The 72,089-nt window shown below is 40.9% G+C and overlaps 1 protein-coding gene across 1 annotated transcript; it reads right to left on the minus strand.

Moving 5' to 3' along the window:
* Positions 1–35,671: 35,671 nt before the first annotated feature.
* On the minus strand, positions 35,672–59,988 carry TADA2A (transcriptional adaptor 2A). The gene is made up of 15 exons (XM_063444395.1): positions 59,903–59,988; positions 57,799–57,905; positions 56,542–56,601; positions 56,121–56,212; positions 53,792–53,949; positions 53,260–53,348; positions 51,883–51,955; positions 49,363–49,426; positions 48,530–48,573; positions 48,265–48,375; positions 46,997–47,068; positions 46,234–46,366; positions 44,342–44,385; positions 42,964–43,037; positions 35,672–36,637 (listed from the first exon to the last, which is right to left on the minus strand). The coding sequence occupies exons 1-15, from the start codon at positions 59,925–59,927 to the stop codon at positions 36,446–36,448; spliced, it is 1,338 nt and encodes a 445-aa protein (XP_063300465.1). The 5' UTR covers positions 59,928–59,988; the 3' UTR covers positions 35,672–36,445.
* Positions 59,989–72,089: the final 12,101 nt, after the last annotated feature.

The following is a 72,089-nucleotide window of genomic DNA, read 5'->3' on the forward strand; positions in this document are numbered from 1 at the left end:
CCCTGAATGCCGCTTTGTTCGGAAGATTTTACACGAAAGTGACAGATGGTGGAAGTCCCAGCGGTGTTCACGCCATCGAGTGTCCAATATTAGTTCCACACACTCGACGACCAAATACCACTGTCTCGTGTTCCATACGAACGGCGACCATGCAGCTGACCGCTTGGAATGTTCATGTAATTGCGGTTTGTGGAGGTGTGAATGGTGTTAATGAGCTGCACACTCTACATCTGGGTTGCCGTTGCACGAGTGCCACTCCCTCATTGTGGGAGAACGCGTTCTCTCTCACCACTTGAGGGAGACTTACCCCTCTGAGAGACACTCCTTCCCTGACCCTACTTCTCCTTACACCACACTTACACACACTCACAACATCTTGTACTAACTGGACAACCTGACCTGACACTACAGGCACTGATGGCTACAAACTTTACGCTTCACATAGGACTACACACTCGGCCCCCAGACTCGGACTCACGAACATACAATGGGAGGGAAGATACACCCACATGCAGCCGACATCGCTTTGGGGACCCCTGGGACCAATTGCTCTGCTTGACCTAGCCTCCCAGCCCCTCCGTGATCCCACACCCACAGATTTATCGGGACTTGTGTAGCTCGAATCACTGGGGGGGGGAGGGGGTGGGTAAGAGCAGGAGGGACTCCCGAAATCTGAACATGAAATACTCCGCCTGGCTGGTTCCAACCACTGGGGGGGCTATGGCTTACCGGCATTCCCCTCTGTCTGTCCTGACCATCAACCGTAGAGGACTAAATGTACCCGAACGCCGAACACACCTCTTACAAGAACTAAGAAACAGATAGCGATAGCAATGCTACAGGAGACGCATTTCCTGGAGGGCTCAGCACCAAGACTCCGGAACCGACATTACCCGGTCAATTACTTGAATAATCACCACACTGCACGGAGAGTGGGAGTGGCGATTATCATCGCCGCCGAATTGGAATTCCAAGAACTCGACAGAATGATGGACACACAGGGACGATTTCTCTTCCTAAAAGGTATCATCGCTGACAGGATTTACACACTGGCATCCATCTACGTTCCCAACACGAAACAAGCGCAATACCTCTGTGGGACCTTGAGTAAACTACAGGGCTTCTCAGAAGGAACGTTACTGGTCGGTGGCGATTTCAATGCGCCTCTGGACCACCTGATGGACTCGTCTACGGGTCATAGCTGCCTCTCACAACTTCACATCTGATCCATCCGCAAGTCACTACAGGGGCTAGGCCTAGTTGACTGCTAGTTAGCACTTCACCCAAACACAAAGGATTATACACATTACTCCGCATTACATGACCGCTACGCCCGGATAGACTATGTCCTGCTACAACAAGAAGGCCTTTCCCATTTGAGATCGTCAGCGATTGACCCAGCCACTTGGTCGGACCATTGACTTGTTCGCATCGAGTTGGAATCCCCACTGTTCCGACCGGCTATGTGGACCTGGCGTCTGAATGAATCCCTTCTCCAGGATCCAGCCATTAAGGAAGAGATCTCCCGGGAATTACACAACTATTTCCAGGACAACGGGTTGGACGATACCAAACTGATTACGATATTGGAGGCCCACAAGAGCGTCATACGGGGCACGCTCATCAACATCGCTGCACGCAAAAAGAAAGCAGCAATGGCGGACATAACACTCACGCAAATAAAGGAGGTACATTTCTTGCCCATCTCCTGAAGGGTAATACTCCACGCACACAGGTGAGAAATGCACGTCGAAAGGGACCTGAACGGCATTCCCAGAGGAAATCGCAACCGAATTTCGCAAATATTACCACACCCTGTATAACCTTCCCCCGCCGAGAGGACCTCCCCCCGGGGTGGACATCCCCACGCAAACCTATTTATACACCAACATATGAAAGTGTATGAATCCCGATACCGCAGCCTCGATGGAGGAACCACTTAGCATCGAGGAGCTGGCTGGGGCCCTGAAAAACACCAAAACTGGTAGAGCGCCGGACCCAATGGGTTTTCCACGGGGTACTACAAACACTTTGCAGAGATCCTTCTGCCATGGCTAACGAAAGCTTATTAACACCGTAGCGGACGGAGAACGCTTCGGAGCGGAATCATTGACAGCCACCATCACGGTCCTACTCAAACCTGGAAAAGACCCAGTGCAATGCAGCAATTACCGCCCAATCTCCCTGCTTAACGTGGATAATAAACTCTTCATGAAAGTGCTAGCATCTAGACTACAACGAGTACTGCTGAGCCTGATCTACACTGACCAACCTGGCATTATTCCTGGCCGGGAGGCACGAGATAGTACATTACGCCTCTTCGCGATCCAACACCATGCCCGAAAAACACCGGAAGCCCGTAATGCTATTATCCACAGACGCCGAAAAGGCATTTGATTGTGTCAACTGGGCATACATGCTGCAAACACTGAGGGGAATGGGAGAAAGGGCCCTAACCTGTATTTCAGCACTATACGACTCGCCACGGGCAGCAGTAAGGGTGAACGGGGCGCTGACTATCAGCTTTGGGATCAATGAAACCAGACAGGGCCAATGAAAGCAGACAGGGTTGCCCCTTGTCGCCACTTCTGTTTGCCATGACTCTGGAACCGCTACTCCAATCGATCTGGCAGAACCCTGACATCTCGGGCTACTCTTGGGGAGGAACGGAACACAAAGTGGCGGCATATGCAGATGACCTCCTGTTCTTCATATCAAACCCTACGATAACAATGCCCAGCTTACTATCGGAATTTGAACGCTTCGGTAGGATCTCGGGATTTAAACTCAATTTACCGAAATGTGAGGCACTGAACATATCAATCACGATGGAGGAGTACACCAACCTCGGTACGCTGTTCCCATTCCACTGGTGCTCGGACAAGATGAGATATCTGGGCATCTGGGTAACTGCGGACCCACGGGAGATATATCGACACAATTTCACAACCTTACTGACACAGATCGTGACAGATTTGGAGTCATGGGCATATCCACATGTTACATGGCACGGCCAGATAGCAGTACTTAAAATGAATGTGCTCCCACGGATACTGTACTTATTCCAGATGATACCGACGGCCTTCTTTACCACATTGAAAACGGCGATCATCCGATACGTGTGGAGGGGATAAAGGTCCCGACTACGTCATGAAATACTATGTATGTCCCGGCATAGAGGTGGACTGGCCTTGCCGGATTTTAAACAATACCATCAAGCTGCTATCTTGCAGCGAATCTTGTAATGGCACACATCCAGAGAGCCGAAACCATGGGTGTCCCTGAACAGGAGGGAGATGGGGCGACCCTGAAATTGAGGGTATGGCGGGGAAAAACGGATCGCAGCAGCTGGTCTGACGGAGATCCAGTACAGCAGACGTTGAGAACATGGGCATCGATTAGAGGGGCACCACACGTTTCTCCAACACCCTGCCCCTTACTCTCGATCACACATAACCCCGATATAGGAGGATTATTGGCAATGAAACATATTTACCAATACGCAGAGTTCTACGAGACCGGTCTCTAGTTAGTCTTGAAACGATTCTGGGAGACAACCCAGGGACGTCCATGATATCCTTTTGGGGAGAATGGATCCACTCCACATGCTCTGACTCATACGGGAAGGCCCACAAACATCATGACACAAGAAATATCCCCAAGAAGAACGTTAGGAGCGAATCACCTACATTGACAGTGACCAAACAGAGGACACTATAGCTATTGACGGACAGGAATGATCACACACCACAACTAGTGACCTGTAACAGAAGTCTTACTGTAACGAGGATCGCCCTCATCGCCCATCCTACTACACACCACACTCTTCTCACACACACGTACACACCCCTTTTTCCTTTTTAAGAGGTGCAAACCTCAATTGTACACTCATCAAAACACAAGGCGAGGGAAACCTAACCCACAATGTCATTTAAGAAGCAACTCATAAGCTTGGAACTTGTAACGTATTCACAAGTTGCGCATGATTCAGACCCTTTAACCTACTCATTACTGTTGTTGTGCACAGCCGAAACAAAGTTTGTTACACGTTTTCTATTCTATAGAGACTAATGATAATGGTTTAAGCTGACCACCAAAAACGGGAGAAAAAAAAAGAGAGAAGAATAAATGTACTCCTCACCATGTTGTTTATAAATGGCGGTCTGCGTGCCACGACAAATGATGTACACTTTCTCAATAAAAACAGATTTAAAAAAAAAATTATAAAGAATATTGTTTAAAAAAATAGTACATTCACATCAATTAGTAGACAGTTTGCGCATGGTCAATCAATTTGAAAGGGATTATTAATTTTATTATTCCCATACTGCCAATAGTTACTCAAGACTGGATATGTTTATGATTTTGAATAGACACCTTCATTTTATACAGATCATGCCCCAGTTTTCCTAAATCTTAAACTACCTGGGCTAAATAGCCCAAAATCCTTTTGGCGATTGAATGAATCATTATTGAATGATCCAAGGGTAGAGGAGGAAGTAAAGAAAACTCTGGATGCATATTCTAAAGATAATATACAATTGGATACCTCCATCTGTGGTGTATTACCAAACTCTATAAATTATTACGTACGCATACGTATTTAAACTCTGGTCCGTCTACTTTAACAAATATTTATTCAGAGACAAAACAACAACAACATACAAATAATGACACACAATCTAACTAACTATACCAACAACAACAACAGCAACAACAACCTAACAATAAAAACTATATCTTGTAAAATCACCAGATCCCACTCACAGTTCACTATGATAAAAATTAGCCCATGTCTGCTTGAGGGTCTGCTCAGTAGTACAGCCAAGAAGGAACAGGAAGGAATGGGGATAGGGGGAAGTGGTTATCTCTTTCCTGACCTGTAAAGGTATTGAATTACCCAATTACCATATCAAAGGTAAAGCTTATCTCACTGTGAGAAAGGCATACATGAGCTTGGTCACATGACCCCTGGTCACCATATTAGTTTGATGACAGAATGTCACCACACCATCCCATGGATTTGCATTATTAGAGGAGTATTGATTAAATGGGGGTCACAGATTAAAAAAGAGCTAAAGTTTACAGTGGCCTCCATTTCCCAACAAATAAATGTAGCAGAACTGGCTGAACCCTGTCAATGAGACTTACAAGCACTTAGTTGCTCTCCGTATGGAGTGGAAAAGCATACTTAACAATTGACGCAGGGCACATTTTATTTTTATGGCAATAATTGTGGAAAAACACTGGTGAGGGCTTTAAAAAAATAGATATCAAAATTCATATATAGAAAAAAATCATAGCTGATACAGGGAAGCAACATATAACAACAGATGCAACAGCAGAGTCTCTTCTTTTATAGTATCAAAAAATATACAATCTTCATAGTCCACCAAGTTGTAAGGACTCCATGTATGAATATATAAATTCCAATTTGTCTCAGAAAATATCAATCGATCAGACTAATTGTTTAGAGACTCCCTTAACAACAGAGGCATTTGAAAGGGTAGTTAAAACCATGCTACAAGTGAAAAGTCCAGGTCCTGATGGTCTAACAGTATATAACTGTTTAGTATAACTGTACAAAACAGTTATATATGAGAATATATCTATGTGAACTCCAGAATAAAAACTTACAACAGAGGACGGCTACCACCTGATAAACCAACAAGAAACTGATCAGGTAAACATCTAAATAAAGACAAAAAGAAAAACTGCATATGGTGTTATAACGTTGAGGCAAAATGGAGGTGGAAAAGGGAGGGGGGCGGAGTGAGAGCACTCACAAGACGTCGGAATAAACAGGCTTGTAGACCATGTAGATGGATCCTCTGTATAATGAGCAGTTCACTGTTGTTACAGTCAAGGTCCACAGTCTTTCAGGAACTGATGGTGGAGAGAACAGAACCGCCAAAGGAGTTGATAAAACTAAAAATATTTATTGGACAAAAAGTTAAAACATCAAATAGAGTAAAAGGGTCCCAACACGCAAATGATTTAGGTAAACTAGAAAAATGGTCAGAGCTGTGGCAACTAACATTTAATGTGGATAAATGTAAGATAATGCATCTTGGACGTGAAAACTCAAGGGCAGAGTATAGAATATTTGATAGAGTCCTAACCTCAACATCTAAATAAAGGGATTTAGGGGTAATAATTTCAGATGACTTAAAGGTAGGCAGACAATGTAATAGAGCAGCAGGAAATGCTAACAGAATGCTTGGTTGTATAGGTAGTAGAAAGAGGGAAGTGCTTATGCCATTGTACAGAACACTGGAGACACCTCATATGAAGTATTGTACGCAGTACTGAAGACCGTATCTTCAGAAGGATATTGATACTTTGGAGAAAGTTCAGAGAAGGGCTACTAAACTGGTTCATGGATTACAGGATAAAACTTACAAGGAAAGGTTAAAGGACCACTATAGTGCCAGGAAAACATACTCATTCAGCCGGTCTCACAGGAAAGCATTTACAATGCTTTCCTATGGACGCTGGCGTCTTCTCACTGTGATTTTCACAGTGAGAAGCACGCAAGCGCCTCTAGCGGCTGTCAATGAGACAGCCACTAGAGGCTCTGGAGGCTGGATTAACCCTCAGTATAAACATAGCAGTTTCTCTGAAACTGCTATGTTTATAAAAAAAAAGGGTTAACCCTAGCTGGGCCAGGCACCAAGACCACTTCATTAAGCTGAAGTGGTCTGGGTGCCTATAGTGGTCCTTTAACCCCTTAAGGACCAAACTTCTGGAATAAAAGGGAATCATGACATGTCACACATGTCATGTGTCCTTAAGGGGTTAAAGCATCTTAACATGTATAGTTTTGAGGAAAGACGAGACAGGTGTGATATGATAGAAACATTTAAATGCATAAAGGCAATCAACACAATAAAGGAGGAGACTATATTTAAAAGAAAATAAACTACCACAACAAGAGGACATAGTCTTAAATTAGAGGGGCAAAGGTTTAAAAATAATATCAGGAAGTATTACTTTACTAAGAAGGTAGTGGATGAATGGAATAGCCTTCCAGCTAAGGTGGTAGAGGTTAACACAGTGAGGGAGTTTAAGCATGCGTGGTATAGGCATAAGGCTATCCTAGACACAGATAAGGCCAGGGACTAATGAAAGTATTTAGAAAATTGGGTGGACTAGATGGACTTACCTGCCGTCACATTCTATGTTTCTGTGTAACAGTGTAAATCCAATGCGTTTCGTCCTATACCGGACTTCTTCAGGTATCTGGGACAGCATGTTATTCCGATGTTTCGATTAGCATATAATATCCATAGGCGTGCACAGCCTATTGCATAAGGGTGTGCACCCTAATGCACAAACACAGACACAGGTATATATATATATATATATATATATATATATATATATATATACATATTTACAATTTGTTGGTGTTTTGCACCCCTACTTTCCTCTTGGTTAAATGCCCGGTACTCAGCTGCACAAAAATACAATCTGCCAAATGAAGCCAGCACTCAAGGACTTGTAAAAAACGAAAAGGGTTTTAATCCATAACTTGTCAACGTTTCAGTTTAGATCAGCAAACTGGGGGGACCTATTGTCCTCCCTCCCAGGCCCCTAGACCATGAGTGGCGGGTGGGGGCCCTAAATTACAATAAGGACCTATTGTCCTTCCCCGGCCCCCACCCATGAGCGATGGACAGGGGCACTAAATGAAAATGGGGGGGATCTATTGTCCTCCTCCCCCCCCCCGGCTCCACCCATGAGCGGTGTTTGGGGGCCCTAAATGAAAATAGGTGGGGACCTATTGTCCTCCCCCCCGGCTCCACCCATGAGCGGCGTTTGGGGGCCCTAAATGAAAATGGGGGGAACCTATTGTCCTCCCTCCCAGGCCCCCCAGACCATGAGTGGTGGGTGGGGGCCCTAAATTACAATAAGAGGGGAGACCTCTTGTCCTTCCCCGGACACCACGATCTGGATTCCCCGGTCCAGGGAAGAAAATGGGGGGGACCTAAAGTCCTGCCTCCCATCCCCCACTCATGAGCGGCGGGTGGGGTCCCTAAATTACAATAGGGGGGGAACCTATTTTCCTCCCCCCTGGCTCCACCCATGCGGGTGGGGTCCCTAAATTACAATAAGGGGGGGAACCTATTGTTCTCCCCCCGGCTCCACCAATGAGCTACAGGTGGGGGCCCTAAATGAAAATGGGGAGGAGACCTATTGTCCTCCCCCCTGGCCCCAACCCGTGAGCGGCGGGTGGGGCCCCTTAATGAAAATGGGGGGAGAACCTATTGTGTCTCCTCTCCCTGCCCCCACCCATGGGTGACGGGTGGGGGCTAAGTGTAAAAATATAAAAAATACCCCCCAGGTGACAAGGGGTCCCCAAGAGCCTAGTCACCCCCCCTCTGAAATAAATTAAATAAAGCCCTACCAACCCACCTCACCCTAAAACAGTGAGGGGGGAGACAATAAAACTAAATACCTTAAATAAAAAAATACTTACCATTTGATTTCGCCAAATAAAAAACATAATACCCGTTGAACTTATAAAAAAAACCCTGCTGAAAAAAAATAAACCAAGACGCTAAAAAAAAGATTTATTTCTTTTTTACAACAGTTAACAGCCACAGGCTGCTCACTGTTTACTAGACAGCAAGTTTTACTTAGTATTAGTAAAGTTGGTTGAAAGACCAATCTTGGCCTTTCTGCCTTTTGGTAGATAGCTCCCTAATACCGTGGGAATTAGGGAACTATCCACTAAGTGGCTGCAAGATGCAGCCGCAGCACAGATCTGATCGGAATTTCATTAAATCAAATTAAATTTTGAACCGACCTAAAAGTACAGATTGAGGTCCTAACATGAATGAACAAACTGTTCTCATTCTGTTAGGACGAAATTCGTTAGTTTCACCTGCGTCCTGTCTAAAGGACAGGACGTTCGGGAATACTGACAGGAAGCATCACGAGATCACAGAGGAAAGTTTAGAATTGTGGGGAATTGCTATGACCACAGGAAATAGAGAACACTTTGCTCCTCCGCTGGTCATAGCTGGTTAGGCGTAGGACAAATACATAAGACAAAATAGTCCCTACTTTGTCTTATGTTTTAAAGAAAACTAGAGCAGACAGGAAGAAATGAAGAACAGATCCTGAGAGAGGAAGCGATTAGGGAAAGGTAATTTCGGCATGACAGTGCCGCTTTAAGGCATTTTCAGAAAAGAATTGGGCTGCAGCCCTCCATATACAAATCACAAAAAGAAAAAGAAGAACCACCTCAAGCTCTTGGATGAGAGCCCCAAAGACATGAGCTATAAGTCATGTGGAATACAATTTACAATTTACAGGCTACTAGCAACTATAACTTTTGCTGGGCGTAAGACCAGGTCTTTAAAAGTGATAATGGGACATTAAGGCTAGTATAGTAGGCTAAAGGCAGAACAGGCTTATATGAGAGTATTTTTTATATTTAATTATGAGTTTGAATATGACTGCAGATAAGTTGTATAGTTCTATAAATGAAATATAGAAAAAGTATAGGTAGTATAGGAAGTGAACTAATACAAAGGAATTGCAATACACATATTAAGATTAGTCTTTCTAGACTGTTTTAACAATCCTTATATATTAAAATTATCTTTTTTGGGCTGAAATACGGTAACTATTTACCCTTGAACAAGCTATAGCATAAGATTTATCAACCTTTTTTATCAACCTTTCTTTCACCCTATCTCTACCTTTCTCTGTTTAATCAGATCAAAATAAATGTCAGTTACATTTAAACCCGCTCAAGCTGGTGTTACCATAGTAACGGTAGTAAAACCAGAAAGTGATACATTGTGCCGATTAAAATGATAAGTAGTAATTTAATTAAAATAGCTTCCGAGTTTAATCAAATATTGTTATTTAGATACATAGTGAATAGATAGATTTTGTAACACACACTGTTGATCACTAATTTGCCACGGTCAAAAGAAAGCCGGCAGACACTATATAAACGAGCACCAAGAGACATCCATTGATAAAGCCACCGAAGCGGAGAAACGCGTCTGGAGGGGTCTGACTCCCATCACCATCAGCCATCATCTTCACGTCAGAGAAGACTATTGTTTGATATTTTTCAGCACTACCATTTTGCTGACTTGGGACGCCGAGCATTTCAAATAAGGACTTTTCATGGCTTGATTTGTGATTCCTAATAGACAAATTATTTGTGATATATGGAAAGTTTATTTTTATATTTTTATATAGATAATAACATTGATTTTTAATACTAATCTTCAGTGTGTTAATAAGGTTTATTATCTATTAGAAGAGAAGGGTTTATTAATTAGTTAGTTCTATAAATGATTTGGTTTATCTGACTATAGTTAAGTTGCATAACTTTAAAAGAGGCCTGATTCCTTAAGATGACGATTCTCTAACTTACTGTTAATTGTGTATGGTTAATTTAGGGGATTAAATAAGGTCCATAAGGTTTAAAAAAATAAATAAATAAATAAAGCCCATTTGGGATGGTAGAGATCGGTGAGCTCCCGAACTCTCAACTCTCATCTCCTTGCCCACCTCCTCCCACCCCGTGCAGATTGTAGCCTTCAGTGGTATGCCCTCATATCAGCTGGGGCGACCTATGTACGACCAATCCAGCTCTATAAAGCTGGAAAACTTATTGTGATGTATTGTAAATATTTAGTTTTATTTACTTGGTTTAGTTTTTTTTTTTCTTTTGACTTTTGATTTTTTTTTTTTTGCTATTTAGTAATTATCATTATTGGTCAGGGAAACAGTGGATCTTATTTTCCAACTAAAAAGGGAACGAGATGTGCAGTGTAGATATGGTAAAGCAGTATCCCTACTCTGACTAGATGGCTCTTTCAAATAATCTTATTGTATTCTTCCTGAATGCTAATGGTTTAAACATTCCGCAGAAATGCAGATGTTCCAGCAATTGAACCTTACCAAGGCATCAATTGCCTTCTTTCAGGAAACCCATTTCTCAAGTATCAACCCATCAAAATTGTATTCTACTAAATATCCATTGTCGTTTTATGCATACACATCCAACGAGACTAAGGGAGTCAGCATTTTGTCCCACTCAGATTGGGTGTTTCAAATTAAAAAAAAATATATAAGGATATAGAAGGAAGATATTAGTTTTGGTTGGAAGATTTAATAATGTAGAATTTACAGTAGCCAATATCTATGCTCCTAATTCAAACCAATGGATTTTCTGCAAAAGGTTTTAAGGAAGATAATTAAAACTGAAACAGGGCAAATTGCTCATTTGTGGGGATTTTAATTGAATTTTGAAACCAGATTTAGATAGATCTGGGAATGTTATAGCCTCATTACGTAGCGCGACCTTGGGCAGAAAGATAATTGATCTTTTACAGAACTTTGAATTGCATGACACTTGGTGCTCAATCTACCCTGCCACTAGGAATTACACTTATTATTCGAAATTCCACGACCTATATACGCAAATTGATATGTGTCTTATAGATATCAACTCCTTAGATACCTGGTCTGACCACTCTCCAATTATAATTACATTTTTTTACAATTCACTGGACAAGAGGCAGAGGCTTCTGGCGTTTAAATGAGTCATTATTGGCTAGTGATCAGCATATATTAGCAATCAGAACAGCTATAGCAAACTTTTTTGAGGATTATCCTTATCAGTTTCCGAATGTTTTTTTTTTTTTTTTTTATTCTTTATTTTTGTTGTGCAAGTTTTAACAATAAGCTTACTCAGCCACGACAGCAGTCGTAAGCAATAACAGGCATAACAGTCAAAACGTGGCATATGAATAGACAGCACAATTTTTGATTATGTTGAAAGAAGGTATAGACGTAACATATAAAAGAAAATTTTAGCTTTCTTGTCTGTGGTGAACATGTTAGGTGTTGGTCTTTATCTCTCGCTTTAGTGTGTGTGTGTGACAGGTTATCTCTCGCTTTAGTGTGTGTGTGACAGGTTATCTCTCGCTTTAGTGTGTGTGTGACAGGTTATCTCTCGCTTTAGTGTGTGTGTGACAGGTTATCTCTCGCTTTAGTGTGTGTGTGACAGGTTATCTCTCGCTTTAGTGTGTGTGTGACAGGTTATCTCTCGCTTTAGTGTGTGTGTGACAGGTTGTCTCTCGCTTTAGTGTGTGTGTGACAGGTTGTCTCTCGCTTTAGTGTGTGTGTGACAGGTTGTCTCTCGCTTTAGTGTGTGTGTGACAGGTTGTCTCTCGCTTTAGTGTGTGTGTGACAGGTTGTCTCTCGCTTTAGAGTGTGTGTGACACATATTTTAGTTTTAAATCAAGCTTAAACATTTGGCTTTAAACACAGATTGGAATTATAAGTACGTTAAAACGGTGCTATAATCACGCTGTAAACAATTCAAGTAACGTAAATGCATATCATTTAGCTATATCTGCATAGGTGCAGAGTGGCAGTGCGTGGAGTCGTTTAGCTAGTGATAATTTTTATACCAGCTATCCTAGCTGTCCTTATCATGAGTGACTAAACATAAAACATAATGCATGAAACTTTGCTTTGCCATTAATCAACTAGGTGAGATAGCAATTATAAACAGGCTGAAATAGAATATCTGACTATACTGCGACTGTGTCTCTGAGTCTCAATAGCAGCTAATATGTCCACATGAGGGGCGCTGAGATAGGCCCTTTAGCCGATGCCCAGTGCCTGGACATGTTTCTTGCCGTCGGTGCTTGGCTCTCGGTGATGCTTGGTGACGTTTCTGCCCCAGATTTTCAGGGGGCCTGAGCCCGATGTGGTCACAGTCTCTGTGCCCCTGCTGAGCTGGTCCAGCTTTTCTAAGTAAAGAGTGGAGTCCTTGCTTGGTTTGTAGGGGAGGCTTGTGGGGTGCCACCCAGGTCCCTTCAGCGGTGCGGGTTTACGTTGCTGGGCTAAGTGTGGGGTCCGGGGGGTTCCCTGTGCTTGTCGGGATTGTGAGCTGTAGTGTTCGGGATGGCTACCACGGCGGCGCCCTGCCTGTAACTGTGGTGTTATCACCCTCCATGTAGGTCTTTGCTTACTGTGTCGCCTATGGGCTGCTTTGGGGGTGCGAGGGAGGGTCCGGCCTATTTGGCGCCGGGTTGCCGGGCGGATCAATGCCTCCACTACCTTGATCGCCACCTTGAAGGCCTGTCTTCGGGCATAAAGTCGTGACCACAGTTTGGTATACAGCGTATTGTAGAGCTCCTCCGTGTTCTCGGGCGGTAGGTGTAGTGTGCGGTGCCTTGCAGGCCGCATCTCTCCCTCCTGTCTAAGTTGCAGAGCCAAGGTGTGCTTGTCCGCCATTTTGGAGGCCCCCGCTCCCGTGCTGCTGACATGGGCTGCAGGCTTGTTCGGAGAGTGCCGGGTGCTAGGTACTCCGTCTGACGGGGATCGGGATATCCCCCGCCGATCCATAGGGGGGGGGGAAGGTTTCGTTCCCAGCTTACTTGTGTCTGGGTGCGTCTGGCGGGAAAGCGACCGCCTTTCTCCGCCTCCTCCTCCGGTAGGCCTCAGTCCGCAAATGCGGTGCCTGGGGGACCCCAGCGCCGTGTTCAGCATTTCCGGGTTCAGGTCGACTGCCCCGGTCCAATGAGCCCACTGACAGGAGGGTGAGCGCACTTTATTTCGGTTTAGTTGTGATTTTCGTGCTGGTTTGTCAGGAGCTGTTGCAGAGCACGTCTGCCCTGCTCTCTGGTCAGACTCCCACGAATGTTTTTACTACGTGGCTTGTCCATAAGGCAGTAATACGGGACAATTAATAAAACAAGGCTCTTACTTAAAGAGTAAAATTACATAAATTACAACCAAATACTACAAACAGGAACGGTACCTACTACAGAAGCTTAGATTAGAACTCCAACAAGTGGAAAGGGCGTTAAGGAAACTAAAATGTGATTATTATAGGCAGGGGAATAGAGCAGGTAGACTCCTGGCCTCACAATTAAAACACAAGGCCTCCCAGACCAAAATAAACTATATAATTACAGAAGTTAAGGTTAACCCCTTAAGGACTGAGCCAAATGTACAAGTTGTGAACAAAACAAAACGTAAACAAAACCTGGCATTTGCGCTATATGTCTGTCCAACCGTAATTCACCTCTTTCATATTAAATGCACTCCCCCTTATTATATATCATTTTATTCAAGGGAAACAGGGCTTTCATTTAATATCAAATATTTAGCTATGAAACCTAATTTAATATGAAAAAATGGGAGAAAATAAGACATTTTGTTATTTTTTTAGTTCTACATGACATTTTAACTGTCAATGTCATAATACTGTTTGCTTTTACTGCAATAAAATACACACATTTGTATTCAGCAAAGTCTCATGTGTAAAACAGTACCCCCTATGTACAGGTTTTATGGTGTTTTGGGAAGTTACAGGGTCAAATATAGCATGTTACATTTGAAATTGAAATTCGCCAGATTGGTTACGTTGCCTTTGAGACTGTATAGTAGCCCAGGAATTAAATTTACACCCATAATGGCATATCATTTGCAATAGTAGACAACCCAAGGTATTGCAAATGGGGTATGTCCAGTCTTTTTTAGTAGCCACTTGGTCACAAACACTGGCCAAAGTTAGCGTTAGTATTTGTTTGTGTGTGCAAAAAATGCAAAAAACGCCAATTTTGGTCAGTGTTTGTGACTGCTAAAGTGGCTACTAAAAAAGACTGGACATACCCCATTTGCAATACCTTGGGTTGTCGACTATTGCAAATGGTATGCCATCATAGGGGTAATTTTCATTCCTGGGCTACCATAGGGTCACAAAGGCAACGGAAGCAATCTGGCGAATTTTAATGTGAAAAAAATGACACACAAGCCTTATATTTGACGCTGTAACTTTTGAAAACACCATAAAACCTGTACATGAGTGGTACTGTTGTACTCGGGAGACTTCGCTGAACACAAATATTTGTGTTTCAAAACAGTAAAAAGTATTGCAGCAATAATATCGTCCGGGTAAGTGGATTGTGCATGAAAAATGAAAAAAAACCGTCACTTTTACTGGCGATATCATCGTTGTAATACATTTTACTACATTTTACTATACACAATATTTGTGTTCAGCAAAGTCTCCCGAGTAAAACAGTACCCCCAATGTACAGGTTTTATAGTGTCTTGGAAAGTTATAGGGTTAAATATAGTGCTAACGAATTAAATTCCCTATACTTTCGGCATGGGTTGTCAGGCAGGTCCCGCTAATTGTAATTAATTAGGATACCTAATTATGTAAAAATATTACATAAATATATGTGTAGAATTAATATATGTATATATATACATAATTTTTTCTTAATATTTTTATTTATATATAGGTATATATAGTGATATATACGTATATATTTATGTATATAGATATATATATATATTATTTAGTTCTACGTGTATTTTGATATAAATATATATATATTAATATCACAATACAGTTAGAAGGAAATAACACACATCAATATATTTTTTAATTATTTATTTTTAATTATTTTTTTAATTTAATTTTTTTCCGTATTTACATATTTTTTTATATATTATATATAAATATAACAATAATTATATATAGAAGGCGTATGCCTGAAGTTGTGGGAGGGATTTAAGGCCTATATATACCCAGCAAACCCCTGCTTACCTGTCTTCGTCGATTCCGGAAGTTCCAGCCTTCGTTTCCGCTTCGCAGACCTCTGCCGTCAATCGCCCGCGACGCTCGTACACAGCCGCCAGTTTCGTGAGTATTCCACGCGAACGCAAGCCATTCGACAGTTCATCCACAACCGTAAGTCCACTGCGTATAATTTTCATTATACTTACGTTCGTACGCGTATATCATTCGTCGACATCTTATAATTAGTATATAGCCAATTCTCTGTTCGGCAATCTTGTTTCACTTACGCTTAAAACGCTGTTCGGCTAAATTCGCTTAATAAAACTGCATGACAGTATTCAGTAATCATTCATGTAAAAAATGAATTCGTTAAGCGTATGCCTATTCAGTTCGCATGTTTCATAGTCACATACTTTGTTCGGGTTAACCTACAGGTTAATCTAGTCAAAAGTAAAATTACAATTGCAAACTTAATTTTGTTTTGATAATTAGATGTTAAGTTCATGGGTCTCCTCTGTATTTACTTTTTTTTCAATTCCAGGGGTATTCTTCCAGGATATATTGCTTCAATTAAAGCTGAATTACAAATTACGGTTCGGTTAGTAATATTTCCTTCCTACACTATGTTATTCCTATCTGCCTCACTCATTACTAGTAGGAATCGGTAAACTCATTCTTCCTACCATGAGCACAGTATAGTCAATAATATTATAATTTAAATAGTTAAAAAAAAAAGGGGGGGGTTATAAACTAAAATATGCTTGTTTCTATATCTATTTCTATCTAACTCCTCCTGTGTCCATTCTCTGCAAATCGGGGCATCAGCAGTACAAAGCCGACAGAGTAAATAACTCCTTAGGTCATCTTAAAATACTCTTCACTAATTCACGTTCAGGTAAGGATAACAATATTACAATACAAATACGTTCAGTCTCGCATTTATTCCCCCATCCAGTTTAGTCGTGGCTGGTTGTCAGGGTCTTAGGAGCCCAATAGCGGTAGTCTTCTCCCGGCTTCTTCGCCTTAAATTAGTGGTACCGCGAGGCCAACACCCATCCTCAATTCGGAGGTACTACGCCCCTCGGTAAAAACAAATAGAAATAAGAGCTGCGCCTGATGAAAATAATAAAATAATAAAAAAATAAAAAGTCCAAGTAATAAAATAGAAAGTCTTATCTAGATGTATCTGGTGCAGTCGTCTAATACGGCAATACTCGGTCTGGAACACTTTTCCTTGTTTAGTTCTTCCTTATGAATCCACTCATATGTAAGAGACAAAAGGAAACAAGATAGTGCAGTAGGTTTTTAAAATAGGAGGAAGTAAAAAATATATAAAACTCTTGAATGCAAACTCACATTTGATAGAGCAAGAACTTGCTCTGGTGTGGAGGGCGTGCAGCGGTTTGATCCCCGCTTATGGGATATACAGTGGATGTCCTTCGTCTTTGGTGTGTTTCCTCCGTCCTTTATACGACAAAGGTAGAGAGAGACAACCAATAGTGTACACTGGGTATAAAACTTTAGAATAAAATAAAGAAATAAAATGGATACTGACAAGAGGGGAGCAGATCAACTGCTCCCTTAAAGTAGCACTGGTGGTATTGTCCCCACCTAGGATTGCTTGGAGTCCGGAGTAATGATAAAATGCCAGGTAAAAAGTGGGTAAATGTGTATAAAAAGATACAATATTAAAAAGTAGCAAAATATACTTTAATAATAAAAATACACAATATTATAACCATAAACGCGTTTCGCCAACACGGCGTTATCAATATGGGGAAAGGACCTGATACCTGGCAAAGGAAACTTTAAATAACAAGCACAATACTTTAAAATTGGCGCCAAAAAATTGGCTACCAATCACAGCAAAGGATAAAATTAATATAATAGAACCATGTAAAAAACAATATAAATACAGTATGACAGGATGAAAGACCGTAATAGCAGCATAAATATATAATTACATATGGAAAACGAGCTGAAAGTACAGAAAAACTATAAAATATATAACTCGGTCACGTGACCGGCATGAATGACCAGGGGGATACTGGGAACTGTAGTAGGACGCCGGCGGGCACTGCGCAGCCGCCGGCGTCTCAATAAGGATGCGGCTGGGGAGGGCGTGTGCTGAATCACGTCAGCACGCATCAAACATGCGGCTGACGTGGGGGGGAAGAGCGACGGCTCGTACAGAGCTGCGGCCGTCGGTATGGGAGGGGCATGGAGAGTATGACGCGGCGGGCGTCATGACAACACAAATAACAAAGCCAGTCGGCTCGCTCAGAGCTGCAGCCGGCTAGGGAAAATATGAAAATAAGAAAATAAGAAGCAAAAATATGAATACATAACCGAAATAAAAGCATAGCATAAAAATAAAATACACATCATGTCTGAGCTTACATAAAACCAAAATTGGTTAAAAAAAAAAAAAAAAAAAAAAAAAAAAGGGTAAAAGAACATCTAAAAGCAAAATCAGCCCAAGTTAAATAAAACTATTAATTACACAGAGGCAATTCCATATAAAAAGAATAAATACAGAAGTCTGTGAAAAATTATAGAAAGTTGAACAAGTCAAAATCAGCATTAAGACCATGTGGAGCAAGAGTTTGGAGTTTATAACCCACTCCATTTCTTTTTTACCTAAAATATTTTTAATATTTCCGCCCCTCCATGGAACAGCACATTTTTTTATCCCAATACATTTCAGCATTTTTGGGTCTTTATTATGTATAATGAAATGTTTGGATACTGAATGATTCTGGTATCCATTTTTAATGTTTCTGCAGTGCTCGCTCAGACGAGTCTTTAAGCACCTTGTGGTCATTCCAACATACTGGAGGCCACAGGGGCATTCAAGCAGATATATAACATTTTTTGTAGAGCAATTAATAAAGTCATTTTATAAACCTTGTTTGTCCTTTTTGATATGAATTGAGTAACTTTTTGAGGGACATCAGGGTTGGTGGTTCTGCATACTATGCACATTTTGCACTTACAAAAACCTTTGATTTGTGGAAAGAAAGATACGGAGGGGGTCCTTTTAGCTTCTCTAGTAAAATTCTTGGTTAGAATAGACTTAAAATTTTGTGCTCCCCTAAATATAATGTTTGGACGCTCGGGTATAATTTTATTTAGTGTTTCATCTTGTTTTAAAAGATGCCAATGCTTTCTTATGATCTTTTTTACATTGTTACTTTTATTATTAAAATTAAAAATAATTGGTAAAGGCATTGCTGTATCTGTGGTTTAAGGTTTGTATTTTAAAAGTTCAGTTCTATCTTTTTTTTTGAATATCCCTGATAGTGTTTTCAAGTTGTATTTTAGAGTAGTTTTTTTCAACAAATTTTTCTTTTAGGAGGTCTGCTTGTACATTAAAATCTGTTATTTCTGAACAATTCCTTCTGAATCTGAGAATTTGACTTTTTGGAGCGCTGTCTAACCAGGGTTGGTAATGGCAACTACTTTTATCTATAGCAGTGTTTGCACAGACCTTTTTAAAAAAAGTCTTTGTCTGTAGCTTATCATTTGTTATAAAGATATTAAGGTCTAAGAAATTAATTTGTGTTCTACTGTATTCATAGGTCAGAATTATACCTCTATTATTTATATTCAGATTAGTAATAAAAGAGTTAAGATCGTCTTCAGTCAAATCATAGTTAGCCGCCTCGCATTTGGTATAGAGAGGGCCTCACCTGTCACCCCCAGTCTATCTTATGATTACAAGTCACCGAGAGGCCAACACCCCGCCACAACGCTCAGTGGCCACAAAATCCCCTCGCGCCAACTCATAGATAGAGACTCTCAAGCCACTTGGCACTTAACAGGGCCTCACCAGTCACCAACCTAGTATAATTGCTTCGCCACGGTGGCACTAGCTAGTCAGCCAGCACACATAAAAAAAAAAAATTATGCCCGTAGCATGTCAAACGCTTCAGTACCAGACGATGAACTGTCAGTTGGAAGCACTCCGTCCAGATCTAGCATCCAGCCAAGACAGCCTAGTACCTCATCCAGCTACAGATCCTGGACTGTTCCAAAGATCACAGCCGAGCTGAATAGAAGGAATATTCCCTTCCCGGCTACAGCCAGGAAAGCAGAACTCTTCCGTTTACTTAACACCCAAAATGCAGAGGATTTACCAGGCCCTAGTTCTGATGGTATAATACAGAATAGTTTGGCAGAACTACGGAGTATGATGACCTCTTTGGTGGCTTCAGTAGCTACCATAAATAACAGGTTAGATAACCTGGAAGCCACTGGTCAGTCCAGCATTTCAGAAGTTCAAGTTCCACTGGAACAACCAGAGACCGGCTCAGGAGGTAACTCCACTCCTATTCCTGCCCAAAAATCTAATATTATTAATCCAGTTCATTTAATCCCACAAAATCTAAAACGGGACATACTAGAAGGGAAAGATGTTAATTTAGCTTCCCTCCTCATCGCCTCACAGGATATTATCGAGAACAGATCTTACACTTTCGAAGATATATCCGTAGTAATGAAAGCCAGAGACCCTAGACTTAATAAAAATGTAATATTCCTGAATTTGTCTTAGCTTTTGGGTTATATAGGGACGTAATTTGCTCTTCTTTCCCACACCGTAGGGAAGAGCTGGATTTATACTTGCACAAACTGGTGGAACTAGCCTACAAGTATGGTGGTTATGCGTTCTATGACTATCATAAATCTTTTTCAGCCAGATCAGCCGCATCACTGGCACAGTTCAACACTCCCACTGATTGGAGTCAGTTGGACACAGAATTTTTCTGTAGGCATTTCGCCGGGCTAAAAACACCAGCATGTGCAATATGCTCTTCAGCTTCTCATACATCGAACTTTTGTCCTAGTACCGCAGTAGGTCCGTCTACTAGTAACGCTAACCCAGACTATTTTTCTAATCAAAGGGAGATGAAAGACAAATTAGGGAGACCTATAGTGTTTCTCGGGAAAGCGCAAGTGTGTAATAACTTTAATGAGGGGGGGTGTAGTTATAGCGCCTGTAGATTGCTCCACGTTTGTTCAATCTGTTTCAGGGCTCACGCAAAAACAATGTGCCCTAACAAACTGTTTCCAAAAAAGGCAATGACACCAATAAACGTACCTAATTTACAACGTTACCTGACTGCACATCCTTCTTCACAGTTGGCGGACTTTCTCATCTCTGGTTTCACTAAAGGCTTTCACACAGGTTTAGTAGCACTCCCTTCAGGCATACTAGAATGCCCCAACCTGCTATCAGCAATATCCGACCCAGCGAGTCTTAAAGATCTCCTCGACAAAGAAGTGGAAAACGGTTTTATGATAGGACCCTTCACCACACCACCTTTCACGTCCTGGAGAACAAGCCCACTAGGTATAGCCACGGGTAAATTTAACGACAAAAAGAGGTTAATAATTGACTTCTCAGCACCGCACTCTTCCACCTCCCCAAGTTTAAATTCCCTTATACCATCAGAAGACTTCTCACTACAATACGCAAAAATAGACGATGCCATTCAAGCCATTGTCAACTTCGGTAAGGCGGCCTGGTTAAGCAAAACAGACATCTCAAATGCTTTCAAACTGCTACCTATTAAGCAATCGCTCTGGCACCTACATGGAGTTAAGTGGGAAGGGGAATACTATTTTGCAACTAGGCTGACCTTTGGCTCAAAAAGTAGCCCAAAAATTTTAGACATATTCGCAGAAACCCTGAATTGGCTACTACTTAACAAGTCCAGGTGCCCAGTAGTAATTCACTACCTCGATGATTTTCTGTATGTCGAACCTCACTACTACATACCACACAGTCTAAAAAGGGCACTCTCCTTATTTGAGGAACTAGGGGTTCCGATAGCCTCAAATAAGACAGAAGGTCCCAGTACAGAAATCACCTTTTTAGGTATCACAATCAATTCTGTAACCATGGAAGCTAGCCTCCCTCAAGTCAAAGTAGACAGGATTCTAGATCACATTCACACCTGCACCAACCTCGGGTCATGCACTAGGAAGGAGTTACCGTCTCTCTTGGGTTCTCTTAACTTTGCCATGAGAATTATCCCTCAAGGCAGGTCTTTCATCTCCACGTTACTCTCTCTACTACACGGCCTCTCTGACGACGACACTAAGATCAATTTAGACAATTCGGCAAGGGCTGACCTAGAAATGTGGAATCGTGGAATGGTAGGTCATTATTCATTCCTCCCATCTCCGACGATTCCCCAGTTATCTGGACAGACGCTGCAGCTTCAGTCGGGTACGCAGCAATATTTGGGGACGAATGGGTATATGACAGCTGGCCACCTGAAACTGATACACTAGATAACTTCGACAAAACCTCAGCGTTATTCAAAATCTTTCCCATAGTGGCAGCAGCACACATTTGGGGAGAGAATTGGAGGGGTAAAGCAGTTAGGTGTTATTCTGATAACATAGCAGCCTGTAGTATAATTAACAAAGGCCGCTCTCAGTCCCTGTCTATTATGAATCTAGTGAGAAAGCTCACATGGTTGGCAGCAAAATTACAGTTTTACATTTGTTGTATGCATGTTCCAGGAATATTCAATAACGCAGCTGATGCTTTGTCACGTTTTAATTTGCAGGAATTTATCAGACTGCACCCTACAGTGAACAAGCAACCCAAAACTCCCCCGCAGTTCAGAGATCGAATCATGCTTTAGACCAAATATTGGCCCACAGTAGAATTCTAGCTCAGGAAGGGTTATCAGTGAACAAAAAAAAAGCATATAGTAGAGCATTTGGAATGTTTGCAAAATTTGTACGCGACTTTAACATAATAAATTGTTTTTCTGTAGAAACCATGGTTGCATTTTCAACTTTTTGCCACATCTCATTAAAACTTGCATACAATACCATCAAACTATACTTAACAGGTATACAACACTTCATGCTTACTCTCTACCCGAATAAGACCCCTTTCTTATCCACATACCCAATAAAAAACATTCTAAAAGGTATCCAGAGACTAAATGACCATAAATCCCTTAAGAGACTCCCAATAGATAGTAACATCTTTAAAGAAATCTCCAAGCTATTAGATAAAAATCCTTTTGAATATTCTACTAACCTGGTAATTAAATCCGCAGCTTATTTGGCCTTTTTCGGTTCCTACGTCCCAAAGAGTTTTCAGTAGAAAAGATAACTGACACAGACACTTGCCTTAAACATAGAAACTTGACTAAAATAAATGATCATTATGTATTAGCAATCCCCCGTACAAAAACTAATCAAGCAGGCCCCCCCAGTGGAGGTTAAGTATTTCCCTACTGGTTCTAAATGGTACCCAGTTCAAGTCTTGGGTAATTTGTTAAGTCAGCAGATTAGGAATCCAGAACTGCCGCTTTTGTCCCTACAAGGAAAACCACTCACTACAAAACACTTCATGCTATACATACATTCATTATTACTTAGACTTGGCCTCAATCCAAATTCCTTCTCGGGACATTCATTTCGGATCGGAGCAGCCACCACGGCCTCAAGTAATCAAGTTCCATCACATATCATAAAGAGAATGGGACGCTGGAAATCTGCAGTGTACAACCGGTACATTCCAAACCCAGAGAAAGAGATCAGACTCGCTTTCTACAGTATGTCTAAATAATGTTACTATTGTGATATTAATAAATAATATAAACGTTACATACTTTTTGGCCCTCTTTTTTGCAGGCCTAGCCTCTCGTCGGTTTCGGCACACCTCAACCGACTATTATTTATCAAAACTAAACCTACTTGAAATGTACGCCCCTTTCATAATCCCATACACAAATATATTCAATCAGTCTACGTGTAATTTTATATTAATAGTAAAATACACCTAGACAGTGTATGTGTGTGTATGTATATGTGTATATATATACTTAGATCATATATATATATATTTTTTTTTACACTTATTTAATTTATTTTAATTTGATTTCCAGCCAGCATTGTCATTACAGTTAGTCCCCCTGCTGGCATTGCTGCAGCCAGCTATCCCGGCCATGTGATTGTGAGGTCCTCGCAAGGACCTCACTCTCACATGGCCTGGGGGGGGGCTGAAGAGGGCGGACGTGCTGCGGGGGGCTCCCTGGGAGTCCCCCCAACCGCGATCGCCGGCGACCGGGTAAGTAAAAAAAAAACGGAGGGCGTACAATTACGCCCGGCGGCGTTTAGAGCCGCTTAAAAAAGGACGTAATTGTACGCCCTCCGGTCTTAAGGGGTTAAACTGACTAATCCAAAAAATGATTGTTGAGGAGTTTGCATTGTTTTATGAAACTATTTACAATCTGACTCAGACCCAGCTCAGCACAAACCAACAAGACAGGAAATTTCGGACTTCCTTGATGGGGTAGAGTTACCTGAGCAAGCAGAAGAACTAGATAGACCCTTTACGACAATGAGATATTTCAGGTATTGAAGGATACTCAGAAACATAAAATGCCAGGACCAGACGGTTTTCCCGCCTACTACTACGCCAAAGTTTCTGATCTTTTAATACCTCACTTGACTGCACTTTTTAACCACACTCTGGAGTCAGGTTATCTACCTCTAGAAATGTTGCAGGCAACTATTATCACACTTCCCAAACCGGAAAAAAAACCTACAATATGTGCAAATTATCGACCGATATCATTATTAAATGCGGACATAAAACTATTTGCCAAAGCTATGGCCAATAGAATAAAACCCCTTCTATCTACTCTTGTATCTCCTGAACAGGCAGGGTTTGTCCCAGGGTGACAGGTCGAGGATAACACCCGTCGAGCATTGAATCTTTTTGAATTAATGATGGTTAATTAATTAATATGCCTGGCCTTGCTCTTGCTTTAGACGCAGAGAAGGCCTTTGAACGTCTCCACTGGGGGTAAGCGCTACGGAATCTGTTGGCGCTATATAAATGGCAATAATAATAATAATATATGATAGCTGTCCTACAAAAATACCGCTTTCCATGCAAATTCCTGCATGGGTTATAGTCTTTATATTCAGTGCAATCAGCTAGGGTGCTAAATGCAGGTTTTTTATCTCGGAATGTTTTACTTACTAATGGCACAAGGCAGGGCTGCCCCCTGTCACCCTTGATCTTTAACCTTAACCTTGGAGGAGATGACTTTCGGAAGAAAGGAAGGCTTAGGGTACATAACCACTTTATCTCCCTACCTGGTGGATCTGATTACTTCCCGCTGCTGTTAGGGGGTGTGGGCGCAAGGAATCACTGATTTACGTGCTGTTCCAGCACTGCTCCCTCCGCTGATGGTGCCATGAAACAGGAAATTACGTCAATCAGGCTGCAGCGCTTGATTGACGTAATTTCCTGTCTCCCGGGGGCATTAGCGGAGGGAGCAGAGCTGGAACAGCACATAAGTCAGTGCTCCCTCGCAGCCCTCCATCCCACCCACCAGTGCCATCTTAACAACATTATGGGCCCCCGGGCAAAGCAGTGAACACAACTCACATGAATAGAAAAATTAAATATAGATAAAAACTGTAATTTTACTCACCGTAAATTCCTTTTTCCTTAATATGGTGGCAGTACAATAGGGATGTACTCTTCCCTCGGGACAAGCATCTGAAATAAATAATTAACATAAAAAGTTCATCCCCTTACCAGGTATAAGAGACCAAACCAGCCCTGGGACCTCAGTACGTACCAAGAACACCTCAGTGAATCCATAGAACATCCAAAAAATTAATATATATACATAAAGGGAGGGATTGATGTACTGCCACCATATTAAGGAAAAAATTTACGGTGAGTAAAATTACAGTTTTTCCTGACACATGGTGGCAGTACAACAGGGATATATCGAGATCCCAGACTAAGGGTGGGAATTTAGGCAATAACAGCTTGTGCCCCAAATCAGCGTCAGAGGCAGAGAATACGTCTAGCCTGTAATGTTTGACAAAAGTGTTGAAAGAAGACCAGGTAGCCACCTTGCATATATCTTCCGGAGAGGCAAGAGAATGTGCTTTCAAAGAGGCAGACAGAGGTAGATTCAAGGTAGAATAAGCCAATTTAATAGTATCCACCAGCCATCTTGCCAAAGTGGCCTTGGAGGCAACCTGGCCTTTAAATTTTCCAATGAAATTCACAAATAGATGATCAGTCGTCCTATACGCAGAGGAGTGGTCCAAGTAGATTTTCAGTGACCTACCAACATCTAGTTGGCTCCAATCAAATTCCCAATCTGGCATAGATGGACCATTAAAGGAAGGAAGAAAAATAGGTTGGTTGATAACCTTGGAGGAGATGACTTTCGGAAGAAAGGAAGGCTTAGGGTACATAACCACTTTTTCCAGAAGAAATTTTGTAAAGTCAGGAGAGGAAGAAGGGCCTGGAGTTCCCCTATCCTTTAAGCCGAAGAAATGGCCACCAAAAACACGGTCTTCAGGGACAGATTCAATGAAGCTTCTTCCAAAGGTTCGAAAGGCTGAGTACACAGAGATCTCAAAACTAAAGACAAATCCCAAGAGGGAAAACAGATTTTCTGTACGAGTCTTACAGCTTTTAAAAAATCTCCTAATGAGAGGATCAGAAGCCCAATTTTTTTACCAAAAAATTACTGAGAGCGGAAACTTGGACTTTGAGGATAGACAGACTAAAACCTTGAGCAAGACCATCTTGCAAAAAATGAAGGATAGTATTAGTAGAAGGAGAGGATCCTATGCAACGATGAGATATGCACCAGTGAAGAAATCTAATCCAAATTGTTAAGTAGATAGAAGAGGTAGAGCTCCTGGTAGAATTTAACATTAACTGAAACCGCTATTCTTTAATGCCCCTATTATGCAGAATTAGCCGTGCAGCAGCCAAGCTGTCAACCTGAACATGTTCAATACTTCTACTGGAATTCCCTCGTTTTCCAGAAGATCCGGTGTTACCAGGAGAATCCAGTACTTTAAAGCCATCTTCTTTAAAACCGAGAACTAGCTGCGGTTTGGCCAGTATTGGCCATAATACGGTATTATGGCCAGAATATGAGCTTTTGCAGAATCCTTGGGACAAGGCTTACTGGGGGAAAAATGTAAGCAAGGTGAAACTCCCACCGGATTGAAAGACCATCCATTACCAGCTGCCTGTCTGCCTTGAAGAGGGAGGCAAACGATCTTACTTTTGAGCAAAAATGTCTGGATTGAGAGACCACTCGTTCTGGGACTATTTTGATCTGCTTAAATCGTCCGCTACCACGTTGTCTACCCCTCGAATGTGAATGGCGGAAATGTCTTCTAGATGACTTTGAGCCCAGGACATAATCCGTGAACAAAGGAAATACATTTTTTTTTACTCTTGTACCGCCTTGTTTGTTTAGGTAGGAGACTGTAGTCTGATTGTCCGACTGGATTTTTACAGCTTTTCCTACAATGAAATCCTTGAACTGCTGAAGAGCGTAGAGTACTGCCAACAACTCCTTCAAATTTGAAGATTCATTTGCTTCCTTTTTCGACCAAACACCTTGTCTTAAGTGGTACAGGAGGTGAGCTCCCCAACCTGTATTTGAAGCGTCTGTAGAAATCACGATCCAAGATTTTTGGCGAAAAGACAGGCCTTCTGTAATTAATTTTTCCTCTAGCCACCAAGAGAGATTTTCTTTTGTATGATCTGATATACACATTAATGCATCCAAGTCTTCTTCCTTCTTTGACCATTGGAAAAGAATTTCCCACTGTAAGGGCCTTGATTCTGCTCTGGCCCATTTTAGTGCCGGGATTGTAGAGGTCAGATGACCTAAAACCTGCATGGCTTTCCTCACACGAACATTCTGACATCCGAAGAAGGTTTTTTATTAAAATCTTTATCTTTTCTCTTGTCAGATGAACCGACAGAGTTTCTGACTTGATCAAAAACCCTGGAAACAGGATAGACCTTGTAGGGGTAAGGTGCGATTTTTCTAGGTTGATAATCCAACCATGTTCTTCCAGGATTTCTAGTGTATAGGCCACATCTGATTCTAGAGTGCCTCTTGAGTCTGCCTTTATTAACCAGTCGTCTAAGTAAGGTACTACTGTGATTCCTTGCATCCTCAAAAAAGCTGTGACAGATGTGAGGACCTTTGTGAAAATCCTGGGTGCTGAAACTAGACTGAATGGAAGGGCTCTGAATTGGAAATGATGGACATTTTTCCCTTTCCTTATAGCAAACCTCAGGTATTTTCTTAATTTCACATCCATAGGAATGTGCAGGTATGCATCCTTTAGATCTAAAGTTGCCATGAAATCTCCTTTTCAAAGGATATGAGTGACAGACGCTAAAGTCTCCATTCTGAAAAGGAATGAGCTTGTTCAGGTTTTTTAGATCCAAGATTGGACAAAAAGACCTGTCCGGTTTTGGGACTAGGAACAACCGGGAGTATACACCCTGATATACTTGGGAAGTTGGAATCCTTTCTACCACACCTTTTCTTAATAGGGAGACCGTGGCAGAAAAAAGGGCTTGGTTTTTTAACTTTGACCGGTACGAGGAGACAAGGAAACTTGGTCTTGGAACATCTAAGAATTTTATTCGGTATCCTTTTTGCACCAGATTCAGAATCCATGGATTTGTAGTGGTCTCCCTCCATCTATGAACAAAACCTTGCAACCTTCCACCCACTCTGATGGCGTCAGAAACGTTTGTTTCTGTCAGACTTATTGTCTTTTTGTGTTTCAAATCTTGGATCTTTAATTTGTTGACGAAAAAAACTGTTTGTTTTTTTAAAGCTCCTATGGTTTTTGAACTGGAAATTTCTATACCTGGGTTTCCAAACATATTTCCTGTCTAGAGGCAGGGCCTTCTTGGTTTCCGACATCTGTCGGATTAACTCTTCTAAAGGAGAACCAAACAACTTTTTCTTCTCCAACGGCAGTTCACATAATGCAGATTTTGATGCAGTGTCTGCAGTCCAGGCCTTAAGCCACAGTGCCCTTCGGGTCACAGATGTCAAACCCATGAAACGAGCCGAAAGCTTAATCACCTCTGTGATAATATCAATAAGGTACTCATTAGACAACCTTACATTTTGGAACAGGAGGGAAAGGCCTTTGTCTTGGTTATCGCCCAGATCATCTTCTAAAGTGTTAAGCCAAAGATTCTGAGCTCTCACCAGTAAAGCCCCGGCTAATGCTGCTTTAATCTGAAAACCTGCACCCTGATAAGCCCTTCTGCTGGAAGTTTCAGCCCTCTTATCCATAGGGTCTTTCCGACCAGAAACTTCACCAATAGGTATGGTAGTTTTTTTTTGTTTTTTTTTATAATTCTTTATTTTTTCATCTTGGTAGACATAGTGATAGCTCGTTAGCATATTAGCTTGTGCAAAAGTCAAGTAACATGTCATGCATTGAACATTGTTATATAATAAACAACCATAGACATTGCACATTCATTGTAAGTCACATCTTCGTCACCGTCCACCAAGGAGTTTTGAATTAACGTACTGTTTTGCTGTTACTGTTACTGTTTTGCACAGTAACCGGTTAAAGAAAAGAGGGGGGGGAGTAACGGATAGGGAGGGGAGGGAATCCTCAAGCGGAGATCGGAGTTTCGTCTGGATTAGACTGGCTTACACTCGGGGTAGGTCAGGAATTTTTCTTATTCTTACTTTTTTCCTTCCATGGCTATTTTATTTATATTTATTTTATTCTATATTCATTTCCCACTACTTACTCAGAAGTTGTCTCTGTTTGTTTATAAGGCAACTATCCAGTTTGTACATATTCTTGTCATCCCTGTAGATCCATTACACTCACACACATACTCACTTTACATATTTACATATTCATACTCTGTCTACATATACACATTTCTCTTTCTTCACTTTTTTTACTATTCCAAAATTTGTTTGTTTTTCCCCTCCTTTTTTTTTCCTTTTATTTTCATTATGCTCGTTTTTATTTTTCCCTGTACATTCAATTACCATTACTTTATGCAGTTTGCTCGTTTACCTAGACGGAGGTGTGCTTTGTTGTGCCGAACTCCGTCTAGACTACATTGCCCAATGTTCATTGCGGTATGCCACGTGATCGCGGACGATCGCGATCACGTGTCTATCTGTCCTTCCCACTCATCCGGTCCTCCCATGCCCCTTGCTGTGCACTACATTACCCAAAAGTCTTTAGGGAACTCCATGTGATCGCGGCTATCCGCGATCACGTGATTGAGTACTCCCTTTTCATTATTTATCCTTCTCACGTAATAACACTCGTTTTAAAGTTAATATTAAGGGTTTTATTCATTTTCTTATTATTATCATTAAGGACTTGTATTTTTTCTGTTTTAATATGTATTTGTATTTTATACTGTGTATTGATGACGTCATTTTGGCGCTAAAATTTGAATAAGCATTTGTTTTCTTAGCTTATTTAAGCATCTATGTACCAGGCTGATTTTTACTATTGCCAGTTGATAAAGCCCTGTGTGGCGAAACGCGTTTTGGCTGTTTTTTATATATTTATTATCTTATTAAAGGAATATTGGTTTTACCTAGAATTATTTTGCCATATATCCTTTATTTATTTATTTATTTATTTATTTAACCTGGTCATATATTACTGTGAAGCTGATACCTGCTAAAGAATCCTGGGTGGGGACTATACCACCCAAACGAATAGATTGAGCAGTATATCCTGCTCATCCAAATGTGAGTACCTGCATTTCTACTGTTTATACTCATTTTTATCATATCTACAGTGAGCACTATATTTGGTTGTTTTTCTTCCCCTTTTTTTATACCGAGGAATTACCTTCACCTTATCCCGCCAGTGGGGGGCAGACGCCACTGAATGCTTATTATACTTGAGCTAGTTTATGCTCAATAATAGGTGAGTAATATACCTCCCCTATATTCATCCTGCTCTTATTGGTCCTCAGTTTGCACTATTGGAGTTTCTTTGTTTTGTCTTTCCATGTATACCACGGAGTCAAGACACCCCATGAATTAGAAGATCCATTCTCTTCATTGGAAATTCCTACATACCAAGCCTTCCACTTATTTATTGGAATATACAAGCAGACTATTAAGTATTGGGACTATTCATTATAACTGTTCCATTCCTTACTGTTAGAGTGTATGCAAGTGGATTTATATTAATATTAATAATTTTATTCCTATTCTTTTTGTCTTTCTGATCTTGTTATATTTTATATTTTTATTTATTTATTTTACATTGTTATTACACATCTATTTGTATTTAGCGCGACCTATTATTGTGTTTTTGCCAGGAATGGTAATGCCTCCTGTTCCAGTCTCAGTCTTCTCTATCAGTGAGGTATGGTAGTTTTTTTAGACAATTGAGCCACTTGTACATCAACTACCGGCAATTCTTCCCATTTGTCTTCCTCCTCCATTTTAACAATACTTTTAAAATGTACGGAGATAAAAGCCCTTTTCTCAGGGTTCTTCCATTCTCTAAATATCAAATCCAGCATTTTTTGTTGGACTGGAAGTGCTTTACCCGTGGATTCGTCTACTGTTTCATCAGAAAGGATAACATTAACTTCTTTAATAACTTTTCTCAATTCATCATGAGGAAAACCAACCTCGGTAACCGAAGAGTCGCTAGAGGATTCTGAATAAGAAAAAGAACATTCACCAGAGGATAGTTCTGAACTAGACGGTTTTCTCTTCCTTTTAGACTTCTGTTTAGTAGCTTTTACAGGAGAAGTGTGTGCGGGCTCTTTCAAAGACTCAAAAGACTGGGCCAGATTATCCTGAAACCAAGACAAAAAAGATTTCATCTCTTGTTGCTTGGATTTTTCTAGCGTCAAAGAAGAGCAAATATTACAGACTTTCCTTTTAAAACCATCTGGTAAAGGAGTGGAGCATTCATTACAACAGAGATGTTTAGCTTTGAAACTGGCTTTTTTTTTTAGAAGCAGGTGCAGGCACTTTGTCTTTATCCATATTATCAGTAGCGACAGGACTAGACATATCTGCAATACATAAGCAAATAAACCGTATTTGTAGAAACAATAAAAATAGAGTTTTAAAGATTAGAGACCTAAAGAATCTTTACCTCTTAAACCTCCGACCCATGTGGGGGGGGGGGGCTGATGACACGGGAGACCTTCACTGCCGAGCTCCATGCTGACAGTAAGATCTGCACAGCATAAAGAGGCAGATCCATTTAAAATCTGGCGCCATTTCGGGGAGTTCATACCGCGCATGGGCATAGCGCGGATGGAACTCTGGTGGAACGCATAACCACCCGGGCGTGCGTTCCACCGCTGTGCGCATGCATCTCCGTCGGGCAGTGATTTGTTGCAACTAGAGACCGCCTCCCTACTTCGCCGGTGACTGCACTCGGCATAAAGCAGGCTTACCATACCTGCTCCGTAATCCTGCAGGATGCTTGCTGGCCATTCGGCTCTCCACCCGGGAGGCTATCAGACCGGATTCCCCTGGCAGCAACCCATGTGCCTCACCATCTCATTCCAGATGCCGTCTGTTCCTGATGGAACAAGAAAGAGAACTGAGGTCCCAGGGCTGGTTTGGCAGAAACAGTTTTCCTTAGTGTACTGCCACCATATGTTAGGAAAATTGCACAGTATATTCAAGGAGTGGTCTTACCAGCAATTTATAAAGAGGCGAAATCATATTTTAATCCCGAGAATTTATGCCCCTATTTATACATGACAAACCCTTACTGGCCTTAGCAACTGCAGATTGACATTGGATATTGCTGTTTAATTTGTGGTCTATAACAATTCCCAAATCCTTCTCGTGTGTGGTTATCCCTAGTTCACTACCATTTAGGGTGTAAATTGCTTGTGCATTCTAAACCCCGAAGTGCATAACTTAGCATTTTTCTATGTTAAATGTCATCTGCCATTTTAGTGCCCAGTCCCCCACTCTATCCAAATCCCTCTGCAGCAAAGCAATACCCTGCTCACATTTTATTACTTTACAAAGTGTTGTGTCATCTGCAAACAATGAAACATGGCTTTAAAAACAGAATTATACAATTTAGGCTAAAATAACAGATAAGGGAAACTGTTCCACCTTGGCTAATGACACAGCATGGCTAGTGGAGTTTAAAAATATCAAAGTTTTCGGTTTACCACAATAATGTTTAGTGAATAACCATGTGTATGTTCCTGCTCCATTATTTGCTTTGGCTCATATACAAATGTGGTTTTCCTGTGGGATTTGTCCAAATTTACCATTTGTTTAATGTAAATCCACTTTGAAACGCACGGACCTGTTTAACCCCTTATGACCAGAGGGCGTACTATTACGTCCTTTTAAAAGCGGCTCTAAACGCCGCAGGGCGTAATAGTACGCCCTCTGGTTTTTAGTAACTTACCCGGTCGCCGGCGGTCCCACGAAGGCGATCGCGGTGACTCCCAGGGAGCCACCCCGCGGCAGATCTTCCTTCTCCGGTCCCTCCCCGTCATGTGAGAGTGAGGTCGTAATTGTACGCCCTCCGGTTTTTTTTTTTACTTACCCGGTCGCCGGCGATCGCGGTTGGGGGGACTCCCAGGGAGCCCCCCGCAGCACGTCCGCCCTCTTCAGCCCCCCCCAGGCCATGTGAGAGTGAGGTCCTTGCGAGGACCTCACAATCACATGGCCGGTATAGCTGACTGGTGCAATGCCAGCAGGGGGACTAACTGTAATGACAGTTGGTCCCCCTGCTGGCTGAAAATAAAATTAAAATAATGTTAAAAGTGTAAAAAAAAAAAAAATATATACTTAGATCATACATATATTATTTATATATATATATGATCTAAGTATATATATACACATATACACACATACACCGTCTAGGTGTATTTTAATATTAATATGTATATAATTATATATATATATATATTAATATCAAATTACACGTAGACTGATACTGAGTAAATATATATATAATAATTGTTATATATATATTTATAAATAATATAAAAAAAAATGTAAATACGTAAAAAAATAAAATAAAAAAATAATTAAAAATAAAATATTAAAAAATATATAGATGTGTTTTATTTCGTTCCAACTGTATTGTGATATTAATATATATATATTTATATCAAAATACACGTAGAACGAAATAATATATATATCTATATACATATATATATACCTATATATAAATAAAAATATTTAAAAATATATATATATATACGTATATATACACATATGTATATATATACATATATTAATTCTACACATATATTTATGTAATAATTTTACATAATTAGGTATCCTAATTAATTACAATTAGCGGGACCTGCCTGACCACCCATGCTGAAAGTATAGGGAATTTAATTTGCTAGCACTATATTTAACCCTATAACTTTCCAAGACACCATAAAACCTGTACATGGGGGGTACTGTTTTACTCGGGAGACTTCGCTGAACACAAATATTAGTGTTTCAAAACAGTAAAATGTATTACAACCATGATATCGCCAGTAAAAGTGACGTTTTTTTGCATTTTTCACGCACAAACAGCACTTACATGGACGATATTATTGCTGCAATACTTTTTACTGTTTTGAAACACAAATATTTGTGTTCAGCGAAGTCTCCCGAGTACAACAGTACCCCTCATGTACAGGTTTTATGGGGTTTTCAAAAATTACAGCGTCAAATATAAGGCTTGTGTTTCATTTTTTTCACATTAAAATTCGCCAGATTGCTTACGTTGCCTTTATGACCCTATGGTAGCCCAAGAATGAAAATTACCCCTATGATGGCATACCATTTGCAATAGTAGACAACCAAAGGTATTGCAAATGGGGTATGTCCAGTCTTTTTTAGTAGCCACTTAGTCACAAACACTGGCCAAAATTGGCGATTTTTGCATTTTTCACACACAAACAAATACTAACGCTAACTTTGGCCAGTGTTTGTGACCAAATGGCTACTAAAAAAGACTGGACATCCCTTATTTGCAATACCTTGGGTCGTCTACTATTGCAAATGGTATGCCATTATGGGTGTACATTTTATTCCTGGGCTACTATACAGTCCCAAAGGCAATGTAACCAATCTGGCGAATTTCAATTTCAAATGTAACACGCTATATTTGACCCTGTAACTTCCCAAAACACCATAAAACCTGTACATAGGGGGTACTGTTTTACACGTAAGACTTTGCTGAATACAAATATGTGTATTTTATTGCAGTAAAAGCAAACAGTATTATGACACTGACAGTTAAAATGTCATGTAGAACTAAAAAAAAATCAATAAAATCTTATTTTCTCCCATTTTTTTCATATTAAATTGTTTCATAGCTAAATATTTGATATTAAATGAAAGCCCTGTTTCCCCTGAATAAAATGATATATAATAAGGGGGGGTGCATTTAATATGAAAGAGGTGAATTACGGTTGGACAGACATATAGCGCAAATGCCAGGTTTTGTTTACGTTTTGTTTCGTTCACAACTTGTACATTTGGCTGCGGTGTTAAGGGGTTAATGTTGGTGTATTTTTCTACTTGTGACTCACTTCATGTTAGTGTTCCTTTTTATTATTATTTTTTTTAACAATTTACCAATTTGTTTAAAACAGTTGCACATGTTATTAAAGAAATATGCCAAACACATGAAGCACTTCTACATGGTCTTCCTGACTGTCAGACAGCCGGTCCTGTTACGTATTTTAGTGCACTGGAGTGGATCTCCTGAGGCAGGCAATTGCCCAAAGCTCTTGCCATGCAAATCCAGCTGATTGAGAAGTCTGTGATTGGAGAGCCATAGTTCCTGTGCCAGTGTTTGTGCTGGAGCAGAAGGGGAGGACTTGCAGTAGGCAGGTGCTAGATTTGCAGGTACAGCAAGCCAAGATTTCATATACTCCCAAAGAAAACATGCAAAATAAATGACATGCATATTTATTTTTTTAACGGTATTCCTTTGAAGTAAAGGAATTTATATTATAATACTCCTCCAAAAACAGGTCTCATGCACTGACATGAAGATAGATAAAGAAAAACAAAAAAAAACATTAAGTGTAAAACATTTAAAGATACTCATACAATAACAATCATGGAAAGCCCGCAAACAAGCATTTTTACCCTACTGTACATTGAAGTATGGGGCTTTTGTACGGACATTATTTCAACACATTACAAACTGGACCTGTTGTAAATACACATGAAAAATAAAGATAAAGGACAAATTTCATAATCCTTATGGAAGTATCCAAGTTACAAAAGTATGTGGAAACCCAAAAACAGAACACATGTGGAAATATACATTTCTAAAGAACTTAGAAACAGTTATTCAGTTATCTAACAAAACCATTAATCATACACAAATGTATGAATAATATTGACAGTTGTATATAAGAAACAAAAAACCCAAACAAAAAACACTTTACACTGAATTTTACAACTTAGTTTTCAGTTTGTTATACAGCAGCAATAAAGCCTTCCCTTCGTTTGTGCAATTTTGTCTGTTCAATTAGATAATTTTTTTGACAAAACAATTCTATATTTCAGTTTTTCATTCTATGTAGAGTTTAAGATAACATGTCAATATTGGGATACTATATGAACTTACGGATAATCTTCCTGTATGTGACCTGTGGCAGAATGTGAATTTAGTAGTGGTGATTAAAACTTTCTTCCTGGGTTGAAGGACAGCTTTAAGATAGGGCACCATAGAAGGAAAAATATAGTCGGTAAAGATTTGAAAAATCCTATTTTCAAAGAAAAGAATATTGGCAGATGTGTGTTGAAATCTGCTGAGTAGAACTTTATTCTATAAAGTTTCACCTAGCTATAATGGTTGTGGTGATCATACAATAACACTGTCAAAGTGCAGATGGTTTAAGTAAAATAACTGAATACATTCAATGGTACATGACCTCTAAAAAGAACACAAAAAAACAAACAAAAACATAATACTAAACATCAATAAAATATTAATGACGATGTTCTTATTACACATATGTTTGTTGTAGTTCTGTTATTGTTGAGGCTTCATAATAAATCCTTCTCGTATAAGAAAATCATAAATCTTGCGAGTCTTATTCACATCTATCTTAATAAGAGTGCGAGCCTGTGCCAGTCGTAAACTTCCTTGCTTTCTGCACTCATTCATTAGTGCTGCTTTGTATTCCAGATAAGCGCCAGGAACCAATCTCACCACTTGACAAAGCTGCAAGACAAAAGAAATTAAATTTTTGACTTTGTGTATTTGGTTATTGCCAGTTTTTGAGCATTAGCACCATATTATTGGGGGGAATAAAGACTCTGGGACTAAGTAACCTAGAAAATGGACTATAACGGAATAAAACAAACAGGAAAAATAATTTGAGTTGTGAGGTTTTTATAAAGGAGTTTCAATGTGCTAGCTTTCTTGAATGAGAGAAACGTGCATGTATGTAAGTGAGCACATCAAAAGTCAGATCTTGGTAAAAGTATGTTTTGGGCACAGGAATTCTGACAAATCATGTGTCCATGTTTCAAGAATGTCCTGCTGGAAATACAAATGAGCCCAGGCAAGCTTTGTGTTTCAGAGTATATCTTGCATTTCTTCCGGCTACTTTAGCAATGAAGCACATTTTAAACATAGCATTCGGATTACAATATGGCACACACATCAGTTTACAGAGAAAGTTGCGTTTCATCACTGTATTAGATCGTATAGCAGAGAGGAATATACAGACAATATAAAAGAGAGTAGATTTACAGCATTTACATAGAACAATATTTTGGGGCATTCGTGAAAGCAGTAGTAATAAACGCCTCTCTCCACTTTGTGATAAATTGGTTATATAAAGACTAAAATGTCAGGTATTAGTTGGGTATAATACTCTCTCTCAGGTCCTGCGGATTTTATACTTTTTAGAAAGTACCCGAAAAAGGGGTTTCGGTAAAGAAGAGGGAGAAGTAGTTAGTTAGAGAAAGAGGAAAAAGGAGAAAAGTAGTGAGAGGTCCAGAGGTCTCTGGTCGGCAATGGCGGAAGGAGCATCTTCTAGGAGAGGTGGGTGGAGGGAGATTAGCTTTTGGTGCAGTGTCAGGGGCCGTTTTTATTAGTTGTCCTTCTAGTCTTCCCATGGCTCCCAGACTCTAGAGAAAGCCTTCATGGATCCCCGAACTTGTGCAGTCAGTTTGTCCATAAGATACTTTTCTTTAAGATTTTGAAGGACCATGTTTATGGGAGGTGTGGTGGAATAAGGCCAAGTTTGGACTAGAGCCAGTCGAGCGGCCAATGCAATTTTGTTAAACAATAGCTGTTCAGCCGAGTCCAATCATCGATTGGTTTGGGTAAGAACGTCCAGGGGTTCAGGTCAACATGTATAGGGATTGTGATATGTTTTTTTCCTTTGCATGTCAAATTCTGTTAACCCATAGGGGTAAGTTTACATATCTCTAGCGCTCCACCTGTACACTAGTGGAAACAGAGTTGGGTTTATTAGCTAATGAAGACCAGGAAAAAGCAGAAATTTTAAATAACTTTTTCTTCAGTATATATTAATGAGGATCCTATGGCAAGAGATATGCAAACGATTGCTGTAAAAAACTTGTGATTGGATAACTCGAGACAAGGTGCTACAGCTATTAAAGAAAATTAATGTAAATAAAGCTCTGGGGCCTGACGGTATTCACCCATGAGTACTTAAGGAGTTAAGTGGGGAAATAAGTGAAACTCTGTATTTAATTTTTCAAGATTATTTTTTTTCAGGTGTTGTACCGGAGGATTGGAGGAAGGCAGATGTTGTTCCTATATTTAAAAAAGGGTACAAAATCCTTGCCTGGAAATTATAGACCTGTGAGCTTAACTTCTGTAACTGGGAAAATATTTGAAGGGCTATTAAGGGATAATATTCAGGAATTCATTGGGAAGAACTTTGTTATTAGCAATAATCAGCATGGTTTTATGAAACATAGGTAATGTCAAACAAACCTAATTGCATTCTACGAAGAAGTAAGTAGAAGTATAGATCAGGGTGTTGCAGTGGATGTGATCTGCTTGGATTTTGCCAAGGCATTTGATACGGTACTCACAAGAGGTTAGTCTTCAAACTAATATAAATTGGTTTAGATGAATATTCTTGTCCTTGGGTAGAACATTGGCTTAAGGATGGAGTACAACGAGTTGTCATTAATGGTAAATGTTCAGGCTGGACAAAAGTGGTAAGTGGTGTCCCTCAGGGTTCTGTTTTGGGACCACTTCTATGTAACATATTTATAAATGATCTTGAAATAGGCATTGAAAGCCATGTATCAGTGTTTGCAGATGACACAAAACTTTGTAAAGTAATAAAATGTGAGCAGGATATTGCTTTGCTGCAGAGGGATTTGGATAGATTGGGGGACTGGGCACTAAAATGGCAGATGAAATTTAACGTAGAGAAATGCAAAGCTATGCACAAGCAATTTACACCCTAAATGGTAGTGAACTAGGGATAACCACACACGAGAAGGATTTGGGAATTGTTATAGACAACAAATTAGGCAGCAATATACAATGTCAATCTGCAGTTGCTAAAGCCAGGAAGGTTTTGTCATGTATAAATAGGGGCATAAATTCTCGGGATGAAAATATAATTTGCCTCTTTATAAATCGCTGGTAAGATCACACCTTGAATATGCTGTGCAATTTTGGGCACCTGTTCTAAAGAAAGATATCATGGTACTAAAAAAAGTCCAGAGACGAGCTACAAAATTGATAAAAGGAATGGAGTATTTTAGTTATGAAGAAAGGTTAAAAAAATGTAATCTGTTTAGTTTGGAAAAACGGCACCTGAGAGGGGATGTGATAACTTTATACAAATATATTTGGGGTCAGTACAAACCTTTATCTGGAAATCTATTCATAAACAGGGCTATACATAGGACACAAGGTCACACATTTAGGCTGGAAGAAAGGAGATTTCATCTAAGGCAAAGAAAAGGTTTTTATACAGTAAGAGCAGTAAGGATATGGAATTCTCTGCCTGAAGAGGTGGTTTTGTCATAGTCACTACAGATGTTTAAACTGCAACTGGATAAATACTTACAAAAACATAACATAGAGGGATATAGTTTCTAATTAGTGGGGTAACAGCTGCTTGATCCAAGTAGACATCTGACTGCTATTTTGGGGTCAAGAAGGATTTTTTTCCATGTTTGTGGCAAAATTGGAAGCGCTTCAGACTAGGTTTTTTGCCTTCTTTTGGATCAACAGCAACAACATATGTGAGGAAGGCTGAACTTGATGGACGCAAGTCTCTTTTCAGCTATGTAACTATGTAGTGGTGGTTTTTATTATCACAATATCCTCCTACACTGTGTGTACACTTACTTTATATATTGTTGTATAGGGGAGAGAGTCCCTATTTTGATGTGGTAGCTGCTATAAGCAAATTTTATTTCTATTATTTCTAATATATCATAAGCGCCTTATAGACACACATTCCTTCTATGTTTAGGGAGTATTTGGGCTATTAATGTCTGGACCTCAGTCCAAATTAATGTTACCTTTGGGCAGCACCACCACATGTGTTCATAAGTTCCCTTAGCTCCGCAGTCTCTCCAACAGAGCTCTGTGGACGTTTTCTTCACGTGATAGAATTTAACTGGTGTGGTATACCACCGGAACATCGTTTTGTAAGATTGTTCTTGCATTGTGACACAGATGGATGTTTTAGAGTTAGCTTCCCACATGTCCTGCCAGTCAATACCCTCTAGAGCAGGGGTCTTCAAACTCTGGACCCCCAGATGTTGCTGAACTACAAATCCCATGATTCTCTGGCTATGTAATTCAAAGAATCATGGGAGTTGTAGTTCAGTAACATCTGGGTGGCCCCTTGAGGACCCCTGCTCTAGAGTCTCCCCAAGCTCTGATTCCCATTTATCTATGTAATGTAACTCTACCCAATCTTTAGTGGTGGAGCAGAGGTGGGAGTAGAGCAGAGTGATCATGCCTTTTTGATACATTTCTGCATTGCATATTCATTAAAAAAAAAATGTTTTTTAGCTGCTGTCTTAATAGCGGGTTGGCTAGCAAAGTCTCGGATTTGGAGATATCTGAAAAAAATCTGACGAGTTAATGTTGCTCTGTTTTGAAGTTCTGCAAAAAGACTATAGTATCTCCACTACATAGATAATAAATCCTCAGGAGCCCAGCATGTTCTTTGTCCCTAAAATCTCCGGCTCTCATGCCCGGGGCAAAAACGCTGTTGCGATATATAGGGGTGAGAGGGAAAGGGGAAGAAATCAACTCATATTTGTGAACAACCTGGACCCAGATCAAGTTGGTCACAGATGGGCAGGTTGTACGGAGAAGTGCCCTATGCTCCCTTGGGGCCCAGGTATAGAATTGCGGGAGATCTGCCCCCATTAGTAGGGATTCTACATCCACCCAACGTCTATCAGGGGGGAGGAGGAGCGTTAAACATAGCTTTTAAAACCAAATAATGCAGTTGAAGCACAGCAGTACATTTTCCCTTAACACAACATTGATACACAGCTATATGCAGACAGGTAAACTATAACTCCTGAGCAAAGTCCATTCTTTGGTTAAATAAAGAAAAAACAAAAACAACTTACCACAAAATCCTTATTTCTAAGTAGTTATAAGCAGTTGCTTCCATGTGCACTGCTGGACAGTAGCTACTAACAAAATCACAGAAAATTTAACTCAAAGCTCATTATAAGGAGCAACTAAACCCAAGAACCTGTAGACCTAAAATTACCACGAGAATATATATTTATATACCTCAATGGTTCGAGAGGTCTTATGACTTTTTCTGATGATTAACAAATTCATCATGGTCAATGGCTTCTTTAAGAAGCTTGTGGAAACCTTCCTCATGCACCTCTTCTTTCTGATATTTGAAGGTTCTGAATCAATCAGAACTATGTTTTGGAGTAGTGTTCCCGCTTTGGCTCGTGATCAGGTTTGGCTGACTCAAGAGCAGTCACTTGAATGTCCACATATCTTTTATTTCAATTGTTCTGAAGCCAAGTAATAAATGAGGACATTTCTGCCAATGAGGGGCTTAGTATATAAAGTCTGGGCAATCTATTTAGAAGACAACTGTCCAGCACTTAAGATGGAAGCAACTACCAATCAGCAAATAGACTGAGAATAGGTATACTCTTTCCCACATGACAACCAGCCTACTGTTAAACATCTGCTCTACAGGATCTGATGGCTTACCCCAGGGTTTGACAATTTTGTTTGGAATCTAGGAGCCAGCTAAAAAGGTTAGGAGCCAGTCATGTTCAACAAGAAAAAAAAGCAATTCTTAAAAGGGCACTATAGTCACCAGAACCACCACAGCTTGATGTAGTTGTTCTGGTGACTATATACCATGCAGGCTTTTCAGTGTAAAACACTGCCTTTTCAGCAAAAAGTCAGTATTTACAGACGGCCACTAGAGAATCCTGGGTCACTACTGCACCGACGTTCAGGGTCTCCAAGCTATGTATGGAGGCGCTGAATGTTCCTCATAGAGATTCATTAATTCAATGCATCCCTATGAGGAGCTGCGGATTGGCACACTTGCTGCGCATGCACAAAATCCTCCCAATGCTTTCCTAAGGGAAAGCATTGGCTTAGCGGAGATCATAAAGATTGATAATCTCATCCATTGAAGTCGTACCAGCCGCGGCAAAAGTGGCACGGCTTGGGGAAAAAGGGTCAGTAAAAACACATTCCTCATTCGATCGGAGGGGGCGCGTGCACACAGACAGACACAGGCTCACATTTTTGTATTAATTGAAACCCACTCAGCCTCCCTACCTTTAGGAGAGCTGAGTGGGTCTTTTCCTGGGGTCCAGTGGCCTTCTCTTTTTCTGCAGTACTCTTACTGCAGCTCCTCTCTTCTCCCAGCTCCTGGCATCGTTAAACAGAGCAAGGGAGCAGAGAGGAGCTGCAGTAAGGGTATTGCTCCCTCGCGCACCGCCGCCATGCTGCTTCGGCCAGCCGCCTTCTTGCTCCCACGGGTGGCCGGCTGCATACTGTCCAGCGGCGGCCGCCTTCAAAGCTCCCACATTAAAGAGCCGGCAAATCCCAGACGCAATGGGAAATTTCTATTCGCCATGGCGACCTGGCACCTGGGATTTGTCGAGCCCTGGCTTACCCAGTTTACTGGAAATTTCAACCAATGGTTAGATTAAATAAAGAAAAATGTTCTACAGCAAAATTTGCATAACTTTGTTTCACAAATAACAATTGACTAATACAACCTGGCATACTTTAGCCAATTGATTTATCTAGCACACAATTTATTCTGTATTAGGGTTTCGAGGGTTTTCACAAAACAGCAAGGATTTAAAACAAGCCTGTAATGTATTACACTTTGCCAACATAAGGCTCTAAATGACAATTATGATTGTTTAAAATACTAAAACCAAAAAAACTAAATCGAAGAGATTTTTGATGAAGTAAGCCCTTACTCTTACATGCTAAAACAATAATATACTTATTGAATTCACATGCATTATTGTCTATTAAACACGAGAAATCTGAACTTTCAACTAATGTCATACCTCCTTTTCTTTTTCATTCAGCTTTTCAGTACCAGGAAGCCCGGTTAGGTCTAAAGGAGGAGCACTTCTTCTGCCTGCAAGACAGACACATTTAGGAAATACAATACATCACAGCAACATGCCTTAAAGGAACACTCCAAGCATCATAACCAGAATTTTTTTTTTAAATTTAGGCCATAATAGGAGATGAGAAAAAACAAAAACTCAAAACCAGACTAAAGTCATAGCTTAGATAGTTTAGCTTACATTTTACAAACCTGTTTTCAGTTAATTTCTGTTCAATTCCACCTTACACCTTTCTGTGCCTTTTCATGCAATTGTATATAGTTATGAATCCAACACCCACTTTCTTGTGGCTTTTTATAAAGCTTTCAAGACAGATGCTTCAATCAAAACTTCCAAATAAACTAATGCAGGGGATTCATTGTGTAAACTACATTAAAGGACCAATAAGTCATCACAATTACATTTTAGTGCAGTGTAGAGTGCAGTGGTCCTGCCATTTTAACTTTTTAATGTAAAACATTGCAATTTAGCAGCTACATCAATGCAGGATTAAATGCACCTCTAGTGGTTTGGTCTTCCTGACAAACACTAGAGGTGCTTCCTTCTCCAGAACGGTGTCTACCGCGGTCCTGGAATCAAATTGCAGCATTTGATTGGAGGAGCGCAGTGTTTGGCTGTGCATGCCTATTTCTAATCAATTGTTCCTCTATGAGAAGAATTGTATTGGAGCAGATATGGTCTCATCTTTAAAGGTGGAGAAGGCAATTGCAGCAGAGGAGTCCTGTATTGGAGACTATATAAAGAATTATTTAACTTTAGTTTGGTTTGGTTTAGTGGTACAGTATGGAACCTATAGTCCTTAAAAAAAAAAAAAAAAAAAAAAAAATAATTGTTATTTTTGGGACTGTAGGCTCCCTTTAATATTTAGTGATGAAAGCATGAGGTGGCAATTGAAAATAGATATAACATCAATTGTATCATTACAGATAGCTATTGCTTACACAAACTATGTATAACAATCTTTGAGGTTGTTTGGGAAGACAAACATTCATAATCAGTTACAAAAAAATAAAATAATAAAAATCAAGATCATAAAATAGAATGGTGACTCAACTCTTCAAGGTACTCTTCAATGTACACCAACAGTCCAATTCTGCTCCAATATGGATACAGCGAAACCTGGACACTGGTATGCCTTGAGGATTGGATTGGAATACAAATGGTATAAACTAAACGTACAACCCCCAAAAGATTATGCTCCACAGCATGTGTTTTGATGCTAAGAGATTAATGTAAATGTTTTATCCAGCGGCACATGTTTGAGAATAAGGCACAGTATATTGACAACTTCAGAGATTTGCCTGAAATTTACCTGAACTAGATACAATGGGTGTAATCTGATACACACCAGCGTCACTGAAAAGAAGAAGAAATTTTTTTTAAAATATAACATTATTTAGATGGACAAAATCAAATATAAAAACACAGGAGGACACATTCAAATCATAAACATATTTTAAACAACTTATATTAAAAGAAGCAATCCACGTGCGGCGGCCTGGACTGCTGTCACGCTACCACATCTATGCAGTCTTGGATGACTGTTTTTTTTTTTTTTTTATCTTTAATGATAGCAATGTTATAATTTGCTTTTACAGCGTAAATTAGCCTGAATATTAATCACATGCTATATCCTTTTATGTTAAACTATGTCGTCCACCTAATGCGACCTTCACTAAAGCTTAAGTAACTCATAAGCGATCTGCCGACCTCTACAGTCAAACTAGGTAGGTACCAGCAACATAGCGGGTTAGACTTCAGGAGCCTATATCTTACCCTAGCATATCTAGCATTGACCTCACCTTATGTTTCCCACAGTTAACTTGCAAGCACTGTACTTGATTAACATGCATACTCTTCATAAAAAGCGTAGATTAAGCTAGAAAATCTAAATGTAATGCCTAACCAAGATAAATATATGCTCTGTTCATGCATTTATATATAAAAATGTGCACTGTTCAAATGCCACAAATGTAACACCAATACGAAATGTCCTTGCTTACAAACGCTGTTGTGGCAGAGTAAGCGATATTGTCTATCCATGCACTCAAAAATAAAGAATTTTAAAAATAAAATAAAAGAAGCAATCCAGAGAAAAAGATAATTTGACATGTACGAAACAAGACACACACAAATGACATTTACATATTTTACAATTGCAAAGTTGTGATTATGCATTATGTTTTACAAACAAAATTCCAGATTTTATTTAAAATGTCACTGCCCCCACAATTAGGAAATAAACTTTTTACATTCATAGCCAAATTGAATCAAATGTGGTGGTCTTCTTGGTGGATACTCTGTTCAGTAGGAGAGCTAGGTGTGACAAAGAAGTCTGGGTATGACATTCTCAGCAGATAAAAGCACACAAGTATACGCAAACAGGGTACTGGTCTGATAATAGACAACTGTGCAGACTAAGTAACAGAGTTGTGTTTACGAGCAGCAGAAAGATAAAGAAATAAGTCAGCTGTTGCTCAGGGTCCTAACATAGGATAACTATACACAAAGATGAGACACAAAACATGGTAGAGAACACTCCATGGAAGTAAAGGGCAGTGACATGTTATAATAGACTGAGAAAACAAACTGAGAAAATGCTGCTGGTGAAAAAGTATTTAAAAAAACAAAATAAATGTTGCAAATTATAGGGATGTTGTATGATACTGCTGACACAATACTCATACACATAAAATAATGTGTGCTAAACACAACGAGACAGACCAGGAGGGAAAGTGTGTGGTCAGAGAGAATAGTAGGGACACTAGACTGCACAGTACCTGAGGGACGGTGGGGGAAGGGGAACTTTAGCAAGCTGGTATGCACCTGGGATCATGTCCTATCACCGTGCATTAATGCAGCACTGTGAGGTAATGACATATGCGCGATTGCTAAGGAACATGTTCACAGAATATGCTCTTTTCTTGCATGTGTCAATGTGATGTGCCGAACAGAGGAAAATTTGTAATTGGGAACCCTACCACACATGTAAACATTTTAAAAAGTGTGCAAGACCCGGAAATATAGCTCTGCATCACTTGGGAAACACCGATTACAAGATGTCAAACTGTTTCCTACTTAAAAACCATACAGTCCAAAATTGTATGCGGCCCCATGCGAGCAAGATTCATTGATATAATTATATAAATATGTTTGAGGGAAAGACCAACACTGGAAATTAGGAAAACATAAAATTGACCATACATTGCTGCTTGTCTCTTGAGCCACTGTTGGCAAGCGTTGCCATCGTGAATATACTGAAGGACTTCAGAAAGCAGGGTTCTCTTCAAGCGTGCTTCGTTGCGAGTTTTTTTTAATTTGTCATATACTTTTGCACCTGTGATTAAAAGGACATAAAAACGAAAATCAGAATATGTTTCAATCTGTTAATAACTAAATAGTCAAGGTACTCCCAGATACGCAACAAAAATAGTTAATAGTGCATCCAGTTTTAGCGTGTTTCCTGTGCAATGCTTTCTAGTAGTTTTTAATGGCATCAATAGCAGATATCCCGACACCATGGTTGTATGTTTGCTGCATGTTGAAATTTGCCACAAGACTGGTGCCCAAATAATAACTATAGGCAATGTGAAATGTAAGTCCTACCTCATTTACACACTATATCTCAGGGGTCAGAAACTGCAGATTCTCAATCTGAGATCATATGAGAGACTAGGATCCAGTTGGTTTGCCTGAATGCCTCCAAAGGATATGGTCAGGTAAAAACAATAAGCTTGAGGTTTTGTCAGTATTGTGGTATATCATTTTTATGAGGTATTCTTTAATTAAACCAGCTATATTTGTTACTGCACCTGGTGGAGGCATTTAACTAAAAAAAAAAAAGCCTCCACCGATCTCTCTCTCTCTCATATATCCAATTCCTCCACTTCTTCACCACAACCTGATTAGATTTGACGCTTTACATAGGTCCTTTGGAAATTTGCACCGTTTCAATGCATTTACTTACTACAAAAAGTTTTAATCCCTGCACTTCTATAGTCCTGTAACCTCTTGATCTCCCTGCGCAATTCAAATTCCACTAAAAGAAAAACAAAAAACAAAATACACATGCTTGTAAAAGGTGAGAAATAAAGGAGAATACGTGTATAGCAGGGTACATATATAATTTGCAAAATAAATTCCTTTTTATGACCAGAATTGCATTAATAATGCTAAAATCAAGAAGGAAAAAAAACAAAAAAAAACTATTGTGGTGTGTGTTGCAATGACTACCACACACTAGCAGTTACATTATCAGGCACAAATGCTTATTGACACAAATAGCAGCAAACATAAATCGCTACTAAAATAAGCTGCTGTTTAACCAAATATAAGGATAAAGAAACATATAAGTGAAGAGACTAACTGTGGTGTGCTTATTATTGTTGGATAGGATTTGGTAGTTTTAGCATCTCATTAACACTTGACCGCTTGAGATTTTAGCACCATAGATATTCAACCTACGGATAAATAATATCTAGCGAGCAACCGCAAAAACATCTTGTTAATGAAAGAAGTCAGAGGAGCTATATTGATTCAAGATGGTTAAAAAACCACAAATGCTTCAATTCTTCTTACAAGTGTGGTTTTCAAAAGAACGTTTCTGAATGTATTTAAAACCTGAGACAAACAGATGGATTACGGCAGGTGACACCAGGGCTGGATTTCACTTCTCAACTAAAAGCAAGAATATGCGGCTACTGCAAGCATGTACAAAACTGTAAGAACTTGAAACATGCGCCAACTGGACTGACTGGTGGTGGTGAAATGGCGTGGGCAAACATTTTCTAGACCGTAATTATGCCCCAAACAGGGCATTAGTTCAAAGCCACAGCAAAACTAAATGGGGGTCTCTGATCTTGTGCATATTGTTAAGCTCACAATACACTCATTTTTAAATAGATACATCCAAAAGTCGATGTATCTGAGTATTCTCAATAATGAACAAGACAGTGAACTCAAAATTGGCCTAGGATAAGAGGAGCGTGGGGGGAGGGGGGCAAACGAAAAAATACACACTAATACAATCACAGACAGACCTATTTGATTTATGAAACAAGTTGGTTAAAAGGCCTTTGGTTTGATGGCTGAGTAAACAACTTGTTAAACATACACACACTCTAGCTTATCATCTAAGTAAATAACCCCCACAAACACTCCTAAATACAAGTATCAAAAAGTAACAAGTAATACTATAATCACATCAGTAGCACATAATTTAGCACTTTTACTTACAAGCGTGACTTTCAATGAATTTATCATGTTCTAATGGTCCCACAACTCTGGCAAATCGTCTCATTGTGTCATACAGTTCTTGAATATCTTTAAGGTATCTTCTTTCCAAAACTAAGTGGAAATAGGATTACATATTAAAGGATGACTATAATAACGATGTAGAATTTGAAACAAAATAAAAACACAACACACAATATCAATGCAATAAGTGTCAAATTGTTATAAAACTACCAACTTATTTTGTACGTAAAAATTAAAGACTTACTTTGAAATTTTCTGAGATTTATAAGACCATGTTCTCTTATAATTCTAAAAAGGGATAAAGTATGAAAAAAATAAAAAAAAAAAAAAAAAAAAAACACATATTTACACAACTCTATAACAAAAAAATAAAACCAACAATAAAAACAAATCTATTTGACCAGCAAACGTACATTCACTATTCTATATGCACGTGCAGGAACAAAGTTACTTATAATCACCCATCTCAGCAAAAGAAATTTGGAATCCCGACCAGATTCCTATTGGGCTGAGCAACCCACCCACTTAAGGTGCCATTTGGAGGTATCCACAGGAAAGCATAAATTGAGGAGAGTCTCTAGAAGCAGTTTAAGGAGTAAGCATTGAAGTTAGCATCTTAGTGTAGGACCCACCAATATTGGGGTACTGTGATGTTGTGGTGGGCTTAACACAATATGGCCATATGGTGTAACTGAATCTCCATAATTGTTTGTGAAGATTTTAAGTAGTCTTGTAATATTTTTAAAAGTATTTGTGTGTGTGTACGCTGGTCCCTAATCTGTATTTTGTATATATTTTGGTCTTTATGGCAGCACTACTACTTAGAAATGCATGTTCCAGGTGTGCCCCCAATTCCCCTTATTTCTTGCAGATTATGTGAAAGAGCCACTGGTTCCCATATAAACAAACATATCACTGTTGGATGGCTTCAGTACATTATGTTAGAGCCTATTCATTGGTGAACAGAACTTGCAAGTAGTTCATCCAGCAAAAGCAGTATACCATTTCCAACGCATATTTCTACAATCTATGATAAGTAATAAATAAACTCAATGGTATATCATTACTACCACCAACCTTTTCCTTCTCTGCCGCTCTTTCAGCCTGGAATGATAGATGTCCACAACTGCAATTTTCAAAGCTGATGTGAATCAAAATGCAGAAAAAAATTATATTAACAACAATGCGATTGATTATAAAAGCAAAATTGCCATATCTCACATGTTTTGATCGATTTGCTACGCAAAACTAGGGTTATCTTAAAAGGGACACTATAGTCAGCAGAAAAAGTACAGCTTAATGTAGTTCTTGTGTTTACAGCCTGTCCCTGCAGGCTTTTTTTATGTAAACACTGCCTTTTCAGAGAAAAAAATACAGACATTGCTGCATAGGAACACCTTTGGTGGCAGCCTTAGACGGCCACTAGAGGTGCTTCCTGGGCCAGTGTTGCAGTGTGCAGAGATGCAATGAAAGTTCTCCACAGAGATGCAGTGATTCAAAGCATCTCTATGAGGCGATGTTGATTGGTGCAGTGCTGAATTATGCCACGCATGCACAATAGCCTCCCAAGCATTGGGTTGGTGAAGATTGTCAAATTTGACGATCTCAGTCACGGAGAAGGAGCTGGTGCAAAGCTGGAGAAAAAGTAAGTAAACTAACTTTTTAAAGGCAGTAAGGGAGCCTATACTATGTTTTTACAACTATAGGGTCAGGAACACATGTTTATATTACTGACACTATAACTTTCTTTTAAAAAAGCAAGTTCAGTCTAAATTATAAGGCAGGGATGTACATAACAGACATATACATACATACATCCTAGGATCATTTCCCTTATGACTCCAAAGAGTCAGACAGGTCCTGAAGTCCCAGCTCAATGGCAAGAACAAGATCCAAGCCATCAACACATATGCCCTACCGGTCATCAGGTACCCAGGTACCCAGATGGAATAATAACTGGCCAAGAGGAGAACTGGTCACCATGGATGTCAAGACCAGGAAACCACTCACTGTGAATGATGGATTACATCCAAAATGCTGGAAGGAAGGAGGTCGTGCTTGATGAGTGTCAAGGCCACAGTCCTGGATGAAACACAGAGCATCCACAAGTACATTACGAAGGTGGCTCCCAAAGATGAACTGCTAACAGAATGCCTGAGACTTCAATAGATAGAGGATGCAGAAAAGGAGGAGTTTCCTTGGCAAGACAAACCTCTCCATGGGGTGTACCACCGGCAGATAGTGTATGTGGCTCACATGACAAAATGCTACCAGTGGTTGGAAAAGGCAGGACTGAAAGACAGCACTGAGGCACTAATCCTAGCAGCACAGGAACAGGCACTCAGCACCAGATCAATAGAAGCTGGAGTCTACCACACCAGGCAAGACCCAGGGTGCAGACTGTGCAAAGAGGCTTCTGAGACAGTCCAGCACCTAGTAACCGGATGCAAGATGTTAGCAGGACCAGCATATACGGAGAGACACAACCAAGTTGCTGGGATTGTGTACCGAAACATCTGCACAGAATATGGATTGGACTTGCCAAAGCCCAGATGGGAGATACCACAAAGGGTAGTTGAGAATGACAGGGCTAAGATCCTGTGGGACTTCAAGATCCAGACAGACAAGCAAGTGCTGGCCAACCAACCCGACATCGTGGTGGTAGACAAGAAACAAAAGTTGTGGTGGATGTGGTAATACCCAGTGACTATAACATCAGGAAGAAGGAACATGAGAAGGTGGAGAAATATCAAGGACTGAAAGAAGTACTAGAAAGGATGTGGTACTAGGAAGGCAGTAGTAGTCAGAGTTGCGTTAGGAGCACTAGGGGCTGTGACTCCCAAGTTAAGGGAGTGGTTTCAACAGATTCCAGGTGGGACATCGGAGATTTCTGTCCAGAAGAGGGCAGTTCTAGGAACAGCTAAGATACTGCGCAGAACCCTCAACCTCCCACCCACCCACACACACATATATATATATACATACACACATATACACATATATATATATACACACATATATATATATATATATATATATATACATACACACATACATATACACACACAAAATCCAAAAATGCTTGCACTCCTGGTAAAGATACTGATATTGCCCGGTGCTGATCCAGCACAATGATGTAGATATTCCAATAAATGGATAGCACTCCAGGGTCTTTCAGATGAAAATAAAACTTTAACATGAATTAAAAGTTTAATTTTATTTTCATATGAAAGACCCTGGAGTGCTATCCATTTATTGGAATATATATATATATATATATATATATATATATATATATATATATATATATATACACACACACACACACACACACACACACATACATATACATATATACACATACATCCAAACACTTCTGCTATAACAATTTGAATTATTCCAGTTTAGCCACAAAACAACATACATTTCTTTCATGACTCCAAAATGATGGTCCAATTTCTCATTGGATGAATAAACTGGTTACAGATTTTGTGTAAAAAAAAAAAAAAAAAAGAAAAAGAAAAAAAAAGTTAATTTTTTCCCCCCTATTGTTATATACTTTTTTTTCTTCAAGCAATTACAAGAAAAAGTGCTTACCATGCAATATATCTGAATCATCTTCAACAAAGTCAATATCCCTTAAGTCCCATTCTGCATAGTTATCAAATTCCTAAAATAAAAAAAAAAATATCAGAAAACATCCCTTATACATATTTATATGGAGGGTAAAAAAAAATAAAAAATTACCACAACTTTAATATACAATAAGAATTATAAAGTACGAGGCTTACTTTGCATATGTATGGCAGAATCAAAATAATCTCCTTGAAATAGACCTGAACGTTATACATTTTGATGACAAATGTCAAGGAACATTGTCAGAATGCAGTGCTGTAAAGGTTGCTTCAATCTACCAGCAAGCTCTGTAGTCATCTAGATCACACCATAACAGTATTCAAGATTTCCTGGACCTCTACAGCTAAAGACTAGTATGCATTGGGAGACCCAGAACTAGCAAATATCAATATTTATTAGCAGTTATTAATATTATTAGCATTACATAAGACATAGCCATACACAAATTTCTTTGTAGGAGAACATGTATTATATTGTCTTGGACAAAATCAATACATTTCTTTATTTTATTTTTTAAAACCAAGCAATATTCTGAATTATACTTTTTGGAACTGATTCACAACCTAATTAAAGGAATACAAACATATATTGCTGATCCTATAGTGCTAAAACCACCATCTAGCCCCTCCCCTCAGGCCTCCCTAAATATAGTAAAATCTTACTTGTACTCACGTTTGCAGATGCTGCCTCTGCCCATGACCTGCCTGCTTAGCTGACATCATCAGAAGTTATTCTGTGAGCGAATCAAAATATTTCCCATAGGATTGGCTGAAACTGTCAAGGAGGCAGATCAGGGGCCGAACCAGCACAAGTCAAACACAGCCCTGGCCAATCAGCATCTCCTCATAGAGATGCTTTGAATCAATGCATCTCTATGAGGAAATTTCAGTGTCTCCATGCAGAGGGTGGAGACACTGAATGGCAGTACTGCACAGTGAGCAGCTCTAGTAGCCATCTGAGGAGTGGCCAGTGAAGTTATCACTAGGCTGTAATGTAAACCCTGCATTTTCTCTGAAAAGACAGTGTGTACAGCAAAAGGCCTAAAGGGAACAATTCTACTCACCAGAACAAATACAATAAGCTGTAGTTGTTCTGGTGACTATAGTGTCCCTTTCAACATTAGATAAGTGATAATGCTTATTTAATATAAAGCAGTTGTTCATGTTTTTACAAATGTTTCTGATCCTTTTAAAACATAACACAATATCATATAATCACTTTTTAGGTGTACATTTTCCTTTCTCAAAAATAAAAAAAAATTACAGCATGACATTTCTTAGCAATTCTGTTTTGTTACAACTGTTAAAATAACTATACAGTTATCTACGGAATTATTACCTCTATGAAGTCCGCTCTAGCTGGCATGTATCCTGCCATGTCCCTGGAAAGCAAGGATTCAAATGTTGGTCTTGGAGGATCGTCAGCAGCTAAAATAATAAAGGGAGAATAGTTACAAACTAATCTGAACATTCGGAGCAGAGAAATGTATTTTTCTTGCCACATGTTAAACTGATGCTTTGGGGAGGCATGATTGCGGGGAATTTCTTCTGGTGTATAAGGACTAATATTATGTAGGTTTGACTGGAATAAGTACAAGTAAGGAATGACAGCTTACACCTAGATATGAAAGACACAGCAATGAGCAGCAAGGGAAATAAATCTACATGCTCCAACATGGCATACATCAGCATGTCTGTTGATCTTCAACATCTAAAATCATTTTCTGCTCAGGTGGTCTAGGTTCTCTCTGGGATCCCAGATTTATGGAAAGCTAAAGCTTCTTATCAAGTAATTCAAAAAGTGTAACTATCTTGTCTGTGCCACTAGATTCATCTTTTGCACATATCTGAATACTACGAGCTTGTCTTACGTTGGAACGAAATGGCTGTGTTCACATGCTTCTCCTCCTCGGCTTGCTTCAGACTGAGTAAGGTACTTGCAAAGAGCGGGTTGTTGATAAAATGTTTCATGTAGTGTTTTTCACAGTCATCCTTTGTTTTTGTGCGCATTTGATTGGCAACATCTTGCCTTAAAAGGAGAAAATATCAGGAAATTGTAATGGGCACTACATAAACAATTCGATTCATTTTTTTTTTCTTTATTTAATATGATTTTCATAATAAGTAATAACAAGTTATTACATTGACAATACATTGCAATAGAATCTGCACTATAATGGTACAATGATCTTCTAATCCAGGACTGCACAGAGTCTGTTTTCATCTGATAAGGGTATCGTCATTAGCACTGAACGTTCAGCAATGTAGGCATGGTACTACTTTGTTATAAGCAAATCTCAAAAGCTCACTGATTCCTTCGGACTGTGCAGAGTGAGTGGCTAATGACTCGTTAAATTGTCCCGTATCTATATGGTCATACGGGGTAGTGTATTAATTATTTATCCACTTTTTAGGTTGCTTTCATATGGTAGAAGGGTAAGGGATGGGGGAAAACTAAAGTAACTATATACATTCTTGAGATTAATGGATTGTGATGGTTAGTGCAAAAGAAAGATGTGAGAAGGATATAGATGGAGAAAACGTGAAAGGTTTTGGTCACCTGGGGCTCTGTGCACCAAGAAAAGAAGAAATTAAAAAATAAAATACATTTAAAATTAGTAAGGGGTGGGGGGGTCAGATTTCCTCAGACCATGAGTTGAAGGACTTTTTTTTTCACCCTCTTCCTTCAGTGTGCTCTGTCTCTTTGTTGGGATAATGATGCAGAAAGTGCAGATGATATCACAACCTTAAATTCTATGGAAATCTCAACCAGCTGAATCACAAATATATCTTCTGTTGCCAACACAAATGTGGGTTGCATGTATTGGAAACTCATTTACCACGGCATTCTCAGAGTGATATGGCAAGAGTACAGCAATACATCAGAAACAGATAATTAACAAGACAAAATGTCAAGGGGACACTATAGTCACCAGAACAACTACAGCTTGATGTAGTTGTTCTGGTGAGTACAATAGCTCCCTCCCTTCAGGCATTTTAATGTAAACACTGCCTTTTCAGAGATGCAGAATTTTCCTCATAGAGATGCATTGATTCATTGAAAAGCGGCCATTTTGATGTCACAAAGGGGGCGGAGCCAACACCGGCAGACCAGTGCGGCGCTGGAAATAAGGTGAGTTTTATACTTTTATAGGGGGGACCAATCCACCTAAATGGTGGGTTAAACACTATAGGGTCAGGAATACATGTTTGTGTTCCTGACCCTATAGTGATCCTTTAAACACATGTCAATGAACATATTGTAATGGCAATTTAAGAGCTTCAAGACCTTACATTTATGTGTCATACATTTATGAGACTGTTCAAAATAAAAATTATAGCACAAGCGGTTATTGATTCTTAGAAAGTTACCGTGTATACTCGTGGATAAGTCGAGAAATTTAAGTCGTAAACTTCATTTTAAAACACAGTGTCGACTTATCCACGGGTCAGTGCTAGTTTCGATAGAATTTCGACTCCCGAACACCATTCTCCTAGCTGTTCGGGAAGTCGAACGGGCAGGGGTAGAAGTTTCGTCGGGATTCGCGGGTTTGCGCAGCCGACTCAGAGATCCATGCAGTCGACGCCCAGGTACTGCTGCCTGAGTTTAGGAGACAAGATTGTTTGAACAAGTGCGTTCCTATATATGAATGGCGGCCACCCAGGGAATGCTTGTTTGTGGTTAACAGCCAGGGGTGGTCGATGATTAAGAGGTGTTAACAAGGGGGACCACACAGAGTCTGTTTGGTAACCGAACAGAAGGGGAACAATTCCATTCAAATACAGTACCCTCGACTTATTTATGAGTCATAGCATATTTTACAATTGTTGGTCAAAACACTGCACTCGACTTATAGACGAGTATATATGGTACCACATCCTCTGAATCTGAAATTTAAACTCGGGCAAGTTATAAGCAGAAAAAAAACTGGTCAAGACAAGCTGATTTCTGCCATTCTGGGGTCAAGAAGGATTTTTTTCCCTAGTTTGTTGCAAAATTGGAAGTGCTTCAAACTGTTTTTTTGGCTTCTTTTTGATCAACAGCAAAAATAAAATGTGAGGAAGGCTGAACTTGATGGACCAAGTCTCCTTTAAGCCTATGTAACTATATACATTGCTTTATTAAGTGGGATATTTCAGAGGTTTATTATTACCAAACTCAGACAGCTATATATTTCAGGATTTTATTTTACTCCTTACCAGTTTCCAAATCCACAATCCATTACAGCTTCAAGAAGAGCCATTTCCTCCTGAGCTGTCCAGCTGGGATCCAAGACTGGAAAATCTGAGGTCTGAAATAATAAAAAAAATTAAATAATTGATGCAGAACAAACAACAATGGACAAATTAAATATATAAGAAAACAAAATATAGCATATAGCAATAATTTCTAAACAAAGTATTCCCCTGCAAAAAAATAAAAATAAATAGATAATATAGGTATGGTTTAAGGATGTTTAACAGTTTGGCCCTATTATAAGTAAAGAAATAAATATTTGTATAATAGTAACCATTTTTTGTGTATCCTATCCATCAGACTGGAGAATGTGATGGTGTTGTAAAATCTAATAATGACAGGTGCATAGGCTAGTCGAAACCTAAAACAATTGAATACAATTACCATAATCTCATAGCTGTGATTGCTTTGATGTTTCTTATATTCAAATCCTCTTGAGAAGCACTGAAAGATATAGAAGTGCAATTATCTTAACAATTCTTGGCACAAAAACAAAAAAAGACTAACTACCCATCGTGAGAACATAAAGGGACACTGTAGGCACCTGGACCACTTCAGCTCATTGTAAATTCCCCCCCATTTCAAAATATTGTAAAGCGCTGTGGAATTAGTTGGCACTTTATAAATATCAATAATAATCTTAAAGGGATGTATAAATGTACTGTGTATAAATCATGCCACTGCATTCTTACTGCTGAATTCTCTTTCATTTAGGAGTTAAATCACTTTGTTTACACAGAGTTAGGCACCTCTCCCTGCATGTGACTTGCATAGCCTTCATAAAAACTTCCTGTAAAGAGAGATCCAATGGTCAAACCTTTATTCCACAGTCTGTTTAATTTAGAATTTCTTATCTCCTGCTCTGTTAATAGCCTGCAAGACCCTACTGGAGCTTCCCGTGTGATTAAAGTTCCATTTACAGAGCAGGAGATTAAAAACTTCTGAAACAAGTTAACATCTGATTGAAAATAAAACAAATTTTTTTTCATGCAGGCTGTGTGAGTCATTGCCAGTGGAAGTGTGGCTAGGGCTGCACAAACAAACATATTGATTTAACGTCTACTGGAAAATAATTTATCCTAGAAAACTTCCAAATGTAGAAGAACCGTCAGCAACATGTCAAATCTGCCACCAGTCTAAAGTCGATGAAAAGATCAGCCTCGGTAATGGCTACAATATTTGTCTATACTCTCCAGAACATAACTGAAAGTAAAATCCCAATGTATTCTTTCTTGTAAAGAAAATCATCTAACACATTATTGCATTCAACGGCACTGCTTCTTACATATTCTTGCATATACCCGTAGGGTGGCACACTTATTTTTATTAATCCATATAGGTTTTATCTTTTTGTTTCTTATTATTCTATTTACACATATGGCTACAGATTTTTCCACTTGTGTTTTTCCATTTACCTGCAAAGGTTAACTATCAAGAGACATTCAATTTCCACGTTAGGTTACCCAAGCATCCACTTATTGCATATGAGGCACGCCATTCATTGCTCCATAATAAAAAATATTCACATGTCAGTACAGTATTGTATGAAGCCACCAGATCGTTGTCTACAAAACTACTATACCATCAAATCATGAGAAAATAAATCATAAAAAAATATAGAGAGATTTTTAGGCTACTTACTTGCAAGCAAAGAAGGAATTCTGGTGGCCCACATTCAGCACATTTAATATATGGCTCCATGAGGTATGAAGAACAGCCTCGGCATGGTGGTTTATCAAAGGGATCATCTAGAAAAAGGAATGATTCATCAATATATATATATATAATACTCAAATTACATTGATGTCCAAAGCTGGAAGGATAACAGGCTATTTTATTCAAAAGATTCACATTGAAAATACAGAATTCCTTTGTCTTCAACAATCTAATATAGGGGTCAGAAAACGTTATGTAGTGTTGTGCCAAAGTAACAGTTGAAACTTCCTTAAAGTTTCTCGAGGGAGGGAGGGGGGTTCAGAGTTCCACAACAACATACCCACTGCAACTATGCCTTACCTTCCACAGTGAGATAACAAAGCTATAAAAAAAAACAACAACACAATAATATGACATACCTTATTATGCTACCCAACACTGGCAGCAAGTTGCATGCTCGGGGAGGTCATTGGACCTAATGTTACTAAATCTGACAGAATGGTACACTGTCATACTTAGGACTGTCACAACCAAATTGCTTGCATACATATGTTTGCTTCCCATTAATGTAAAAATATGCTATAGGTGTAAGACATTAATTTTGTTATTCTCTAGCAACTCTCAACTCTCACTGCTGGAAACAGAAAAAATATCTCAATAACAACCACATTTGGGTGAAACTGTTTTTAACAGAGCAGGAGTAAAAATGGCTGGAACCCATTGACATAGTGTATCAACATCGTAAAAAAATTAATTAATGTAAAACATTTGCGCTGAGATGTCCAATGGGATTAAAATGTTTTAATCACAAAGAGGGGTATGGGTGGGGTGACTGGAAACACAAGGAGTCAAGTAACCTTTACTGTTCCGGTCCTTCCTTATGTTCTGTAGAATAAACTTCACATGCTGCATGTGCTCCTCGTTTTACTGTAAAATGCACTCTTCTATTATGTGTTTCAGTAGTTTAATAATTATTTACCAGGTAACTGATTCTGGAACATGCTATCTACTAAAAAAGGTACATGTTATCCATCCTCACAATTTACAGGATTCTGCACAGGAATGTATCCACTAAAAAGCAAGTTGTCATGAAAAGAAAAAAAAAATTAGCTACCAATGCCACTAATTTTGGAAAAATAAAATATATAACCAACTCTTTGGAAGCAATTCTCTTTATAATCAATGTTTGGTAAATAGCCCCTACACGTTTTGAGTATAACTGAAGACTGTTTAACATAAGTAAAGAGAAAAAAAAAACAATACACATTTCTATACACACAGAAAATACAGAGAAGACAGTCTGGAGTAGTCAGGCCAACACCAAGGGCTGGATACTATAACAGATACATTTTACTTGTTACTAAACAGCAATTCTCGTGTAGGAGTCTAAATAATCTGAGATGAACTCTCAGGTTAGAATCCACAACACAGATCCAGAATTCCTCAAAAGAAAGAACTGGATTTTTAGATTAAAGTGTGCATGCTGCTTTTCAGGCAAATGGCATCTTTACAAAAAACACACAAAAGGTACTACAGTATTTAGCAATACAAAGAACGCCTATTCTAATTTCAAACAAAGATTGCCAAAAGGCTCACTGCTTCACCTAAACACAGACAGACCACCCCTCACACCAATTAAATAGACTAAACACACACACTAATAAATACACAAACATGTTCTGCAACTGTATACGAGTTTAATATACCCTTTATTACAAGCTTATCATAATCATCTGCATTATTCTCTCATGAATGAAACAAAAGACTGAAAATAAAAAATAATAAAATCACCACAATGTGAGCTCTACTGATCAAGGCAAACCCTGAGCATAGCAATGGAAATGGATCAAATCAGCAGAAAGCATATGCATTTCCACAGAGATTGCTCAACACACATTGATTTTGTTCCACAAATGATTTAATAACACTGTGAGTGCACGTGGATAGCATTGTAACACAGTGAGCCCCATTAATAATGCCAATACTGGCTCCCCGGGACTCTGTCTGCTCTAAGGCATGCACGGGGAGTGTCCACGTTACGACCCACTATCCTGCTCATCAGTGAGCCCCACCATGACCCGATACTCACTGCCGTACGGTGCCAGCCGGTCCATGGCTGCTCTCTATGTATCTCACACTCAGCCCAGGCTCACTCTGACTGGCCGCCACACACCGGACGGGAAACAGCCAATCCGATGGCGAGAACAGACCAAGGCGGTCTTGGGAAAACGAGACCAAGCAAGCAGATAGCCGATTGCGTCGTCCGTGTCCATGGTAACGGCCTGCTTAGTTTTAGAATGCTAGACTAGGAATGCAGCAGTGATGATGGCTGAGCTTGTTTCTCCTTTTTTCACCACAAGATGTCCTGCCAGGGGGAGATGTCAGTAATTTGGGAAGTTGCAGTATTCCAAATGAAGGGATGGTAGTTCTTCTTGTCTTCCCTGTTTAGGTTCTACCTGGACACTGACATCAGTTTTAGCTTCTCATTATCTGGGTTGAGAAGTAAAATTTTAAATAAACAAAATTAATATATAAATATATATATATCCACATTTAGTGTTCAAGTAGAGTATTACAAGATATGAATTTTATCTGTTTTATATATATGTATATTTCACCGGATATATCCATGGCAGCACTACGTATGGGTATGCTCCTCCCCTTCTCAAATGGACAGGAACCACCTCCTAAATAATTAATAAACGAGACTTCCTCCCATGCCCCTTCAGTCTTTTTTTCCTGTCCACTTCTCATGGACATAGGATGTTTCATCTCCTCTTTTTTATTCTGTGGCTTACTCAGGTCTAATTGTACCCCTTGCCCATGGGGAGTTCAGCCTCTCTCCCCATGGAAGCCTCAGGACACAGCGCCTCACCAAAGGTCCAGCCCCTGGAGTATTCTCCCCTCAGCAACCGGGGAGCTATGCTGCAGTGACCCTATAGGTAGCAGCTGGATGTGCCAGATCCATTGTGGTGGTAATTCCCAAAGAAGGGCACACCTACTTACTGCATAACTTGGGCTTCTTGGCTTTCCCATGAAGGTATCCTGTCCTATCCCCTGTTGATATAAGTGGCAGTTCCTGTACAGAATTGTTGCCTTTTCTTATCCCTATTAGATTCCTTTCCCCTTTGTGTTGCTCGTTCTGGTTGTGGAACGCATGTTGGAACGCAAGCCAATTGCGCGCGTTCTCTTTCCAGCACTTCCGGGTTCGGCACTTCCATTGCGTTTTTCGGCCTATCGATTTCCCCACTCCGGTCGTATTGGTTTTATTTTATTTTTTTTAAATCCTTTAGGTAATTTCTTTTGATTGCTAGAAATCTTATTTTTATTTTCTAGCTGCCCTCATAATATGGATTCCCTCGGTCAGCTTAAAAAAATAGGTTGCAATCTCGAGGTTCAGAGTAAGTCACTTTTATTTTTAGTATTTACTATACAAATTAAAAAGAGTGCATTCCAGCTATCTAATTGGAGGATTTCAGTTCTGCCCACAGATCCTCATACAGGAAAAAGAAGGATAAAACCCCCTTGTGTGAAACTTGTGATGACAAGGTGCTGCCTGGGAAAATACTTTGTTTAGCTTGTCTTAAAGCAGCGGCAGGCCATGCAGAACCGGATCCAGATATTCTCTCTTACATCAGTCAAGCAGTTTCAGAGGGTCTTCGGCAGTCTGAGATGGCAAAGAAAAGATGTACCGTATATACTCGAGTATAAGCCGACCCGAATATAAGCCGAGGCCCCTAATTTTACCCCAAAAAACTGGGAAAACTTATTGACTCGAGTATAAGACTAGGGTGGGAAATGCAGCAGCTACTGGTAAATTTCTAAATAAAATTAGAGTCTAAAAAAAAATATATTAATTGAATATTTATTTACAGTGTGTGTATAATGAATGCAGTGTGTGTATAATGAATGCAGTGTGTGTGTATGAATGCAGCGTGTGTATGAGTGCAGCGTGTGTATGAGTGCAGCGTGTGTGTGTGTGTATGTGTGCAGTGTGTGTGTATGAGTGCAGTGTGTGTATGAGTGCAGTGTATGTGTGCATGTGTGCAGTGTGTGTGTGTTGCAGTGGTGGGGGGGTGGGCAATTTTATTATTTTATTTATTATTATTTTTTATTATTTTATATTATTATTTATATTTTTTTCATTATTATTTCTTCTTCTTATTTTTTATTTTCGTCCCCCCTCCCTGCTTGATACATGGCAGGGAGGGGGGATCCTTCCCTGGTGGTCCAGCATTGGTAGTTCAGTGGGGGGAGAGGGGGCTGGCAGAGATCTTACTTACCCGTCCTGCAGCTCCTGTCAGCTCTCTCCTCCTCCGCGCGGTCTGTGCAGCTCCCTCTGTCAGCTCCCAGTCTAAGTCTCGCGAGAGCCGCGGCTCTCGCGAGACTTACACTGGGAGCTGACCGAGGTGCTGAACGGACGGCGCGGAGGAGGAGAGAGCTGACAGGAGCTGCAGGACGGGTAAGTAAGATCTCTGCCAGCCCCCTCTCCCTCAGTCTGTATTATGGCAATGCAAATTGCCATAATACAGACTATGACTCGAGTATAAGCCGAGTTCCGGTTTTTCAGCACAAAAAATGTGCTGAAAAACTTGGCTTATACTCGAGTATATACGGTAGATCTTTTAGCCCGGAAGAATATGCTGATTTGAGCTCTGATGAATATATGCCCCCAGTATTAGAGGAAGACGAGTTTTCATCTCAAGATGAGGAGTCTGGGGCCTCTCCTGTCTTTATGGACAACGTGAAAATTGAAGCTTTAATCAAGGCAGTTTGTGATACCTTGGGCCTTAGTGATAAGAGAGAGAGGAAGGACCAGCTTCTAGTAAGCATTTTGCAGATCTAAGAAAGCGCAATCCTACTTTTCCATTGCATGAGGCCATTGAAGACCTTATTAAGCAAGAATGGAAGAAGGCTGATAAAAGAGTTTCTATTAAGGGTCGTTTTTCTAAACTTTACCCTTTTAAATCTGATGACAGTAGTTGTTGGGATCTTGCCCCCAAAGTGGATGCAGCAATTGTCTGATTAGCCAAAAAGACCACCCTTTCATTGGATGATGCTGGTACTTTACGTGATCCAATGGATAAATGTTTGGATTCAAATTTATCCAAAGCCTATATTGCCTCTGGCTCTGGGCTTCATCCTGCTGTAGCCTTGACATCTGTTTCCAGGGCCTTAGAGCAGTGGATGGACAACCTTGAAGATGACCTTTCAAGTGGAGTCAGTAGATCCAGGCTGTTGGAATAAAAAAAAAAAAAAAAAAAGTTTAATTGGCTATTGAATTTTCATCAGAAGCTTCTATACATTTGGTGAGATCCATCTCCAGAAGCATGGTCCTGGCAGTAGCATCAAGACGTGCTCTTTGGCTACGTAATTGGGTGGCAGATACCTCTTCATAATATAGCCTGTGTGCTCTCCCTTTTCAAGGGGATATGCTCTTTGGCAAATATCAGGACGAATGTATTAAAAGGGCAGTGGAAGGACGTAAGGCCTTTCTACCTCATGATAGACGTCCTAAAAGATCTTTTCCACAGGACAGACGTTACTTTCGGGATAAGGAATTTAGACGATACAGGCCTGGTAGAGAATTTTCCAGATTCCAATCTTGGAAAGGTGGATTCTCCTCTTCCAAAAACTCCCGAGCACGAGGTGGCAGTACCAGACCGTCTAAGCAATTCAGATGGGATGCAAGTCCAGCCCTTGAGAGTGGGAGCAATACTTCTTAACTACGAGGTCTGGGCTCAAACAATACAGGACAAGTGGGTGCTGAATATCCTAAAGTCCAGCTACTTCCTGGAATTCTCCACTATCCTTATCCCCGGTTTATGTCTACGAGCATTCCTCTGGAACCAGAGAAAGCAGCGGTTCTTCATTCTTTTGTTTCTTCCCTTTCAGAAGAAGGAGTCATTTGTCCTGTTCCTACAAAAGAAAGAGGATTGGGAGTCTATTCCAGACTATTCCTCACTCCAAAGGCATCACGGGAATGGAGACCAATTTTAGATCTTCACAAGCTAAACAAAGATCTGTGTGTGAGAAAATTCAAGATGGAATCTTTAAGTTCCATTATCAAAGCTATCTCCCCAGGCGACTGGTTAATCTCCATAGACCTTCGAGATGCTTATTTTCACGTTCTGATTGCTCCACCACAGCAGAAGTTCCTGAAGTTTGCGTTTCGCCACCAGCATTTTCAATTTCGGGCTCTCCCCTTTGGCTTGAGCACAGCTCCCAGAACTTTCTCAAAGATCCTTGTTTCCTTAAAGGACCACTATAGTGCCAGGAAAACACATACTCGTTTTCCTGGCACGATAGTGCCCTGAGGGTGCCCCCACCCTCAGGGCCCCCCTCCCGCCGGGCTCTAGGGGGTGGAAGGGGTTAAAATTACCTCTTTCTCCAGCGCCGGGCGGGGGACTCTCCTCCTCCTCCATAGCGACGTCATCGGCTGAATGCGCATGCGCGGCAGGAGCCCCGCGCGCATTCAGCCAGTCCATAGGAAAGCATTCACAATGCTTTCCTATGGACGCTGGCGTCTTCTCACTGTGAAAATCACAGTGAGAAGCGCCTCTAGCGGCTGTCAGTGAGACAGCCACTAGAGCAGTGATGGCGAACCTATGGCATGCGTGCCACAGGTGGCACGCCGGGCCCTTTCTGTGGGCACGCGGCCATAGGTTCGCCAATAATGCAGAGTAGGCGCCTGCCTGCCCGAAACGGCAGGCGCCTACTCTGCTTCCGGGTCGGGAGGCAGGGGAGGGATCTTTGCAGCAGCTCCCCTGTCCTCCCGCGAGCAAGCTGTGTGGAGCGTTGCCGCGCGTTACCATGGCAACGCTCCACACAGCATCGCGCGGGAGGACAGGGGAGCTGCTGCAAAGATCCCTCCCCTGCCTCCCAACCCGGAAGACTGTTTGCCACCACCGGACCACCAGGGATGGCTGTGTCCCCCCCTTCCTTCATTAGAGGTAAGAAGGAGGAAGGGGGGGACTAATTTAATATACTTTTATTTATTTTTTATTTTATTACTTAAATACCCGCCCCACACAGCACCCCTACCCCCCTCATACAGCACCCCTACCCCCCCACAGAGTATCCCTACCCCCCCACACACAGTACCCCTACCCCCCCACACAGTACCCCTACCCCCCCACACAGTACCCCTACCCCCCACACAGCACCCCTACCCCCACACAGCACCCCTACCCCCCACAGCAGCCCCCCTATCCCCACACACAGCACCCCTACCCCCACACAGCACCCCTACTCCCCACACACAGCACCCCTACCCCACACACAGCTCCCCTACCCCACACACAGCACCCCTACCCCCCACACACAGTACTCCTACCCCCCCACAGCACCCCTAGCCCCACAACACCCCTACCCCCCACAGCACCCCTACCCCACACACACAGCACCCCTACCCCTACCCCTCACAGCACCCCTACCCCCCCCCACACACAGTACCCCTACCCCCCACACAGCACCCCTCCACCGCACCCCTATCCCCCAGCATCCCTCCCCTCCCCCACTGCCAGCATCCCACCCCTCCCCCACACCCAGCTTACCTCCCCTCCCCTACACCCAGCATCGCTCCCCACCCCTACCTCCACACACAGCACCCCTACCCCCATACACAGCAGCCCTACCCCCCACATAGCACCCCCACTCCCCACAGCACAGCACCCCTACCCCTGCACAGCAGCCGTACCCCCCACACAGCACAGCACCCCTGTCTCACACACACACACCACCCCTCACACACACACACACCACCACTCATACACACACCACCACTCATACACACAGCACCACCCCTCACACACACACCACCACTCATACACACACCACCCCTCACACACACCACCCCTCACACACACACCACCCCTCACACACACACACACCACCACTCATACACACACCACCCCTCACACACACACACCACCCCTCATACACACACAGCACCCCTCATACACACCCCTCACACACACACAGCACCCCTCATACACACACACAGCACCCCTCATACACACACACACACACACACAGCACCCCTCAATGCCCCTTAAACTACACCCCTCAATGCAGTATGTGTGTGTATTCAGCAGTCTGTGTGTGTGCGTGTATTCCGCAGTCTGTGTGTGTGCGTGTATTCAGCAGTGTTTGTGTGTATTCAGCAGTCTGTGTGTGTGTGTGTATTCAGCAGTCTGTGTGTGTGTGTGTATTCAGCAGTCTGTGTGTGTGTGTATTCAGCAGTCTGTGTGTGTGTGTGTATTCAGCAGTCTGTGTGTGTGTACTCAGCGGACTGTATGTATTCAGCAGTCTGTGTATGTATTCAGCAGTCTGTGTGTGTGTACTCAGCAGTCTGTGTGTGTGTGTACTCAGCAGTCTGTCTGTATGTGTATTCAGCAGACTGTGTGTGTGTATTCAGCAGTCTCTGTATTCAGCAGTCTTGTGTGTGTATATTCAGCAGACTGTGTGTATGTATTCAGCAGTCTCTGTGTGTATGTATTGCATTTGTTGGAGATACTAATAAATATAAGCTTAATTTTATCTATTTATATCATTATTTAAAATTTGTATTATTGAACTCTCTGCTGTTGTGTTCTTTTAAAACAAAAGTTGTTAATTAGTTCGGACAACAGTACGAGTTGTTTTTTCTAAACTTAAACCTCAGTATTGAGGTTTAATTGCCGTGTTGGCACTTTAAGGAAAAAGAAGTTGGCATGTATTGCGGTTTGGGCACTCGGGCTCAAAAAGGTTCGCCATCACTGCACTAGAGGCGGGATTAACCCATATGTAAAAATAGCAGTTTCTCTGAAACTGCTATGTTTATAGAAGAAAGGGTTAATTCTAGAGGGACCTGGCACCCAGACCACTTAATTAAGCTGAAGTGGTCTGGTTGCCTATAGTGGTCCTTTAATAGCCCACATCCGTTTAAAAGGCATTTCAATATTCCATTATCTCGACGACATCTTAAACCTCTCACACAACAGAGATCGTCTCCCTCTTCATCGAGATAGAGTTCTCCTTCTTCAAAAATTTGGATGGATAATAAACCTCAAGAAGAATCAGCTTTCTCCCTCTCAAATTATGGTGGGGCGAGGTTCGACACGATTCAATCGCAAGTCTCCCTATCCTTGGACAGAGGGCTTCGTATTCAGTCAAAGATTCTTCATCTTCTGTCGCTCAACTCCATTCCGGCCAGGGAATTCATGAGCCTTCTGGGAAGCTTGTCCTCTACAATAGGCCTTACAAGATGGGCCCAGTGGCATATGAGGATTCCCCAAGAAGGGTTTTTATCCCAGTTTGCAAACAAGGATCTGAACCAAGCAATTTCTTTGTCATCAGAGATCAAAAAGGAGCTATCATGGTGGCTGATAGATCAGAATTTATATCAAGGATTTCCTCTGAACAATATTCCTTGGGTCACCCTGACGACAGATGCGTGTCAATCAGGTTTGGGAGCTCATCTGAACCTTCATCATGTACAGGATCAGTGGAAAAACAAGCGGTATCTTCAATCCTCGAATGTTTTAGAGTTACAAGCAGTCTTCCAGGCCCTTCTACACTTTCCTTCACTGAAGCAAAGTTGGGTGAGAGTAAGGATAGACAATACTTCCGCAGTAGCGTACATCAACCACCAGAGGGGTACAAAGAGCAAACTTTTAATGAAAGTTTTGACTCCACTGATGTCCTGGGCGGAAAATAATTTGAAAGGGAAAGAACAATCAAGTTGCGGATTTCTTAAGCCGAGCAACTCTGGATCCCACAGAATGGGCATTATCTCCTCGGGCATTCCAAAGCATAGTCCAGAAGTGGGGCCTTCCTTAAGTAGACCTGATGGCCACAGCAAAGAATCGCAAAGTGGAAAATTTCTTCTAGCGTTACTTCGACCCTTTGCTGGAAGACCAGGATGCTCTTTGTTGCAAGTGGAAGTTCCATCTGGGGTGTGTTTTTACCCCAACTCCCCTGATTTTTCCCCTGTTAAGGAGGATCCTTCAAGAGCAAGCGACAATTCTGGCAGTAATCCCTTGCTGGCCCAGGCGCCCTTGGTTTCCCCTGCTACAGAAACTCTCTCAGGACCTCCCTCTGAATTTCTCAGACCAACCCAACACCTTCTTCTGCAACAGGGTCCAATCTCTAACCCATCTCTTCAGTTTTTCAATTTGATGGCATGGAAATTGAGAAGCAACTTCCCTTCAGTAAAGGTTTCTCAACTTCAGTAATTAGTACCCTTCTGAAATGTACTTCATCCGCTTATTATCGGATTTGGGACATCTTCTGTAGCTGGTGTATGGCACATAAAATTTCTCATTTGTCTCCCAGTATCAGTGACTTCCTTCAATTTTTGCAAAATGGATATGATAAGGGGCTGAGCCTCTGCTCTGTTGGATCGGAAATTGGCATTTGATCCAGATGTGGGAAGTTTTCTTCAAGCTATTCTCAAGCTATGCCCCCCTGTAAGGTCTTGCTCCTTGGGATTTACCTCTGGTTTTGCAGACCTTCTCTGGTACTCCATTCGAGCCCTTGGATAATATTTATCTGCTAACTCTAACATTGAAAAGCGTTCTTCTGGTTGCACTGACCTCAAGTAGAAGAATCTAAGAGCTTGGTGCTCTTTCCTGCGAATCTCCCTTTTTGATTCTTCAGGAAGACAGAGTTATTTTTCGCATAGGTTCCAGCATTCAGACCCAAAGTGGTATCCGCATTTCATATGAATCAGGACATCATCTTGCCAGCCTTTTTCCCTCATCCTTCATCTAAAGAAGAAGAGAAATGGCATTGTTTGTGTGACGAGACCAATCTTGCCACATTGCATTGGAGGAGCCTGGTTGCCTGCCTGATGTCGTTGGATTATGGACTGGCAGTTAAACAGTTCATTTTACTGTGCAGAAAGGTTTATTCATGCCTTTCTGCACAGCCGTTCGGTAAAGGCCCGGACTGGCCATCGAGCACACCAGGCAAATGCCCGGTGGGCCGCGGTGGCCATGGGCCGAGGCCAGCAGGGAGATCACAGGATCTCCCCTGCAGGTCTTTGCAGGGCCAGCGCTACCCGAGCACCGGCCCTGCAGTAGTCCACGGCAGGCCGGTGGGGATATCAGAGATCTCCCTCACCGGCCCACATACAATATACTGCGGCCGCCGGCTGGGGAGAGAGTGAGGGAGCCAGGAGAGGACCCGGCGGAGCTCCTACTTACAGCTCCGCAGGGTTCCTCTCGCGAGAGTTCACTCACCACAGGCTAGAGTTCACTCACCACGAGGACCACCAGAGATGGATGCCAGCAGCAGGATTCCCCCCTCCCAAGCTAAAGGTAAGCAGGGAGGGGGGAAATAATCACCCAAGTCACATCAGCCTCACTTGCTCACACACACCCTGCACACTTTGCACTCACAGCACCCTCACTCACACACACACACACTGCACCCCTGACACTCACAGCACCCTCACACACACACACTGCACCCCTGACACTCACAACACACACACTGCACCCCTGACACTGGCAGCACCCACACACACACACTGCACCCCTGACACTCACAGCACCCTCACACACACTGCACCCCTGACACTCACAACACACACACTGCACCCATGACACTCACAGCACCCTCACACATACACACACTGCAACCCTGACACTGACAGCACCCACACACACTCACAGCACCCTCACTCACACAGCACCCCTGACACTCACAACACACACACACACTGCACCCCTGACACTCACACACACTGCACCCTTGACACTCACAGCACCCTCACACACTGCACCCCTGACACTCACAGCACCCTCACACACACACACTGCACCCCTGACACTCACAGCTTCCTCACACGCACACACTGCACCCTCACACACTGCACCCTCACACGCACATAGCACCCTCACGCAAACACAGCACCCACTCACACACATAGCACACTCACGCAAACACAGCACCCACTCACACACATAGCACACTCACGCAAACACTGCACCCACTCACACACATAGCACCCTCACGCAAACACAGCACTCACTCACACACAGCACAGACATACTGAACCCATCACACACACAGCACCCTTACCCACATAGCACCCTCACACAAACAGCACCCATCACTCACACACACACACACACTACACCCCTTACACACACACACACTGCACAATATGCTTTCCTAGCATTTTTGTCTCCTGGTATCCCAGCTATGGAGACACCAGAGACAAATTTCAAGCAAACACAGTGCAAGCATGTTATTAAATTTGCTTGCGCTGTGCAGAACAAATATAGGGCATGGTCTACCCTGGAAGAGCATTGAACCAACATGCTCACTTTGTGATGGGGAGTGTTTGTCATTAGTGATGACAAAGCACACCCTATCTGGCCCCGCCCCCTTTTTAGTGGGCCGTTGTAATTAAAAAATGCCCGGGCCGAATTTTCTTCCCAGTCCGGCCCTGGTTCGGTAGATTTAGTCTACTGCACAAACAGCCTTCTATTAGCCTCCCCAGAGCCGTGGGGAGCAGGCAGGCGCTGTTAATTGGCCACCCAGAAGCTGGCGTGCACCGCCAGTCTACCCCCCAGAAGCCGCGACCACCCAGTAGCTGCGGTTAACCGCAGCTTAATTGACTGTTACTGGGTGGCCGCGGTTACACTTAGCGACCGCTAGGTGGCGGTGTTATGGAGTTCCCCAGACGGCCAGCGGTGCTCAGCCCGGATTCAGTGTAAAAGTGGATACTTTTACGTGCAGGCACCGCTTAGCCTCCAGCCTTCCATGCTTCTATTCGCGGCTATTTAACCGAACACCTGATCATTCGGGACTTTGTTTTATGTGAATGCTTTAACCCAGATAGCACAGCCATGGAGCCTATTCGTGTAATTAAAGACTTTGGCTCCATGGTAATTGAACAGTGTGTATAGGATCTGAGCGCTATTCGGTACAATTGTGCACTCAGATTCCAGCTATCTGGGGATGGGTTACATGTATATATTTTATGTGATAAATGTAACATTATGTATTTTATTGTATTTTAGTGTTTTATTGTAACCACGTGTTAATGGCGATTTGCCTCTGTCCTGGAAGATAATTGGATTACTTCCCAATTATCTCCAGGATAGAGGGGAGGGAAGTAGGATGCATTGTGGGGATGTTTTACTTCTGTGTGTCTGTCATTGGTGCATGTCTTTCCCTTGTCACAGTCTCCCATTTGGTCCCCTAGGGAAGTGTCCACCAGGTGGGAGACCTGCATAAATACTGGGCAGGTAGTCTTTAATAAATGAGACCACTGCTTGACCCTCAACACGGAGCCTTGTCTAATTTTTTTTTTTATTAGTTTTCAAATATTTTATACAGCATCAACAATTGTCACTGCATTTGATCCATGACATGTATTAGAAACATTGTTTTACAGAATAATAGACAGGCAGTAAGATATCCCTCACAAAGTGTCGTGTTCCGAATTCAATCAAATGTCCCAGCGGGTTGTCAGAATACTCAGTACTGTCTATGTTAAGAAACTTTGATATAGAACAAGTCCTTAAGTTGAGGAAATACTGGTCGAAATGTTGTATTGCTAACTAAACATATTATAAACTTAAAGGAAACCCATAGAAGTGGAGCAACTTAATACAAGATGTGTATCTTGTTCTGTATTGGGACAATGGCCCGGGGCCCGGGGCCCGAGTAGAACTTTTTTTTTATCAATGATACCATTACAATTCTTAAACAGAGTGGTTCATTCGGTCAACATGACAGGGTATCAAATGTTTGCATTTGCGTACTGAACATTTCGGCATTTTGTATGGTCTATGGTCAAGCATTTGTTGGGTGTGGTCTGTGAATGGCCTGAACTTCTTGGTTCAGTCATCAGATAGTTATTTCGTAGGAACTGGACCCATGGGTCCCATATATGAGTGTATTCCTGGTATTGATGTGTTAGTGAGTAGCATGTTTCTTCCAGGTTTCTAATAGTTTCTACCTTTTGTAACCATTCCCGTGTAGTGGGTGCATGTGGTTGTTTCCAAAGGGCCGGGATGAGTAGATTGGCCGCTGTGATGAGATGTATCAACAGTGTTTTCTCGTGTTTATGCATTCCTGGGGGTGGAAGTAGAAAAATGTATGTGTCTGGGTGTAGTGGGATGTTTTTCCTGAAGATCTTGTATAATACCCCTGAGATACGCGTCCAGTATTTGCGGATCTCCGGACAGGTCCACCATATGTGTGTGGTCGTGCTTTTAGTTTGCTGGCATCTCCAGCATCTGTCTACGTTTGTGGGGAAGAGATGGTGAAGTTTC

Source organism: Pelobates fuscus, chromosome 1, assembly GCF_036172605.1.
Source record: "Pelobates fuscus isolate aPelFus1 chromosome 1, aPelFus1.pri, whole genome shotgun sequence".
NCBI classification, from domain to species: Eukaryota; Metazoa; Chordata; class Amphibia; order Anura; family Pelobatidae; genus Pelobates; species Pelobates fuscus.

Bases quoted from the DNA above. Each gene is read 5' to 3' on its own strand.
- TADA2A (XM_063444395.1), bottom strand. From the start codon at position 59,927: ATGGACCGGCTGGCACCGTACGGCA. The intron at 56,213-56,541 runs GTAATTGTATTC...TTATTATTTCAG, and splicing joins ATCACAGCTATGAGATTATG to ACCTCAGATTTTCCAGTCTT. The intron at 53,950-56,120 runs GTAAGGAGTAAA...TCTCCTTTTAAG, and splicing joins GATTGTGGATTTGGAAACTG to GCAAGATGTTGCCAATCAAA.